Genomic DNA, 72,089 nt, shown 5'->3' with positions numbered 1-72,089 from the left:
ATAATAAACTAATGATGTCATAATCATTTTGATGATGTCATAATAATTTTGATGTCAAAATCAACTGATGATTTCATTTTGATGATGTCATAATAATTTTGATGATGTCAATCAACTGATGATGTCATTCATTTTGATGATTTCACAATCATTTGATGATGTCATAATCATTTTGATGATGCCTTAATCATTTTGATTATGTCATAATCATTTGATGATGTCATAATCATTTTGATGATGTCATAATCAACTGATGATGTCATAATCAACTGATGATGTCATAATCAACTGGTGATGTCATAATCATTTTTGATGATGTCATAATAATTTTGATGATGTCATAATCAACTGATGATGTCATTCATTTTGATGATGTCAAAATCATTTCATGATGTTTTAATCATTTTGATGATGTCATAATCATTTGATGTCACAATCATTTGATGATGTCATAATCATTTTGATGATGTTATAAAGAACTAATGATGTCATAATCATTTTGATAATGTCATAATCAGTTTGATGATGTCATACTAATTTGATGATGTCATAATCATTTTGATGATGTCATAATCATTTGATGATCTCATAATCATTTGATGATGTCATAATCATTTTGATGATGTCATAATCATTTGATGATGTCGTAATCATTTTGATGATGTCATAATGAACTGATGATGTCATAATCGTTTGATGATGTCATAATCAACTGATGATGTCATAATCATTTTTGATGATGTCATAATAATTTACATGATGTCATAATCAACTTATGATGTCATAATCATTTTGATGATGTCATAATCATTTGATGATGTCGTAATCATTTTGATGATGTCATAATGAACTGATGATGTCATAATCATTTGATGATGTCATAATCAACTGATGATGTCATAATCAACTGATGATGTCATAATCATTTTTGATGATGTCATAATTTACATGATGTCATAATCAACTTATGATGTCATAATCATTTTGATGTCATGTTAATTTGATGTCATAATAATTTTGATGATGTCATAATCAACTGATGATGTCATTCATTTTGATGATGTCACAATCATTTGATGATGTCATAATCATTTGATGATGTTTTAATCATTTTGATGATGTCATAATCATTTGATGTCACAATCATTTGATGATGTCATAATCATTTTGATGATGTTATAAAGAACTAATGATGTCATAATCATTTTGATAATGTCATAATCAGTTTGATGATGTAATACTAATTTGATGATGTCAATCATTTTGATGATGTCATAATCATTTTTGATGATGTCATAATTTACATGATGTCATAATCAACTTATGATGTCATAATCATTTTGATGTCATGTTAATTTGATGTCATAATCATTTTGATGATGTCATAATCAACTGATGATGCACAATCATTTGATGATGTCATAATAATTTTGGTGATGTCATACTAATTTGATGATGTCATAATCATTTTGATGATGTCATAATCAACTGATGATGCACAATCATTTGATGATGTCATAATAATTTTGGTGATGTCATACTAATTTGATGATGTCATAATCATTTTGATGATGTCATAATCATTTTGATGATGTCATAATCATTTGATGATGTCATAATTATTTTTGATGATGTCATAATTATTTTGATGATGTCATAATCAACTGATGATGTCATAATCATTTTGATGATGTCATACTAATTTGATGATGTCATAATCATTTTGATGATGTCATAATCATTTGATGATGTTGTAATCATTTTGATGATGTCATAATCACCTGATGATGTCATAATGATGTCATAATCATTTTTTATGATGTCATCATCAACTGATGATGTCATAATCATTTTGATGATGTCATAATCATTTTGATGCCATTATCATTTTGATGTCATAATCAACTGATGATATCATAATCATTTTGATGATGTCATAATCATTTGATGATGTCATAATCATTTTGATGATGTCATAATCATTTGATGATGTTATAATAAACTAATGATGTCATAATCATTTTGATGATGTCATAATTTTGATGATGTCATAATCAACTGATGATTTCATTCATTTTGATGATGTCATAATCATTTTGATGATGCCTTAATCATTTTGATGATGTCATAATCATTTGATGATGTCATAATCATTTTGATGTCATAATCAACTGATGATGTCATAATCATTTGATGTCATAATCAACAGGTGATGTCATAATCATTTTTGATGATGTCATAATAATTTTGATGTCATAATTAACTGATGATGTCATTCATTTTGATGATGTCACAATCATTTGATGATGTCATAATGATTTGATGATGTTTTAATCATTTTGATGATGTCATAATCATTTTGATGATGTCACAATCATTTGATGATGTCCTAATCATTTGATGTCAATCATTTTGATGATGTTAAAAAGAACTAATGATGTCATAATCATTTTGATGATGTCATATTCATTTGATGTCAATCATTTTGATGATGTCATAATCATTTTTGATGATGTCATAATCATTATGATGTGGTCATAATCTTTTTGATGCCATTATCATTTTGATGTCATAATCAACTGATTATATCATAATCATTTTGATGATATAATGATTTGATGATGTCATAATCATTTTGATTATGTCATAATTATTCGATGATGTCATAATCAACTGACTGTCATAATCATTTTGATGATGTCACAATCATTTGATGATTTCATAATAATTTGATGATATCTTAATCATTTTGATGTTATAATGAACTAATGATGTCATAATCATTTTGATGATGTCATAATCAACTGATGATGTCATAGTTATTTGATGATGTCATAATCATTTTTGATGATGTCATAATCAACTGATGATGTCATAATCATTTGTTGATGTCATATTCATTTTGATGATGCCATAATCATTTCATGACTATCATCATAATCATTTTAGCGATGTCATAATGTATTGATGATGTCACAATCATTTTGATGATGTCATAATCAACTGATGATGCCATAATCATTTTGATGCCATTATCATTTTGATGTCATAATCAACTGATATCATAATCATTTTGATGATGTCATAATCACTTGATGTCATAATCATTTTGATGGTCATAATCATTTGATGTCATAATCATTTTGATGATGTCATAATCAACTGATGATGTCATAATCATTTGATGATGTCATAATAAACTGGAGATGTCATTATCATTTTTGATGATGTCATAATCAACTGATGATGTCATCCATTTTGATGATGTCACAATCATTTGATGATGTCACAATCATTTGATGATGTCTTAATCATTTGTCATAATAATTTTGATGATGTTATAACAAACTAATGATGTCATAATCATTTTGATGATGTCATAATCATTTGATTATGTCATAATAAACTGATGATGTTATAATTATTTGATGATGTCATAATCATTTTGATGATATCATAATCATTTTGATGCCATTATCATTTTGATGTCATAATCAACTGATGATATCATAAACATTTTGATGATGTCCTAATCAACTGATGATGTCAATCATTTTGATGATGTCATAATCATTTGATGATGATGTTGTAATCATTTTGATGTTGTAATCATTTTGATGTCATAATCAGCTGATGATATCATAATTATTTGATGTCATAATCATTTTTGATGATGTCATAATCAACTGATGATATCAATCATTTTGATGATTTCATAATCATTTTGATGATGTCAATCATTTTGATGCCATTATCATTTTGATGTCATAATCAACTGATGATATCATAATCATTTTGATGTCATAATAATTTGATGTCATAATCATTTTGATGATGTCATAATCATTTGATGATGTTGTAATCATTTTGATGATGTCATAATCAACTGAAGATGTCAGTCATTTGATGATGTCATAATTATTTTTGATGATGTCATAATCAACTGATGATATCATAATCATTTTGATGTCATAATCATTTTGATGCCATTATCATTTTGATGTCATAATCAACTGATGATATCATAATCATTTTGATGTCATAATTTGATGTCATAATCATTTTGATGTCAATAATTTTGATGTCATAATCAACTGATGATATGTCATTCATTTTGATGATGTCACAATCATTTGATGATGTCTTAATCATTTTGACGATGTCATAATCATTTTGATTAAGTCATAATCATTTTGATTAAGTCATAATCAATTGATGATGTTATGATCATTATGATGTTATAATCATTTGATGATGTCATAATCAACTGATGATGTCATACTCATTTTGATGATGTGATATTCATTTGATGTTATAATTATTTTGATGATGTCATAATTATTTTGATGATGTCAATCAACTGATGATGCTAAAATCATTTTGATGATGTCACGATCAACTGTTGATGTCATGATCATTTTGATGATGCCATAATCATTTGATGTCATAACCAACTGATGATGTGATAATCAACTGTTGATGTCATAATCATTTTGATGATGTCATAATAATTTGATTGTCATGATCAACTGATGATGTCATAATTATTTTATGATGTCATAATCATTTTTTTGATGGTCATAATGAACTGATGATGTCATAATCATTTGGATGATGTCATACTAATTTGATGATGTCATAATCATTTGATGTCGTAATCATTTTGATGATGTCAGAATCAGCTGATGATGTCATAATTATTTGATGATGTCATAATCAACTGATGATGTCATAATCACTTTGATGATGTCATAATCATTTTGATGCCATTATCATTTTGATGCCATTATCATTTTGATGTCATAATCAACTGATATCATAATCATTTTGATGATGTCATAATCATTTGATGTCGTAATCATTTTGATGTCAATCAACTGAAGATGTCATAATCTTTTGATGTCATAATCAATTTATGATGTCATAATCATTTTGATGATGTCACAATAATTTTGATGATGTCACAATCATTTGATGATGTCTTAATCATTTGATTAAGTCATAATCTATTGATGATGTTATGATCATTATGATGATGTCATAATCATTTGATGATGTCATAATAAACTGATGATGTCATACTCATTTTGATGTGATAATCATTTGATGTTATAATTATTTTGATGATGTCATAATCAACTGATTATGTTAAAATCATTTTGATGATGTCACGATCAACTGTTGATGTCATAATCATTTTGATGATGTAATTAACTGATGATGTCATAATCATTTTGATGAAGTCATAATCATTTTGATGATGTCACAATCATTTGATGTCATAATCATTTTGATGATGTCATAATCAACTGATTGTCAATCATTTTGATGTTATAATCATTCGATAACGTCAATCATTTTGATATCATAATCATTTGAAAATGCCATAATCATTTTGATGATGTCCTAATCGACTGATGATGTAATAATCATTTTGAAGATGTCATAATTATTTTCATGATGCCAATCATTTTTATGTCACAATATATTGATGTTGTCTTACTCATTTTGATGATGTCATAATCATTTGTTGATGTCATATTCATTTTGATTATGCCATACTCATTTAATGATGTCATAATCATTTTAGTAATGTCATAATATATTGATGTCATAATCATTTTGATGTAATAATCAACTGAAGATGTCAATCATTTTGATGATGTCATAATCATTTGATGATATCACAATCATTTGATGAGGTCTTAATCATTTGATGTCAATCATTTTGATGGTGTCATAATCAACTGATGATATCAATCATTTTGATGATGTCATAATCTTTTTGATGTCATAATCAACTGATGATGTCATAATCATTTGATGATGTCAATCATTTTGATGATGTCATAATCATTTGATGCCATAATTTTGATGATGTCATAATCATTTGATGATGTCATAATCAACTGATGATGTCATCATTTTGATGATGTTATAATCAACTGAAGATGTCATAATCATTTGATGATATCACAATCATTTGATGAGGTCTTAATCATTTGATGTCAATCATTTTTATGGTGTCATAATCAACTGATGATATCAATCATTTTGATGATGTCATAATCTTTTTGATGTCATAATCAACTGATGATGTCATAATCATTTGATGATGTCAATCATTTTGATGATGTCATAATCATTTGATGCCATAATTTTGATGATGTCATAATCATTTGATGATGTCATAATCAACTGATGATGTCATCATTTTGATGATGTTATAATCAACTGAAGATGTCCTAATCATTTGATGATGTCATAATCATTTTGATGAAGCCATAATCAACTGATGATGCCATAATCATTTGATGATGTCATAGTCAACTGATGATGTCATAATCATTTTGATTTAGTCATAATCGTTTTGATGAACTCAATCATTTTGATGAACTCAATCAACTGATGATATCATAATCATTTTGATGATGGCATTATCATTTTGATGATGGCATTATCATTTTGATGATGTCATAATCAACTGAGGATGTCAATTTTGATGATGTCATAGTCAACTGATTGTCATGATCATTTTGATGATGTCATAATCAACTGATGATGTCAATCATTTTGAGCAAATAATGATGAATTGAGGGTGGGCAAGAGAAAATAATAATTTTGGGGGTGGGGAGAGCAAATAATGAATTGGCGTGGGGGAGCATAATAGATGTATTCAAGTTGACGGAGAACAAATGGTGGTGTATTGGGGCGGGAGCAAGCAAATGATTATAAATTAAAATTGGATGGGTGGTGAACAGCAAATGATGACTTGAGGGTGGCAGAGCGCAAATGATGTTGTATTGGAGGTGGGGGGAGCAAATGATGAATTGAGGGGGTCCTGTTACGGTGCAGGGAGGCACTATGTCCCTTTTTTCTTTATCTGACAGTGTAGAAGTTGGATAGAAAATGGGGATTGTGCTCTGGAAGTGGTGCTCAAGAAAACTTATTTTCTGGAGAGATGAGTACTGGCTGGAAGAAGTGAAGGAGGCCTGTGCAGGATGAAGAAAAAAGCAAAGATGAAGGACTTCAACTGCAGATGTAACTGGTGAGTCAGTGTAGTGTCAGTATGCAGATAACACACTATCTACAGAACTACTGTGTATGTCACTGGTGATCACTGAATTACCTGTACACTGACACTACACTGTATACTATTATGTATAATCTCCTGTGTATGATGGCACTTATGGTATTAGTATTGTTTTTTTTATTAATGATCAGTAGTATTTGTTCACAATGTGGTGGTAAGATGTTTGTTCATGGTGTGATGGTATTTGTCCCCTGTATGTAGTATTATTCAGTCACTATGTGTTGGTAATATGTTGTTTTGTCACGGTGTTGTAGTATTTGTTCCTTATATGTGATATTATTCTTTCACTATGTGGTGGTAATATGTGGTCTGATCACGGTGTGGTGGTAATTGTTCCTTGCATATCTTATTACTCAGTCACTATGTGGTGGTAATAATTGGTCTGATCATGGTTTGACCGTTTTTTGTCTCTAGTATGTGGTATTTTTGGTCATTTTAAAAAATGTGTGCGACACATTCACTTAGAAAAAAATAAACCTAAAGAGTATTGGATATGGTGTTTGATGAGAATTGTTAACCCCTTTCTGACATGGGACGTACTATCCCGTCGAGGTGGGGTGGGCCCCCATGACCACGGACGGGATAGTACGTCCAGCGCGATCGACGGCGCTCACGGGGGGAGCGCCGCCGATCGCGGCCGGGTGTCAGCTGTTTATCGCAGCTGACATCCGGCACTATGTGCCAGGAGCGGTCACAGACCGCCCCCGGCACATTAACCCCTGGCACACCGCGATCAAAGATGATCGCGATGTGCCGGTGGTATAGGGAAGCTTCCCGCAGCGAGGGGGCTCCCTGCGGGGCTTCCCTGAGCCCCCCGCAGCAACGCGATGTGATCGCGTTGCTGCGAGGGTCTTACCTCCCTCCCTGCTCAGTCCAGCCCCTGATCCAAGATGGCCGCGGATCCGGGTCCTGCAGAGAGGGAGGTGGCTTCACAGAGCCTGCTCAGAGCAGGCACTGTGAAGGCTGCAGCGCTGCATGTGCACACTGTCAGATCACTGATCTGTGATGTCCCCCCTGGGACAATGTAAAAAAGTAAAAAAATAATTTTCAAAATGTGTAAAAAAAAATAAAAAAAAATATTCCTAAAAAATGAAAAAAAAAATATATTATTCCCCTAAATACATTTCTTTATCTAAATAAAAAAAAAACAATAAAAATACACATATTTAGTATCGCCGCATCCGTAACGGCCCGACCTATAAAACTGGCCCACTAGTTAACCCCTTCAGTAAACACCGTAAGAAAAAAAAAAAACGAGGCAAAAAACAACGCTTTATTATTATACCGCCGAACAAAAAGTGGAATAACACGCGATCAAAAAGACAGATATAAATAACCATGGTACCGCTGAAAGCGTCATCTTGTCCCGCAAAAAACGAGCTGCCATACAGCATCATCAGCAAAAAAATAAAAAAGTTATAGTCCTCAGAATAAAGCGATGCAAAAATAATTATTTTTTCTATAAAATAGTTTTTATCGTATAAAAGCGCCAAAACATAAAAAAAGATATAAATGAGGTGTCGCTGTAATCGTACTGACCCGAAGAATAAAACTGATTTATCAATTTTACCAAACGCGGAACGGTATAAACGCCTCCCCCAAAAGAAATTCATGAATAGCTGGTTTTTGGTCATTCTGCCTCGCAAAAATCGGAATAAAAAGCGATCAAAAAATGTAACGTGCCCGAAAATGTTACCAATAAAAACGTCAACTCGTCCCGCAAAAAACAAGACCTCACATGACTCTGTGAACCAAAATATGGAAAAATTATAGCTCTCAAAATGTGGTAACGCAAAAAATATTTTTTGCAATAAAAAGCGTCTTTCAGTGTGTGACGGCTGCCAATCATAAAAATCCCGCTATAAAAGTAAATCAAACCCCCCTTCATCACCCCCTTAGTTAGGGAAAAATTTTAAAAAAATGTATTTATTTCCATTTTTTCATTAGGGTTAGGGCTAGGGTTAGGGCTAGGGTTTGGGCTAGGGCTAGGGTTAGGGCTAGGGTTAGGGCTATGGTTAGGGCTAGGGTTAAGGCTACAGTTAGGGTTGGGGCTAAAGTTATGGTTAGGGTTTAGATTACATTTACAGTTGGGAATAGGGTTGGGATTAGGGTTAGGTGTGTGTCAGGGTTAGAGGTGTGGTTAGGGTTACTGTTGGGATTAGGGTTAGGGGTGTGTTTGGATTAGGGTTTCAGTTATAATTGGGGGGTTTCCACTGTTTAGGCACATCAGGGGCTCTCCAAACGCGACATGGCGTCCGATCTCAATTCCAGCCAATTCTGCGTTGAAAAAGTAAAACAGTGCTTCTTCTCTTCCGAGCTCTCCCGTGTGCCCAAACAGGGGTTTACCCCAACATATGGGGTATCAGCGTACTCAGGACAAATTGGACAACAACTTTTGGGGTCCAGTTTCTCCTGTTACCCTTGGGAAAATACAAAACTGGGGGCTAAAAAATAATTTTTGTGGGAAAAAAAGGATTTTTTATTTTCACGGCTCTGCGTTACAAACTGTAGTGAAACACTTGGGGGTTCAAACCTCTCAGAACACATCTAGATGAGTTCCTTAGGGGGTCTACTTTCCAAAATGGTGTCACTTGTGGGGGGTTTCTACTGTTTAAGTACATTAGGGGCTCTGCAAACGCAATGTGACACCTGCAGACCATTCCATCTAAGTCTGCATTCAAATGGCACTCCTTCCCTTCCGAACCCTCCCATGCGCCCAAACAGTGGTTCCTGCCCACATATGGGGTATCAGCGCACTCAGGACAAACTGGACAACAACTTTTGGGGTCCACTTTCTCCTGTTACCCTCGGGAAAATACAAAACTGGGGGCTAAAAAAATAATTTTTGTGGGAAAAATTTTTTGTTTTCTTTTTACGGCTCTGCATTATAAACTTCTGTGAAGCACTTGGTGGGTCAAAGTGCTCACCACACCTCTAGATAAGTTCCTTAGGGGGTCTACTTTCCAAAATGGTGTCACTTGTGGGGGGTTTCAATGTTTAGGCACATCAGTGGCTCTCCAAACGCAACATGGCGTCCCATCTCAATTCCTGTCAATTTTGCATTGAAAAGTCAAACGGCGCTCCTTCCCTTCCGAGCTCTCCCATCCGCCGAAACAGTGGTTTACCCCCACATATGGGGTATCAGCGTACTCAGGACAAATTGTACAACAACTTTTGGGGTCCAATTTCTTCTCTTACCCTTGGGAAAATAAAAAATTGGGGGCGGAAAGTTAATTTTTGTGAAAAAATATGATTTTTTATTTTTACGGTTCTACATTATAAACTTCTGTGAAGCACTTGGTGGGTTAAAGTGCTCACCACACATCTAGATAAGTTCCTTAAGGGGTCTACTTTCCAAAATGGTGTCACTTGTGGGGGGTTTCAATGTTTAGGCACATCAGGGGCTCTCCAAACGAAACATGGCGTCCCATCTCAATTCCAGTCAATTTTGCATTGAAAAGTCAAATGGCGCTCCTTCGCTTCCGAGCTCTGCCATGCACCCAAACAGTGGTTTACCCCCACATGTGGGGTATTGTCGTGCTCAGGACAAATTGTACAACAATGTTTGGGGTCTATTTTCTCCTGTTACCCTTGGTAAAATTGAACAAATTGGAGCTGAATTAAATTTTTTGTGAAAAAAAGTTAAATGTTCATTTTTATTTAAACATTCAAAAAATTCCTGTGAAGCACCAGAAGGGTTAATAAACTTCTTGAATATGGTTTTGAGCACCTTGAGGGGTGTAGTTTTTAGAATGGTGTCACACTTGGGTATTTTCTATCATATAGACCCCTCAAAATGGCTTCAAATGAGATGTGGTCCCTAAAAAAAAATGGTGTTGTAGAAATGAGAAATTGCTGGTCAACTTTTAACCCTTATAACTCCCTAACAAAAAAAAATTTTGGTTCCAAAATTGTGCTGATGTAAAGTAGACATGTGGGAAATGTTACTTATTAAGTATTTTGTGTGACATATCTCTGTGATTTAATTGCATAAAAATTCAAAGTTGGAAAATTGCGAAATTTTCATAATTTTCGCCAAATTTCCGTTTTTTTCACAAATAAACGCAGGTACTATCAAATAATTTTTACCATTGTCATGAAGTACAATATGTCACGAGAAAACAATGTCAGAATCACTGGGATCCGTTGAAGCGTTCCAGAGTTATAACCTCACAAAGGGACAGTGGTCAGAATTGTAAAAATTGGCCCGGTCATTAACGTGCAAACCACCCTTGGGGGTAAAGGGGTTAATGTGTGATTAGTGAGGATGTGGTGCAGAAATGAAGTTTTTCCAAAAGTGTAGGGACTGTGGAAGGTTCGAGGAGTGAAAGAGGAGCTAGGACGTAGTCTGAGTTTATATAGAAAAGCTGTGGAGACACCATCACGTGTGTCTCAACACAAGCAATAAATAGCCAGGTCTTTCACCGGGAAGGAACAACCACGGGAAGGGCAGCATCCAAAAAGGAAAACCACCTATGCCAAAACATGGTATCCATCCACAGACAGCTGTTTCGGGGTATGAGGGGCAAATACCCCGAAACAGCTGTCTGTGGATGGATACCATGTTTTGGCATAGGTGGTTTTGCTTTTTGGATGCTGCCCTTCCGGTGGTTGTTCCTTCCCGGTGAAAGACCTGGCTATTTATTGCTTGCGTTGAGAAACACGTGATGGTGTCTCCGCGGCTTTTCTACATGCATTTGTATATTTCCCATAAGGGATGGTGGCAGTGTTCTGGATCACTGCGTTGAGAAACACGTGATGGTGTCTTCGCGGTGTTGGATGTTTTGATCTCCCCGATGTCATTCATCCTTATGTTTATAGTCTTTTTACTAGGCACTGCTCCTAATAGCCAGTTTCCTACTCCATACTGATGAGGGGCAAATACCCCGAAACAGCTGTCTGTGGATGGATACCATGTTTTGGCATAGGTGAGTTTCCTTTTTGGATGCTGCCCTTCCCGTGGTTGTTCCTTCCCGGTGAAAGACCTGGCTATTTATTGCTTGCATTGAGAAACACGTGATGGTGTCTCCGCGGCTTTTCTACATGCATTTGTATATTTCCCATAAGGGATGGGGGCAGTGTTCTGGATCACTGCATTGAGAAACACGTGATGGTGTCTCCGTGGTGTTGGATGTTTTGATCTCCTCGAGGTCATTCATCCTTATGTTTGTAGTCTGAGTTTAGTCTCAAGGGGCCCTTAAATTCCTGGTGGCAGCCATGCAGTCCAGTAATGGGATAAATGCTTCGAGAGATGAGTCACAATCCTCCGCTTAGAGATCGATATGGCAGTGTGGCTCCAGATACTTCTCCATAGAGAGCTCCTCCAGCCATATTTTCCAGGGTAATCAGGTTCTCTCCAAGTCTCTCTGGGGTGCTGGCATTATCATCAGCATCCTACAAAGGATCTATCTTAGTGGTCTCACTGACCTCCTATGTACCCCTTCTTTATATCCAGACTAAGGCAGACATGTTGGACAGTTTGCAGGCCCTCCCGACCTGGGACCAGTGCTTCAGATATCAAGGCACTACAGGGGTGATTTGCAGCACTTGGAGAGGGGTCATGAATGGACAGTCAGAAAACATCAGCAGTGGTTCAACAAAAGACATGGACACATTCAGGCTGCAGATGGTAATTTAGCTAATTCAATTATCAGAACTTTTGTAAGGTAGTAAAGACTCTAGACAAGGCATAGAATACACAGAAGGATACAGAGCAGCAAGACAACACTCCTACAGTCAGTAAAATCATGAACATAGACAGCATGATACCCCACACACCATATCACATTATCACACAGGTCCAGACAGCTTACCATTGGGCTGAACCAAAACATTGTAAAAAATAGAACAAGAGGCGTTGAAGGACTCACTTTGTATACAACTGTATGGAACAACCAGACCCTACCTGAAATCCTGCATCTAGATGGGTTTGAGAATTGGATTTCATCAGTTATTACGATACTTAGCAGTCTATTGTCCAATAATGCTTTCTGTTCATCTCAGCAAGTAAAGGAGAAATTTGGGGAAAATGATTCTCTTGTTAGTATGTGTAATTACTGACAACCAATGGAAAAGCATTAGTGATTAGCAAACATGCTCGAATAAGGTGTTATCCATGCATGCTCGGCAGCTAAAAGAGTTTCTTTCGCGTGCTCTAATACTATGTTCAAGTTGCCATGGCTGCATATCTCATGACTAGGGTTGAGCGAAACGGATCGTTCATTTTCAAAAGTCGCCGACTTTTGGCAAAGTCGGGTTTCATGAAACCCGACCCCTGTGTGGGGTCGGCCATGCGGTACGCGACTTTCGCGCCAAAGTCGCGTTTCGTATGACGCGCTTGGCACCATTTTTTTCAGCCAATGAAGGGGCGTGGGCAGAGTGATGACATAGGCGTCCACGCCCCTAAGACCTATCGCCATGTTGTCGCTTGTGCGCTGTAGCGATTTGCACTGTGTAACACCAGCTTTTCAGTTGAGAGAGAGAGAGAGAGAAAAAAAAAAAAATCCCATTGGCTTTGCATTGGGTTTCGTGTTTCGGTCGATCCTCGACTTTTCGCCATAATCGGCCGATTTCACTCGACTCGACTTTTGAGATAGTCGGGTTTCGCGAAACCCGGCTCGACCCTAAAAAAGTCAAGGTCGCTCAACCCTACTCATGACTGTTCAACAGCCACAACACATACAGGGATTAGCTATAAAACATGCAATCAGCTATAGCAACTCAAACATAGCAGAACGCCGAAGATACTTTTAGGTCTCGAGCAAGCATGGATAACACCTTATCCGAGCACGTTTGCTCATCACTAAAAATCATCCTTGAGGTGGTCAGATCTATATCCCTAGTGGAGCATTGTAGACAGTCATAACTATAAATCATCCATAGGGGATACATGAACCCTCTGTTTCTCCATAAGGTCGGCATACATACAGGGGCCAAAGATCCGAAGTGCTTAGCGGAAGCTGCTGATCTTATACACATGCTGCTGGATTATACATACTTTTTAGGAGTAAAGGTTTTTACAATTGTATAATCATAATCATCAGGTAGAAAAACTGACACTGGACACACACAGTAAAACTGCAGTAGGAGTTTATGGTTTCTTGCACAGAAATTAATTGATAAGATCTGATGGAACAAAAAAGTGGTCCATTTCCCACCATTTTCTATGTGCTCTCAAATATTTCAATTTGGATACAAAACTAAAAGCATTTAAAATCATAGAAAATTTGTTCAAAGACCTTGTGTGGAGGTAAAGAGCCGAGGATGAAGATGCTTCATCTCCAAAAGTCTACAAAACAGAGAGGATTGGCAACTTCGAATTTCCTTGTATATTTCATGGATTTGGGAGCTTGGAAACTTACGAATCAGCAGGTTTGAATGATATTGGCGATTCATCAGGTTCCATGTCTTCTTTTGAATGGAATGAGTTCCTAATAATGGTTAATAAACTACTATACTTAGAACGGAAAGGGATTTAATAAATGGATCACATCAGATGTTCCTACAGAGAAGGAATGGATCATAGATGTAACTATTAATGTGTAATATGGGCACAGTTATTATTGTGGTATAGAGAAGTTACAGACTTTATTGAGACCTGGAGATTGCGCACTGAAGGTAACTGTAATGAATGGCAGATTGCTGAGATTGGGTGTGAGGAAGAAGAGGAAGGAAGACATTTTGAATATTTTCTTGTGGAGTGGGGGTAAGGGTTGCAATATTTGTCCATATAGTGTATATCTATGAATGTATAAAATGTGAAATATGGAACGCACATAGAATATTGCTTTTTATTTGCTTATTACATAATTCTAATTCTTTGTTTTTCTGTATTATCTTCCTCTCCTGCTCTCCACCAATAACATAGATCAGTGTGGAGCAGGAGGAGAGAGCAGTTCTCTCAGTGATCAGAAAGTACACTGTCTCAGCGTTCTCCTCAGTCACAGTAAGCTGTCGTCAGACTAGAAAATACACTCACTTATTAGGAAGAAACTTTCGTGTTAAAAGTGCATCTAAAAGTAAAAAAATATAGTAAGTTCTAAGTGCTTTCCTTTTCTCATTTAATTATATGACTGTCCAATGTTTTTTGTGCAATTTGTCAATAAAATATACAGCTCTGGTTAAAATTAAGAGACCACCACATCAAAACCCTGTCATGGCCAGCCCAATCTCTAGACCTGATCCCCAATGAAAACCTCTGGAATGTAATCAAGAAGATGATGGATAGTCACAAGCTATTAAACAAAGAAAAACTGCTTACATTTTTGCATCAGAAGCAGTGTGAAAGACTGGTGGAAAGCATGCCAAGACGCATTAAAGCTGTGATTTAAAATCATGGATATTCCACAAAATATTGATTTCTGAACTTTTCCGGAGTTAAAACATTGGTATTGTTGTTTCTAAATGATTATGAACTTGTTTTCTTTGCATTATTTGAGGTCTGAAAGCACTGTTTGTTTGTTTTTTTTTAATTTTGACCATTTCTCCTTTTCAGAAAGAAAATAGTAAATTTATTGCTTGGAAATTCGGAGACATGTTGTCAGAAGTTTATAGACTAAAAGAACAATTTACATTTTACTCAAAAATATACCAATAAAGAGAAAAATCAGACTAACTGAATATTTTGCAGTGGTCACTTAATTTTTGCCAGAGCTTTATAGTTTCTCCCCGTGTGCGTTATTATTGATATTTAACAAAATATGTCTTCTGGTCATTTATTTTTCACATTCTAAGTATGATAATGTCTTCTCCCCTTGTGGGATTTTAGATGTTTAAGAAAATAGCATTATTGTTGAAAACATTTCCCAGATTATTAATATGAACATTGTTTATCAAAACTTGATTTATCTGACCAACATTTCTCACATTCTGAACATAAATAGGACTTCTCGCCTGTGTTACTTCTCTGATGTGTAACAAAGTGTGATTTCCATGCAAAACATTTTCCACATTTTGAACATAAATATGGCTTCTCTCCTGTGTGAGTTCTCTGGTGACTAACAAGATGTGATTTCTGTACAAAACCTTTTCCACATTCTGAACATGAAAAGGGCCTCGCCCCTGTGTGAGTTCTCTGATGAATAACAAGAATCCCTTTCTGTATAAAACTTTTCCCACATTCTGAACATAAATATGGCTTCTCTCCTGTGTGAGTTCTCTGGTGATCAACAAGGTGTGGTTTCAATGCAAAACATTTCCCACATTCTGAACATGAAAAAGGCTTCTCCCCTGTGTGAGTTCTCTGGTGAATAATAACAGCTGATTTCCTTGCAAAACATTTTCTACATTCTGAACATGAATATGGCTTCTCCCCTGTGTGAGTTCTCTGGTGAATAAGAAGATCTGGTTTTTGTACAAAACATTTCCCACATTCAGAACATGAAAAAGGCTTCTCCCCAGTATGAATTCTTTCATGTCTAATAAGATCTGCTTTCTGGTTAAAATATTTCCCACATTTGGAACAAGAAAATCTCTTTTCTGCGTGAATTTTTTGATGTTTAACAAAAGATGTTTTGGGGGGACAACGGTTTCCATATTCTGAATGTGTAATTGGCTTCTTTGCTTTAAGAGCAATTTGTTTTTTAATGCCTCTTTTCTGACTTTTATTTTTCTTAATAGCCTGTAATGAATCAGAAGATAGGGCGGGTTTCGAAGGATGAGGATCAGATGATAGGTCTTTGCTGTGAAGGGATGATGGTATATCTGGAGTAATGTCATTCATTTCAATTGTATCCTGTGTGATCTCAAGGTCACCCAATTCAAAAATTGAAGCTGTTAGTTGTCCCTCAGATCTTCTGGTACAATCATCTGCCAAAAACAAAAAACAATAATTTTTTTTTTAAATGTCCTTGAAATTTATATTTTTGAACATTTTTACACAAAACCGAATTATTCACTAAGACAATGACAGTTCACAGACTTAATAGAAAACCTCATAGCATGAACCAGTAGAACGTGGTTTTCAACCAAATATTTGAATAAAAAGCCACCAAAAATATGTTTAAGAAAATGACACTAATAAAAATTTCTCATCGTGCAAAAATAAATCCCCCACTCAGGTTTCAAAATAGTCATTACTCCTATAGATGAATTCACTGATGGCTATAATTTTAAAGAAATTGAGTCACTTTATGGGATTTTATCTGCTTTAGTTTTCTGCCATTCTGCAACATTATGGCTTCTTGAAATGGTGTGTCATCTCCTCTAGTCTGCTTCTATCACCAGTCTTCGCCATCATTCATTCTGTAGGCGTCGCTGGTCATGGAGGAGACATTGTAACTTGAAGCTCGGGGGAGCACAGACTCTGCCCAACCACTAAGAATAGGGTGGCCGAGACCAGTAGATGCTAGACAGCCTGAATACATGTGGGGATTCCCTAACAAACAGGCAACCCCCATTTGTATTCAGACTGTCTAGCAGCCGCAAATCATGCAGCTGCGGTGACTCAAACAATCTCCGGGCACGCCCAAAATACCCGGAGAACACACGAGCATGCTTTAAAATCTCGAGTAACGGGCACACTCGCTCATCACTAATGCCGATGTCACAGATTGACAGCAGCATTTAACATGTTGACATCCGATGGTAGATAGCGATTCCACCCATGGCTGTGGGGGTCACATATCAGCTGACGTGTGCTGGAAAAATTGTGGGCTCAGCCCCAGATCCCACATCAAAGGGGAAGTACCTGAGCACTAACGGGCAGGTAATTGCAACTTATTTGCCTGTTGTACATGGCACCATTTCCCCCGAAACAGAGCAGTCACGGATGCTCCTACAGGGGATTCAGTTGCATCTGCAAACGTGATGGGCTGGGACTTCCGGGGTCATTCTGATGGGCAGACGGCTCCCCAAGTTAGGTATAGGGGATTCAGCAATCAGAATGACATTAGAAGTCCTGCCCCAACTACAGAGCGGACCGGAAAAGAAGACTCCGCTCTATGGAGGTGACGTCAATAAAGGCTTCTGAATCCCCAACAGGAGCGGTGCCATGCACAACAGGCAGGTAGCAACTACCTGCCTGTTAGTGTTTAAATACATTTTTTGTAAAGTACCGAATATCCCCTCTAACCTTCCTCACCAGGCCAATTTTTTCAATGCTGACCAGTGTCACTTTATGAGGCTAATTATGCAAATTGTCTCTTCAGAGAGGAAGAGAACTATATCTCTAGTGCCACCTATTGGAAGGTAGCAATCCTACAAGTCAATGTCGACTCTTTAACGAGCCATGTCACATGACTTAGGATAATAGCCAAACCAGAATCTCAATTTGCAGACACTGTTTCGGGGTACTGCCCCTCATCAGTGCAAAGTGGAAATCTGGTTTGGCTGTGTGAGGGGCATCTGACCGATATCCAACAAGTGTCATTTCTCCTTGCAGAGATTGACATGCTCAGCATGCCGAGGTAAGGAGACTTTATGAGGATGTAACTCTAGATCACATCCCAGTGATTCGGAGACTGTTTTTCATGACACGTAATTGATGCAAGTGGCAAATTTTGGTCGATGTAATTTTTTAATGAAAATACAGAAAATATGACAAAAAAAATTTCAAAATTTTAATTAGGAAGTTAGAAGGATTAAAAGTTTATCAGCAAATTCTAATTTTTCCAAAAAAGTTTACAAAACCAATTTTTTCAGGGTCCACATCCCATTTCAAGTGAATTTGAGGGGCTTATCTGACAGAAAATACCCCAAAGTGACACCATTTTAAAAACGACACCCCTTAAAGTGCTCAAAATCACATTAAAGAAGTTTATTAACCCTTCACCGGAATTAGAGCAATGAGGAGGGAAAAAATGAAAATATTGCTTTAGCCCCAAGTTTTGCATTTTCAAAATTGTAACAGGAGAAAATGGGTGGTACAATTTGTTAAAAAGTTTCTCCCGAGTACACAGATATGAGCACCATTCAACTTTTGAAGCTCAAAAATGGCTGGAATAGATAGCGAATGCCATGTCGTGTTTGGCCCATTACGACATACGGATTTTCTTCAGATCTTTCAGGTTTTGGGGTTGTCACTGCGCAATATTGAGTTTCAGTTCCCTCCAAAGATTTTCTATTGGGTTCAGGTTGGGAGACTGCCCAGACCACTCCAAGACCTGGAAATCCTTCTTACAGAGCCACTCCTTAGTTGCCCTGGCTGTGTGTTTCAGGTTATTGTCATGCTGGAAGAACCAGCCATGACCCATCTTCAATGCTCTTACTGAGGGAAGGCGGTTGTTGGCCAAAATCCCGCTATACATGAACCCATCTATCCTCCCTTCAATACGGTGAAGTCGTCCTGTCCCCTTTGCAAAACAGCATTCCTAAAGTATGATGTTTCCTCCACCATGCTTCACAGTTGGAATGGTGTTCTTGGGGGTTGTACTCCTTCTTCCAACAAACACAGCAAATGGAGTTGATACCAAAAAGTTATATTTTGGTCCCATCTGACCACACGACCTTCCCCCATGCCTCCTCTAGACCATCCAAATGGTCATCAGTGAACTTCAAATGGGACTGGACATGTGCTGGCAAAAGCAGGGCACCTTACGTGCCCTGCAGGATTTTAATCCATGATGGCGTAGCATGTTACTAACGGTAATGTTTGAGACTGTGGCAACAGCTCTCTTCCGGTCATTGACTAGGTCCTTCAGTGTAGTTCTGGGCTGACTGCGGACCTTTCTAAAAATCATCCTTACCCGATGAGGCGAGATCTTGCATAGAGCCCCAGACCAAGGAAGATTGAAAGTCATTTTGTGTTTATTCCATTTTCTAATAATCATGCCAAGAGTTGTTGCCTTCTCACCAAGCTGCTTGCCTATTGTCCTGTAGCAAATCCAAGCCTTTGTCCCTTGTGTCTTTAGACAGCTCTTTGGTCTTGGCCATGGTGGAAAGGTTGGAGTGTGATTATTTGAGCGTGTGGACAGGTGTCTTTAATACAGGTAACAAGTTCAAACAGGTGCAATTAATACAGGTAATAAGTGCAGAGCAGTAGGGCTTCTTAAAGAAAAACTAACAGGTCTGTGAGTCAGAATTCTTGCAGGTTGGTAGGTGATCAAATACCCATTTCATACAATAAAATGCAATTTAATTTAAAAAAAAATCATACAATGTGATTTTTATTTTTTTTATATTCGGTCTCTCACAGTTGAAGTGTAACTATGATAAAAATTACAGACCACTCCATTCTTTGTAGGTGGGAAAAATTGGAAAATTGGCAGTGTAATCAAATGATCATTTTCCCCACTGTACATGCACAGCTCATGCGTCAGGAGACATGCACCCCGTAAATGAATGGGGCTTTTATCGCTACAGATATGTCAAATATGTGGAAGATAAATGTAATTAAGGCACACTGTAAGGCTCAGAAGGGAGGGGAACATTTGGATTTGGGAGCACAGAATTCCCTGGATTTATATTGGGGGCAAGGGGCTATAGAGCCATTTCAGAAACGTTGTGCTACCAGTAACATGGAAGCCCACTATAGGTTCAATGATAGATAATGGACCTGAGTGGGGACTTGTTTTTTGCGGATTGAGTTGAAGATTTGTTGGGAACATTTTGGATCACATTTATCCGACGCTCTTACATGGGGGTTTCCATCTAAATCTCTGACTGACGTAATTCAAATGGAACCCCTGAGGGATCCATTCACTATAGTGAGGTAGCAGAGTTACACTAGAGTCTGTCGGGACTCTGCTCAGTGGTGTACTTCTTTTCAGAAGTGCACAAAACTGTGTACAATAGCACTTTCATGCCAAGGTTTAGTAAGTTTCTTTTGTTATCCCTTTTATTTTAAGTAATTGTATTTATCATTATTTTGTTCCCATTTTGTATCATCTTGTATATTGTTTTTATAACACTTGCTATCTTTCTGGATTAAATATAAAATTGAATAGTTCTGTTCTTCTTGCTCTGTAAACTGCATCCCTGAAGCCACAAGCTACCTGTAACAGATGTCTAAACGATTGATAGTGGCACTTTTTGTTATTGCAGAGGTTGCAGTGACCGTTTGAGTGGTATATACATATGGTCCATGTGCTGGAATCGGAGGTATATATACACCCCATACGGTCACTGTTAGTTCCCCAATAACTTGAATAGTAGTGGAAGCAGCTGCGGCCTCATCCATCACTCGTCAGCCAATTGTGTAATTGTCCTGATGATTAGAGGCAGCGAAGTTGTATTCCCTTGACAAAGTGGGTGACCCCAGCCTGTGTATCCTTGACACCCATTCTAATATCTTTTTCAAATGACTTTATAACTTGTCAGCAGATTTTATGCTGGCATTTGGCTTTGTAATTTACAAATCTTGGCAGCTAAGAGTCAGTGTCTTCTAGTCACAGGGGGTAGACAGATCCTCCAGGTTGCAAGCTCAATAGAAGAAGGGCTTTCAATGCCCAAAGTAACAGAAATGTTTTGGGTGGGGGAACATGCAGAGGTCTAATGGCAGAATGGTGATCACATGATTATAATAGGTCTGGACAACACCACTGATAAAGCAGTGAATGCTGATAGCTGAGAAGAATTTATGACATCTCTGCATTTAGAGGTTACTACTCACGTTGGCTTTTATATGTAGTAATCTCCTCTTTACACTGCTCACCACTCCTCACAGATGTCTCAGTAGTATTAAAATGGGTCAGATCTTCACCCTGAAACAAATATTGTATAGGTCACAGACCGATGGAGAAGTCACATCTATGATCAGCTCTAATCCTGCTATCTCCACCGTTCATTATACAAATATAGAACATATAATACTGGTGGATAAAACAAGACTGAGCACAAGACCTTCACAGCAATATACACATCATAGGTGAGATCTCATGACACCTTCTCTCTATCTACCTGATGATCCTGAGGAACATTGGGATCTTCATGTTTACAGTCCTGTGGAAGAAGAGGATGGGGACATCTCTCTGGTGTTGTTCTCTTACTGGATAGATCTGGAGGAAACACATATAGGGACTGAATTCATTCTTTACATACAGATAATTATAGTCAATGTGTATATAGTCCTGTCTATATTACCTGGTGATGTGAGGGGCTGGGGAACCTCCATCATGACGTCCTTGTAAAGATCTTTGTGTCCTTCTAGATACTCCAATTCCTCAATGGAGAGATAGACGGCGATATCCTGACACCTTATAGGAACCTGACACATACAATAATACCGTCATCTCTCCGATCCCTTCATACCATGATTAAGGTTTTAACCTGAAATGCATCTGTTTTTCTTAAACAGTTTTTATTGAATATTTTCATATATAACATACAAAAACTAAAAAGTATCCATGCAAAGACAAGGAAAAGCAAAAAATAGCAATACAGTCAAGTAAAACAGCAAGACAATCAGGTAAAGCATAACCACTTTACATGAGTCGGAATCACTCAATAACCATTAATTGATTGTCCAGAGCGTTGCCATAATGCAGCCTTGAGTATCATATTCCTTATCATAAACATCCGATAAACAAAACAGAATGAAAAGAAGAAAAGAGTGTAGAGTAGGTAATAGAAAGTATGGAAAAAAGAGAAAGTAGAAAATTGGGGGAGTCTGATTAACCCCTTTACCCCCAAGGGTGGTTTGCACGTTAATGACCAGGCCAATTTTTACAATTCTGACCACTGTCCCTTTATGAGGTTATAACTCTGGAACGCTTCAACGGATCCCAGTGATTCTGACATTGTTTTCTCGGGACATATTGTACTTCATGATATTGGTAAAAATTCTTTGATAGTACCTGCGTTTGTTTGTGAAAAAAACGGAAATTTGGCGAAAATTATGAAAATTTCGCAATTTTCCAACTTTAAATTTTTATGCAATTAAATCACAGAGATATGTCACACAAAATACTTAATAAGTAACATTTCCCACATGTTTACATTACATCAGCACAATTTTGGAACCAAAATTTTTTTTTGTTAGGGAGTTATAAGGGTTAAAAGTTGACCAGCAATTTCTCATTTTTACAACACCATTTTTTTTAGGGACCACATCTCATTTGAAGTCATTTTGAGGGGTCTATATGATAGAAAATACCCAAGTGTGACACCATTCTAAAAACTGCACCCCTCAAGGTGCTCAAAACCATATTCAAGAAGTTTATTAACCCTTCTGGTGCTTCACAGGAATTTTTGGAATGTTTAAATAAAAATGAACATTTAACTTTTTTTCACAAAAAATTTACTTCAGCTCCAATTTGTTTTATTTTACCAAGGGTAACAGGAGAAAATGGACCCCACAAGTTGTTGTACAATTTGTCCTGAGTACACCGATACCCCATATGTGGGCGCATGACAGAGCTCGCAAGCGAAGGAGCGCCATTTGACTTTTCAATGCAAAATTGACTGGAATTGAGATGGGACACCATGTTGCGTTTGGAGAGCCTCTGATGTGCCTAAACATTGAAACCCCCCACAAGTGACACCATTTTGGAAAGTAGACCCACTAAGGAACTTATCTAGAGGTGTGGTGAGCACTTTGACCCACCAAGTGCTTCACAGAAGTTTATAATGCAGAACCGTAAAAATAAAACATCATATTTTTTCACAAAAATTATCTTTTCGCCCCCAGTTTTGTATTTTCCCGAGGGTAACAGGAGAAATTGGACCACAAAATTTGTTGTCCAATTTGTCCTGAGTGCGCTGATACTCCATATGTGGAGGGGAACCACTGTTTGGGCGCATGGGAGGGCTCGGAAGGGAAGGAGCTCCAATTGGAATGCAGACTTAGATGGAATGGTCTGCAGGTGTCACATTGCGTTTGCAGAGCCTCTAATGTACCTAAACAGTAGAAACCCCCCACAAGTGACATCATTTTGGAAACTAGACCCCCTAAGGAACTCAGCTAGATGTGTTGTGAGAGCTTTGACCCCCAAGTGTTTCACTACAGTTTATAACGCAGAGCCGTGAAAATAAAAAATCCTTTTTTTCCCCACAAAAATTATTTTTTAGCCCCCAGTTTTGTATTTTCCCAAGGGTAACAGGAGAAACTGGACCCCAAAAGTTGTTGTCCTATTTGTCCTGAGTACGCTGATACCCCATATGTTGGGGAGTTATAAGGGTTAAAAGTTGACCAGCAATTTCTCATTTCTACAACACCATTTTTTTTTAGGGACCACATCTCATTTGAAGCCATTTTGAGGGGTCTATATGATAGAAAATACCCAAGTGTGACACCATTCTAAAAACTACACCCCTCAAGGTGCTCAAAACCATATTCAAGAAGTTTATTAACCCTTCTGGTGCTTCACAGGAATTTTTTGAATGTTTAAATAAAAATGAACATTTAACTTTTTTTCACAAAAAATTTAATTCAGCTCCAATTTGTTCAATTTTACCAAGGGTAACAGGAGAAAATAGACCCCAAACATTGTTGTACAATTTGTCCTGAGCACGACAATACCCCACATGTGGGGGTAAACCACTGTTTGGGTGCATGGCAGAGCTCGGAAGCGAAGGAGCGCCATTTGACTTTTCAATGCAAAATTGACTGGAATTGAGATGGGACGCCATGTTTCGTTTGGAGAGCCCCTGATGTGCCTAAACATTGAAACCCCCCACAAGTGACATCATTTTGGAAACTAGACCCCCTAAGGAACTCAGCTAGATGTGTTGTGAGAGCTTTGAACCCCCAAGTGTTTCACTACAGTTTATAACGCAGAGCCGTGAAAATAAAAAATCCTTTTTTTCCCCACAAAAATTATTTTTTAGCCCCCAGTTTTGTATTTTCCCAAGGGTAACAGGAGAAACTGGACCCCAAAAGTTGTTGTCCTATTTGTCCTGAGTACGCTGATACCCCATATGTTGGGGTCAACCCCTGTTTGGGCACACGGGAGAGCTCGGAAGGGAAGAAGCACTGTTTTACTTTTTCAACGCAGAATTGGCTGGAATTGAGATCAGACGCCATGTCGCGTTTGGAGAGCCCATGATGTGCCTAAACAGTGGAAACCCCTCAATTATAACTGAAACCCTAATCCAAACACACCCCTAACCCTAATCCCAACAGTAACCCTAACCACACCCCTAACCCTAATCCCAACCCTATTCCCAACTGTAAATGTAATCTAAACCCTAACCCTAACTTTAGCTCCAACCCTAACTTTAGCCCCAACCATAACCCTAGCCCTAACCCTAGCCCTAATGGAAAAATGGAAATAAATACATTTTTTTAAAATTTTTCCCTAACTAAGGGAGTGATGAAGGGGGGTTTGATTTACTTTTATAGCGGGTTTTTTAGCGGATTTTTATGATTGGCAGCCGTCACACACTGAAAGACGCTTTTTATTGCAAAAAATATTTTTTGCGTTACCACATTTTGAGAGCTATAATTTTTCCATATTTTGGTCCACAGAGTCATGTGAGGTCTTATTTTTTACGGGACGAGTTGATATTTTTATTGGTAACATTTTCGGGCACGTGACATTTTTTTATCTCTTTTTATTACGATTTTTGTGAGGCAGAATGACCAAAAACCAGCTATTTATGAATTTCTTTTGGGGGACGCGTTTATACCGTTCTGCGTTTGGCAAAATTGATAAAGCAGTTTTATTCTTCGTGTCAATACGATTACAGCGATACCTCATTTATATCTTTTTTTATGTTTTGGCACTTTTATACGATAAAAACTATTTTATAGAAAAAATAATTATTTTTGCATCGCTTTATTCTCAGGACTATAACTTTTTTATTTTTTTGCTGATGATGCTGTATTGCGGCTCCTTTTTTGCGGGACAAGATGACGTTTTCAGCGGTACCATGGTTATTTATATCTGTCTTTTTGATCGCGTGTCATTTCACTTTTTGTTTGGCGGTATGATAATAAAGCGGGTTTTTGCCTGTTTTTTTTCTTTTCTTACGGTGTTTACTGAAGGGGTTAACTAGTGGGCCAGTTTTATAGGTGGGGTCGTTACGGACGCGGCGATACTAAATATGTGTACTTTTATTGTTTTTTTATTATTTAGATAAAGAAATGTATTTATGGGAATAATATTTTTTTTGTTTTCATTATTTAGGAATATTTTTTTTAATTTTTTTTACACATTTGGAAAAAAATTGTTAAACTTTTTTACTTTGTCCCAGGGGGGACATCACAGATCGGTGATCTGACAGTTTGCACAGCACTCTGTCAGATCACCGATCTGACATGCAGCACTGCAGGCTTCACAGTGCCTGCTCTGAGCAGGCTCTGTGAAGCCACCTCCCTCCCTGCAGGACCCGGATGCCGCGGCCATCTTGGATCCGGGGCCTGCAGCGAGGAAGGAGGTAGGAGACCCTCGCAGCAACGCAATCACATCGCGTTGCTGCAGGGGGCTCAGGGAAGCCCGCAGGGAGCCCCCTCCCTGCGCGATGCTTCCCTATACCGCCGGCACATCGCGATCATGTTTGATCGCGGTGTGCCGGGGGTTAATGTGCCGGGGGCGGTCCGTGACCGCTCCTGGCACATAGTGCCGATGTCAGCTGCGATAGGCAGCTGACACCCGGCCGCGATCGGCGGCGCTCCCCCCGTGAGCGCTGCCGATCGCATTTGACGTACTGTCCCGTCGAGGGTCAGATAGGCCCAGGGCACCTTGACAGGATAGTATGTCTAAGGTCAGAAAGGGGTTAAGAGGACGGAAGAAAATGGGGGGTGGGGAAGAGAAGAAAACTAAGGGGTGAAGTATGAGGAGAGTTGAATTTCTCCCGTTTGTGTTAACTGCCGCTCTGTTCTACCCTACTCCGCTAATTTGTCTCCAAGAGTGTTAGGAATTCCAGCAATTCGCGAAACATAATCCATTTCTGACATGTTTTGTAAAACGTATCCTCACGCTGTGTCGTAACGGTGAATAGCCTCTTCATCCTACGTAGGAAATCCATTTCAACTATCCAATCCCCGATAATTGGGGCTTAGAACACCACTTCCTAGGAATGATAGTATGAGTGGCTGTTATGCAATGTTTTAGGGGTCCTACCTTGATGCCTCTAAAGGAGCCTGCCATCATTAACAGTAGGCCCAGTTGTGGGTTACTTTGAATGATGTCATCAGAAACCTTTGCTGATGTATTGTGGACTTTCATGGTGACCAATGCATTTTTTCATTTTTTACTACTTTAATAAAGAAGATTTTTTCCCTTTTAATTGGGTTTGTCTTTGCTGGAGAACCACCCACTTTCTTTTGTATGTACAGATCTTTGTGTCCTTCTAAATATTCCTACTCCTCCATGAAGAAATAGACGGTGACATCATGACACCTTATAAGAACCTTCATAGCGTTACTGTATAATGTCCGAGCAGTGTCACCTCTCGAGTCAGCAGCTGAATCATCTTGTAGGAGAGTTCTAGGATCTTCTGGTAATTGATGTCCTCATATACCAGGGGGCGAGGTGGAGGCCCTGTGACTGGGCTCAGGGGTCTTTCCCACCCATCAGAAACAGGGGACTGACGGTGCTCACTAGAAGTCTTCTTCACTACTGTGCAATCCTGGTTATGGAGAGACACATTAACAAATCTCATTATAGACATTCCCAAAGTCCTCACCGCTCCAGTTATGTCAGTCTGTTATTCCCAATGTGACATCATCAGAATCTCTCACCTCTCCAGTAAGCCAGAAGAGGATTTCTAGGGTGAGTTGTAATAGCCTCTCTGCCATTTTGTCCTTATCCATATCCATCCTTGATAGGTAAATTAGAAAAATTCTCTAACTATAGAAGAGCTCCACAAAGAAGATCCGATATTGCAGGGACCTCGATATGAGGAAAAAAAGATCGATGAAACATCATAAAGAATTCCATGTAATAATACAATTACTGAATATAATAAGGGGAAACATAGGAGATATACAGTTGCTTCTCACAAAATTAGAATATCATCAAAAAGTTAATTTCAGTTCTTCAATACAAAAAGTGAAACTCATATTATAGAGAGTCATTACAGAGTGATCTATTTCAAGTGTTTATTAGAAAATTAGAATATTTTTGTAATACCAGCTTGAAAAATGATTTTAAAATCCAAAATGTTGGCCTACTGAAATGTAACTTCAGTAAATGCACTCAATACTTGGTCCGGGTTCCTTTGGCATCAATGCGGCGTGGCATGGAGGTGATCAGCCTGTGGCACTGCTGAGGTGCTATGGAAGCCCAAGTTGCTTTGATAGCAGCCTTCAGCTCGTTTGCATTGTTGGGTCTGATGTCTTTCATCTTTCCCTTGACAAAACCCCATAGATTCTCTATGGGGGTTAAAGGGAACCTGTCACCCCGAAAATCGCGGGTGAGGTAAGCCCACCGGCATCAGGGGCTTATCTGCAGCATTCTGTAATGCTGTAGATAAGCCCCCGATGTTACCTGAAAGAGGAGAAAAAGACGTTATATTATACTCACCCAGGGGCGGTCCCGCTGCTGGTCAGGTCAGATGGGCGTCTCTGGTCCGCTGCGGCGCCTCCCATCTTCATTACAAGACGTCCTCTTCTGATCTTCAGCCACGGCTCCGGCGCAGGCGTACTTTGCTCTGCCCTGTTGAGGGCAGACAAAGTACTGCAGTGCGCAGGCGCCGGGCCTCTGACCTTACCGGCGCCTGCACACTGCAGTACTATCCTCTGCCCTCAAGAGGGCAGAGCAAAGTAAGCCTGCGCCGGAGCCGTGGCTGAAGATCAGAAGAGGACGTCTTGTAATGAAGATGGGAGGCGCCGCAGCGGACCGGAGACACCCATCTGACCTGACCAGCAGCGGGACCGCCCCTGGGTGAGTATAATATAACGTCATTTTCTCCTTTTTCAGGTAACATCGGGGGCTTATCTACAGCATTACAGAATGCTGCAGATAAGCCCCTGATGCCGGTGGGCTTACCTCACCCGCGATTTTCGGGGTGACAGGTTCCCTTTAAGGTCATGCGAGTTTTCTGGCCATTCAAGCACAGTGATACTGCTGCTTTTAAACCAGGTACTGGTACTTTTGGCAGTGTGGACAGGTGCCAAATCCTGCTGGAGAATGAAATTTCCATATTCAAAAAGCTTGTTGGCAGAAGGAAGCATGAATTGCTCTAACATTTCCTGGTAGATGGCTACGATGACTTTGGTCTTGATAAAACAAAGTGGACCTACACCAGCAGATGACATGGCTCTCCAAATTATCACTGATTGTGGAAACTTCACAATAGATCTCAAGCAGCTTGGATTGTGTGCCTCTCCACTCTTCCTCCAGACTCTTGGAACCTTGATTTCCAAATGAAATGCAAAATTTACTTTAATCTGGAAACAACACCTTGGAGTACTGAGGAACAATCCAGTTATTTTTCTCCTTGGCCCAGGTAAGACGCTACTGGCGTTGTTTATTGGTCATGAGTGGCTTGACACAAGGAATGCGACACTTATAGCCCATGTCATGGATATGTCTGTGTGTGATGGCTTTAGAAGCAATCACTCCAGCAGCAGTCCACTCCTTGGGAATCTCCCCCAAATTTTTGAATTGCCTTTTCTTAGCAATGCTTTCAAGGCTGCGGTTATCCCAGTTACTTGTGCACCTTTTTCTACCACACTTTTTCCTTCCACTCAACTTTCCATTAATATGCTTAGATACAGCACGCTGAACAGCCTGCATCTTTAGAAATGACCATTTGTGGCTTACCCTCCTTGTGGAGTGTGTCAATGACTGCCTTCTGGACATCTGTCAAGCCAGCAGTCATTTTTAAATGCTTAGGAAGCATTTGCAAGTGTTTTTTGTTAATTATTCTAATTTACTGAGATAATGACTTTTGGGTTTTCATTGGCTGTAAATCATAATCATCAACATTAACATAAATAAACATGAAATAGATCACTTTGTTTGTAATGACTCTATATGAGTTTCACTTTTTGTATTGAAATAAATGAACTTTTTTATGATATTCTAATTTTGTGAGAAGCACCTGTAACATATAGATGTTGCAGTCTCTGATCTTGTACAGTGTGGAATGTAACAACACAGTATTTTATCTTAATTAACCACACGTCTATTTTCAGCAAACAAGGAAGAATAGACTGTTAGTTATATGTTGACTTTTGAATTTATGCACTTCTTTCTTGTTGGTCAAGAGTTTGAAATGTTGACTCTTCCTGCAGGTAAAAATGATATTTCTAAATGTATGAACAGCTAATGTTTTGCATCTTATATCAGCTTCTACAACTTACTGTCTACTATCTTTGCAAGACAGTGATACAGAGTCATTGAACAATGATGTTTGCTGATATGTTGATTACACATTGCCCAGGTCAGCCAGTTTGTTGACTTGAAAAACAATAGGGGGGAACTATGCAAATAGATTACATAATCAAAGAATATTAGTTGGTCTCATCACCATTTTTCCCCTTTAATTCTGAATTCTGGTTTGAAGGTCATTTGCTAACTGTAAAAAGGATAGATACCTCCATAGACAGAGATTAAGCTAAGACTGTTGCATAGTTTGGTCGCAGAAGAAACTTGTGAGTAGATTATATGAGGTAATTCAACTTTTATCTATACAAAACATGAGGTACATGCATCAGCTTAATACAGCATAACAGGAAGTCTAAAGCAGGGGTCCCCAACTCCAGTCCTCAAGGCCCACCAACAGGTCATGTTTTCAGGATTTCCTTAGTCTTGCCCAGGTAATAATTGCATCACCTGTGCAATGCAGAGGAAATCCTGAAAACATGACCTGTTGGTGGGCCTTGAGGACTGGAGTTGGGGACACCTGGTCTAAAGGACCTTTTTACCAGAGAGAAAGTGAAACCAAAGTACAAGTATATGAATCTACCATCTACTGTCAGAAAAGTGTAAACTCCTCCTGCACACAAATAAGTCTGTAGCTGTTGCATACTTACCAACACCCTTTCTCAACACTAAGGACTTAGTGTTGGATTAATTCTTTCCACCTGAGCAAGAACTAGACATCCTTGATTGTCCACATACATCTTTGTTGGTCCCAATTGTTGTTGTCCTGTCTGTTAGCAGTAGTCTTAACCATAGAACGTCTTGACTGGCATGAGCTGAGGTGACATATTCTGCTTCTGTCGATGCCAATATTACTATAGATTGTTTCTTACTAGTCCAACAAATTGGTCTGCCTGAGAGCAAGAGAAGATAGCCACTGGTAGATTTCCTGTCAAGTGGATCTCCAGTCTGTATTAACGTATCTGGTTAAAATGCATTTCTCACTTGCAGGTAGTTTCAGTTTAACACTGCTAGTCCCTTTCAAATAACAGATTACTCTCTTCGCTGCCTTCCATTCCATTTTGTTTGGCTTTGAAACCTTCCTGCTCAAAATTCCTACTGCTGCTGCAATGTCTGGCCTTGTAACAGTCGCAAGATATAATAATTTTCCCATTGTCTTCATTATTAGGTAACAGATTCTGTTCACTATTTATTTCCTTCAAATAGTTGGTTTCCATTAGAGACTTTACTGGTTTTGCATCTTTCAATCCAAATGTTTCGATTATGTCTTGAATCATGTGATTTTGATTAAGAAGGAAACTCCTGTCTTCTTGTATGCCTAGGTACTGTTTCACATTTCCCAGATCTTTGATCTCAAAGTGTTGATCCAAAGTTTTCACTATCTCCGCTTCATCCCTTTCTTCAAAACAAACTAAAATATTGTCCACATATATCTTTGTATATAGACAAGGATCCGCTTTGCTTCTATGAAAATGTTAATTTATGAGTACTTCTGTGATTTTATCATTCCATGCTTTAGCGGCTTGTTTTAAACTATATATACACTTTTCCGCAGCTTACAAACCAGGTTTGGTGTCCTTTTATCCTTGAATTCTGGCGGTAGTTCCATGTAAATGTCTTCTGTTAAGTCTCTATTCAGAAATGCTGCCTTTACATCCAGATGTTTCAACTGCATTTGTTTCATTGCTGCAACTGCAAAGTTCTGATTGTGGTGTGTTTGAAAATTGGAGCAAATGTCTCATCATAGTCTTCTCCATATTTCTGAGAATAGCCTTTAGCTACGAGTTTTGCTCAGTATCGATCAGCTGTGCCATCTGCTTGGTATTTTACTTTAAAAACCTATTTACAACCTATAGCCTTTTTTTCTTTTGGTAGTTCTGTCAGTGTCAATGTCTCTAAATCATTCTTGGATTTTATTTCTGTTTCTGCAGCCTTTATGCATTTGTTGGCCTCTTCTTCTGAAAGTTGAGATATGTCCTCCCAAGATGTAGGTTCATAAATTTTATTTCTACTTGCCTTGTATGAAAGACATTGAGGTGGTCTTCCCTTGTTTTCCCTTATTGAACGTCTTGATTCTGTGTCTGTATGGAGCTGTATCTCTTGACTTTTTGTTTTTTTATTTTCGATTTTCACCTTTTTCTCATCAGATGTTCTTGCAGTTATATCACTGTCGTTGCTCTCATTTTTCATTTCTAGTTATGTCATTATGTCATCATTTAGATCTTCAATGAATGTTACACTGTTACTCACTGTGATTCTGTCTGTCTTGGGATCTAGAATTCTGTATCCTTTGCAATTGTCACTATATCCAACAAATATTCCTTCAATGGCTCTGTTTTGAAGTTTGGAGTGTTTTTCTTCTGGAATAAAACACAAAAACTTTGCAACCAAAACCTCTTAAATGATTCACACTTGGTTTGTTACCTGGCCACAGTTCATGTTTTTTTTTTTCAGTTTTATTGAAAAAAGTCTGTTTTACAGATAAGTAGCTGTCATTGCTGCTTCACCCTAGTATTTCTCTGGTAGTTTGGAGTCTATTAGCACACATCTTATTTCAGACAGAGTTCTGTTTTTCCTTTCTGCTACCCCATTCTGTTCAGGTGTGTATGGAACAGTCTTTAGATGCTCTATTCCAGAGGTCCCCAACTCCAGTCCTCAAGGCCCACCAACAGGTCATGTTTTCAGGATTTCCTTTGCATTGCACAGGTGATGCAATTATTACCTGGGCAAGACTAAGGAAATCCTGAAAACATGACATGTTGGTGGGCCTTGAGGACTGGAGTTGGGGACCTCTGCTCTATTCCATACGGTCTCAAGTAGTTTTCTATTTGGTGTCCTGTATATTCACATCCATTATCACTTATGATGATGATTGGCTTCCTCTGAAACTTGTTATTTGACTTTGTCACAGTCTTCTAATTTTTTAAAAACGTCACTTTTGTTCTTTATCAAGTACGTGACTGTGTATCTTGAGTAGTCATCTATGAAGGTCACCATATATCCATTACCTCCTGATGTGGTCACTTTCATGGGTCCACATACATCAGTGTGTACCCAGTCAAGTGGTCTTGTGCTTTATGTCTCACTCTCTTTAGGTATAGATACTCTTGTAGCTTTAGATTTTATAAAACGTTCACATTTTACGGTAATTGAGCAATCAGATATCAATAGATCTTTTGTCAAATTCTTCTTTTGTAACGCCATTATACTCTCAGGATTAGTGATGAGTGAATATACTCGTTGCTCTGGTTGCTCGGGTGGCCTCCGAGTATTTGTTAGTCTTCGGAGATGTAGTTTTTGTCACCTCAGCTGAATGATTTACAGCTATTAGCCAGCTTGAATACATGTAGGGATTCCCTAGCAACCAGGCAACCCCCATATGTACTGAGCCTGGCTACTAGCTGTAAACCATTCAGCTGAGGTGACAAAAACGAAATCTCCTAACACTAACAAATACTCGGAGGTCACCCAAGCGTGCTCGGGAAAACCCGACCAACGAGTACACTTGCTCATCACTACTCAGGATGCCTGTGTCCAATACGTCTATGCCACAAGTGAATACAATTCTTGTAATCATGTGTACAGAACTTCATCTGTTCCTTTAATATGTCTAGATGATATAATTGTTCACCTGCTTTGACATTATTACCTTATCTCCTGCTAGGATTGAACAATTATCATCTTTGAATTTTACAGTAAAGGTACCGTCAGACTGGACGATATCGCTAGCGATCCGTGACGTTGCAGCGTCCTGGCTAGCGATATCGTCCAGTGTGACACGCAGCAGCGATCAGGCCCCTGCTGTGATGTCGTTGGTCGGGGCAGAAAGGCCAGGACTTTATTTCGTCGCTGGATCTCCCGCTGACATCGCTGAATCAGCGTGTGTGACGCCGATTCAGCGATGTCTTCGCTGGTAACCAGGGTAAACATCGGGTTACTAAGTGCAGGGTTACCTACCGCTGTCTGTCCCCGGCGCTGTGCTTCTCTGCACTCCTCCTGCACTGGCTGTGAGCGCCGGTCAGCCGGAAAGCACAGCGGTGACGTCACCGCTCTGCTTTCCGGCCGCTGTGCTCACAGCCAGTACAGGAGGAGTGCAGAGAAGCAGAGCGCTGGGGACAGACAGCGGTAGGTAAGTATGTAATGGTTGTTTTTTTTACTTTAACGATGGTAACCAGGGTAAACATCGGGTTACTAAGCGCGGCCCTGCGCTTAGTAACCCGATGTTTACCCTGGTTACCCGGGGACCTCGGGATCGTTTTCATCAAGTTCAGTAAAGAAGCTTTTATCACTAGTCATGTGAGTTGTTGCTCCTGAGTTAATAAACCAGCCTGATGATGACTCTCAGTTACTTTAAATGTACCATTCCAGTGATCTGCATGTGGGTTAGAAGCTGTGCTTTTTACTTTCTGTTTATTCTCCTTTTGGTGTAATTTCTGTTGTTCTGCTTTCCAGATAGTAGAGTCTTTCTTTACATGTCCCTTTTTCTTACATCTGAAACATTCTCTTATTGTCTGTATTATGGGGCTTCTTGTCTGTCGCTTTAAGAGCATTTTCACGATCCCTTTCAGTGGAATTGTTTGTTTGCTCTTTCCTTCTATGATATTCATATAGAAGTCTGGTCTTTATAAACTCTAGTGTAATGTCTGCTTCAGGTCTTGTCTCTAGTGCATTTATCAGAGCAGTGTATGAATCTGGTAAATGGCACAATAATATTGCCGCTTTATGGCTTTCCTTAATGTCTTCAACTGATCTCAGCTGTGTTACCACCTCCATCATGGAGATTATATGCTCCTGCCTTTCTTTCCTTGCACTTAATCTCATCTTGTAAAGTTTTCTTAGCAGGAAAAGTTTGTGATTTAAGCTAGATCTTTCATGTAGCTTTCTCAATGCTTCCCACATTCCCTCTGCTGTATTCTCTTTCCTTATGTGGATTAACTGATCATCCTCCACTAATAAGCTGATAGTAGCTCTTTACCGGTCTGGCTAACAAACATCCCCAAGGGCCAGTACACAAGAATTAGACGGAATTGTACCACCTTGGAGGACTATAATGGAGATTCGGCCATTCTGACTCAACAGTTTCTGGACAAAGGCTACCCCAGTTCACTGTTAGAACAAACAAAGAAGGATGTAATGAAGATACCCAGAGATTCTCTGATACATAGAGTGAAACCCACTAACCAGCCAAATACCATCCATGACCAAATCCGGCAGTTACCGTTTGTTACCCAGTTTCATGAAGGGCACACCAAATTTAGATCTATTATTCAGAAACACTGGTCCGTGCTCCAAAGGGACAGAATCATAGGGGAGCTTTTGCCGGACATACCTAGATTTGTGTTCAGGAAGGCCCAATCTTTAGGTAGCATCATAGCTCCCACTATTAAACATGCCTCCAGTTGTAAGCACCCAGTCGGTGCCCTTGGTGCCAGTAAGGGTGGTTTTACACCTTGTGGGTTTTGTTTTGGGTGTCGGCACACATCTTTTAAGAAAGGATGCCGCTCCCCCTTCTCCGACTCTGATGCCATGAATGTATTTAGCATCAGAGACACTATTACTTGTTCCACCACTAGAGTCATCTACCTATTAGAATGTCCATGTAAAAAATTATATGTAGGCCGCACTAAGAGGCCCCTCATGGTCCGAGTTAAAGAACATTTCATGAATATTCAGAGAGGTTTTATGGGTCATCCACTTTCGCGCCACTTCTGTGAAAGGCATGACAAATCTACTAAGGGCATTATTTTTTTGAGAATCCAAAGGATCAGACAGAGCTTAAGAGGGGGCAATTTAATAAAAGCTATGTCTAGGTCTGAATCCCAGTGGATTTTCACCCTGGATAGTCTTGCCCCAAAAGGCCTTAACCACGGACTAGAAATATACGGGGAGTATAGGCCGTATAGGTATAGGTTTATGTATGTTATGCATTGGGGTAGCACCCCCCCCCCTTTTTATATATAGTTTTTATATATAGATGTTATATATTTTTTATATATTTCTTATTCTTCATTCACACACTTTTAGGTATCAGTGATTCCAGTTCACATTTGTTTGTCCCCCCTCCCATGACCCCCTCCCCCCCATTTAATGCCCCACACTTATTACGTTTATTTGTTATTTATTAAAGGTTGGTTTTAATTGTGTTAGTTTTGGCAGTGGCAGCTCTATTGCCTTATTTTTACAAGGTCAGTACACACTTTTTTATATACAATTATACGTTTTTTAGCTGAGTACTGTTATAGTATCTGTGTAAATTGTTTTAGGTGTCAGTACTCTATTTCTATGCTCTTCTGCTGGGATCTATGGTGTCAGAATTCCTGTGGCTCGACTATTAGCACAGTTACAGCAGTCGCTATTACTATGGGTTAAATGGGCAGGCGGTGAACTTTGATTGACAACCCTGGGGCTATATGTCTGGGTGCATCCAGAGACCGGTAACCCTGATGAAGAAGGACGCTACTCCTTCGAAACGCGTCGGCTTTTGGTCTCTGCGCTGCCCCGTACTATCTCTGTGACGTCACATGCTGAGCCTCGTGCCAGCCACTTCCCCTCTCCTGCTCGTATCCAGGGACGCCACCGGCCGGGGCTTTCCCTGGCTCTACGTAGCTTCCACAATTGCCTTGCTGCGCTGCGGCTGATCATCCCCTGCCCGCCCGCCCTCCTGCCTGCATTTCCACACGCTGGGTTTTCTCTTCTGGACAGGACTGCATCCATCTCGCCACACAGCGTCACATCTCCCCCTTGGTGAGTTTTTTATTGTTTACGGCACAATTAGTGCAGCTCTTGTCCTAGGCTTCTGTCCCGGCTGGGTCATTAGTCGCAGCTGACCTGCTCCAGGTCCGCGGTGTGCAGGCGAGCATGGTATCCGTTCCCTTTTGAGGTATCATTGCATTACTCTATTGTGTGAGTTTTGCATATTGTACTGTCACATTTATTTTATTTAGTTCATTTCCTTCACCCCTCTAGCACGGATTCAATTGGTTTTTTACTTTTCTTGGTTTTTTACTGACAGCGGTGGCACCTCCCTGTCTTGTTTTCCTGCAGCTGAGGGTTTTTTGTTCTTTTTCTATGAGGTAGCGCGTGTGTATCATTTGTTTCTCTGATAGTAGCTCTTGCTTGTCTGTTTTTCTTATCACATGTCAGATCATTATCATTGGGACTGTCTGTAGCGATTACCTCCCATAAATCATTTTTAAACAATAACTAATAACTGACAGTTCTCATTGTTCATATTAGCTACTGTGAGTCTCATCTCTGAACTGCTGCTCATCTTTAACTTGTCGTTTGTAGAGAATTGCTCTGAAGTATTCTTTTACATTCACCAAGTCCTTTTTGTCTTCTATGCTGGGCCCATAACCTGTTGCATAGTTTGGTCGTAGAAGAAACTTGTGAGAGTAGATTATATGGGGTAATTCAACTTTTACCTACACACAACATGAGGTACATGCATCAGCTTCTTAACACAGCATAACAGGAAATCTAAAGGACCTTTTACAACAGAGAAAGTGAAACCAAAGTACAACAAGTATATGCATCAACTAAGCATATAACAGTAACAACATCACCATCTAATGTCAGAAAAGTGTAAACTCCTCCTGCACCCAAATAAGTCTGTGTCTGTTGCATAACAAAGACATGAACACTTTCAAAAAACCAAAAAGCCAGAGAGTACAGAGACTCTCTACAGGACAGTAACCTCCATCACGAGGGAAAAGATTTGTTATTCTACAGGATGCCAGCTTAGGGGACCACCACCCCAGCTGGAAAAATACAGATCTGCTCCATTGACCACGGCAAATCCATGGATACTTTTGGAGAAAGCCAGTATTGGGACCCGCCAGTCACCTTGCTCCATGGAGATGCTTGGAGAAGCCAGGTGGAGTAGTTGCCCTGAAAGATGAAGCCAGGTTGTCACCCTCCAGTCAACTGGCCTTGTAACTCAAGGGACCGTCATCTTCCTAAGCTTGTCGTTACCTCCTCTTTGTGTGCATGTGACAGATGGGGTAGTCGACCCTGTGAGCTCTGAAGTAACAGCTGCTCTTATCCTGTCGATTCTGCGGAATGGTGAGACTGTGCAATTGTGCACCATCTTGGGTATTTTGCTCAGACTGTTCTATGTGTTATTTGCCTGTTTGTGGTTCAATAAACTATTACCACACTGTTTTACCTTCACCCTGAGATTTCTGAGTAGTGTTATGCTCACGATAAAAGGACAGCGGGCATGTGCCCTGGTCCATGTAGTTTCGGCTAGTGGACCAGGACACCCAATGACCCCCGTGTCTCCACATGGGAACATAAGTTGAATTGCTGACCAAGTCATCTCCTCCATGCTTCTAATCAGTGGCCATGTGCATCACAAGTTTGTTGAGACTGACCAGGAAATACAGAACCTGATGGAGGACTCAAGCAGTGGTGTCACAGGAGTAGTGTAGAATCATTAATATGTTACTATCTTTACTATTTTAAAACATTTTATTTTTATTCCCGACATCTACTAATAAAACATATACTTTAGACCACACATCAAACAAAAAAAATGGTCATGAGCCTACAGCTGTGTAGAAGATAATACTTATTGTTTATTAGGTAAAATAAGTCTAGGTCCAAAAGATGAATACAGCAGTTTAAAAGGCGTCATCCATAGCGCACCCCTAGAGGAAGGAAAGGCTGGCGCCATTCCAGGAAGAGAGGGCAATTATGGGTCAATGTATGTCTCTACTTCCCAACATTGTTATTGCTATTTTTGTATAAGCATCTAAGAAAGAAATGCCCTAAAATATCAATATCTATTAATCCATTTAAAAACAACCCCAAACTACACTGTGTTCCAAATTATTATGCAAATTGGATTTAAGTGTCATAAAGATTTGTTTTGTTTTTCAAAGAAACTCATGGTTGGTATTGTGTCTCAGGGCTCAATGGATCACCGAAATCAATCTTATACACATGTGATAATTAGTTTTCCAGGTGATTCCAATTAAAGGAAAACTACTTAAAAATCATGTCCCACATTATTAAGCAGGTCACAGGTTTCAAGCAATATGGGAAATAAAAAGGATCTCTCTGCTGCTGAAAAGCATTGAATAGTGCAATGCCTTGGACAAGGTATGAAAACATTAGATATTTCATGAAAACTTAAGAGTGATCATCACACTGTGAAGAGATTTGTGACTGAAACAGAGCACAGACAGAGTTCATGCAGATAAAGGTATAACGAGGAAGGGTTCTGCCAGGCAAATTCATTGAACAGCTACCAAAATATCATTACAAAGCAGCAAACAGTTATTTGAAGCTGCTGTTGCCTCTGGAGTCCTTTGAGTCCCAAGGTGTAGGATCCATCAAAGGCTTGCTGTGGTGCATAAACCTACTATTCGGCCACCCCTAAACAGTGTTCACAAGCAGAAACGGTTGCAGTGGGCCCAGACATGCATGAAGACTAATTTCCAAACAGTCTTGTTTACTGATGAATGTCGATCAACCCTGGATGGTCCAGTTGGATGGAGTAGTGAAGTGTTTCCCAAACCAGAGTCCTCACGGACCCCACAGGTCATGTTCTCAGGATTTCCTTAGTATTGCACAGGTGGTGGAAGTTTCATCAAGCCCTCAGGAATTCTCTCACCTGTGCAACACTATGGAAATCCTGAAAACATGACCTGTGAGGTCCGTGAAGACTGGAGTTTGGGAAACACTGGAGTAGTGGATGGTTGGGGGATGGCCGCATATTCCAACAAGGCTGTAATGTCAGCAAGGAGGTGGAGGAGTCATGTTTTGGGCCGGAATCATGGGGAAACAGCTGGTAGGGCCCTTTAAGGTTTATGAAGGTATGATAATGACCTCTGCAAAGTATATAGAGTTTCTGACTGAAAACTTTCCTCCATGGCATAAAAAGCAGAAACGTGCCTTCAGGAGTAAAATCATCTTCATACATGACAATGCACCATCTCATGCTGCAAAGAATACCTCTGAGACATTGGTTGCTATGGGCATAAAAGGAGAAACTCATGGTGTGGCCACCATCTTCCCCTGACCTCAACCCTATAGAGAACCTTTGGAGTATCATCAAGCAAAAGATCTATAAGGGTGGGAAGCAGTTCACATCAAAACAGCAGCTCTGGGAGGCTATTCTGACTTCATTCACAGAAATACAAGCAGAAACTCTCCAAAAACTCCCAAACTCAATGGATGCAAGAATTGTGAAGGTGATATCAAAGAAGGGCTCCTATGTTAACATGTAACTTGGCCTGTTAGGATGTTTTGGAGTTAAATAGCTTTTTTGTTCAGTGAATGTGACCTCCTAATGCTGCAAATTCCACAAATGAGCATTTTCAGTTCATTAAAACAAATCAAATGTCTAGAAATTCTACTGTGCCTAATAATTTTGAACAGTGCAGCGTTTTTATTCATTTTGGAGATTATTCTGTTATCATTGGGAGGTTTCTTCAATAAAATTCGATGTATACTCTAACGGGTGATAAATTTTATTAGACTGACTGTTATTTGCACTGACCATTTAGGAAAATCTGAGAAAAATATAATTTGCATAATAATTTGAAACATGGTGTATACAAGATATAGAAAAACACACTATGGTGTGTTATGTCGGCTATTATCTGTAGACAGTCACTCTATAAAGTGAGCATGTTGATGATATCACACACTCCCAGAATGCTAGTGGGCTAATGCAGTGAAAAAAAGTGCCCAAAATAGGTGTAGAGCGCATGTACGCCAGCAGCAGGATCTTCCAAAGCGCATGCACAGGAATTCCAGGCACAAAAGGTCAAGATCCTAATTCGAGCGTATGTCCTCCTGGGGCTCAGAAAATGTCAGTATGTCTAAAACAGTGCCCTGTACTTTGCAAGCGCAGTACGAGTACATAGATGCCGAGAGAAGGCCCCGCACTGTTAAATAGTCAGTTGCCTGGAGAAAGCGCCTGCACAGTGTAGGAAACGATAAGATATTGCAGCAGTTTACAAAAAATGCCACAGTGGGAGCCAATAAATGAGGGAAAACATATAATGCAAGAGATTCAAGTTACTGCAGGTATTTAATATCTTGCGAAGAGCTAAAATAGATATAACCAGAATCAATATATATAGTTACAATCTCTCTGCCAAACCCCAAAATAGGCAGATTAGTATAATGCTGTTACATATATCAGTCAATGTATCCTGCCACCGATGCACGTATGCGAGATGTGTCTGGGGGATTTGAGCACGGATCTCTGTACAAGCAATGGCAGATAATATTACTCGCTAGCATCCCCTCTTAAGCTTGACCAACTGCATGTAATAAATACGGGAAGGACGATGCAGAGATTAATTTTAACAGGTTTATTCACAGTTGCTTGACGAGATGAATTAAGATGTCAGGGAAGATGAAGGAATGAAAATGAAGTAGAAAATGTGGGGTGTAGAATACCGTTAACAATAGAATCCGCTCTTCAGTCCTGATACACAGGCTACCAAGATAGCACTGACCATAGAAAAGGATGTGAGGAAGAATATAGGAGAAGTTACAAAGAGAGATATTGTGGGATTTACAGCTTCAGAATATGAAACTATATAATAAAAATGGTCAGTAGATGTCTTGTTGCTGTACAATAAACTCTGTAATCATAATATCTATACATTATAATGAATTAAGTAAACCATATAACATAAGGCAAATGTTCCTGTAATGACTGAAAAGCCTTGGTAGATGATTAGCTGATCAGCACACAATGCAATAATGGAAGTATGAGTGTGTGGAATAAATACTGGGGTCACAGAACAGTAGATATCACCTGTGGTATACAACATGGTAAGAGGTGTCCAGCAACGCAAAACGTGGCTCTCCTGTATGGATCAAGAAGTAGTGTAACAGACTTACAGGAGAAATTCCCACATACAGATCCTAAATAACACAACCAAGGTCATCTGTCCATTCAGCCCCATGGGGGCGAGAGTCCAAACGGAAAACCCATTGACATTCTTTTTGGAGGATTAGTTTATTCCAGTCTCCTTTTCTGACATTTTGTCTGACAACCTCTAAAATACAAAAGGCGATAGCTTTGTTGTCACCCTGATGATACTCCCTAATTTTTCTAGCAACGGATCATCCCTTTTATGTCTCCAAGGTGTTCACTGACGCATTTTCTAAATTCCCTTTAAGTTTTTTTCCCAAAAGTTTAAATATAGTGACATTCTTACTAACGTCTTGGTCTAAGCTCTAGGTAAAAACTAATCTTAACCCCTTTCTGCCATTGGACAGAATAGTACGTCCGATGGCAGATTCCCTGCTTTGATGCGGGCTCCGGCGGTGAGCCTGCATCAAAGCCGGGACATGTCAGCTGTTCTGAACAGCTGACATGTGTCCGCAATAGGTGCGGGCGGAATCCACCCGTGCCTATTAAGTAGTAAAATGCCACTGTCAAACTCTTGACAGCGGCATTTAACAGGCGCTTCAGGCCATCCTGCCGGAAATGCACGCACCGCTGACCCCCGTTACGTGATCGGGGTTCAGTGGTGCGTCGGCATGACAACCAGAGGTCTCCTGAAGACCTCTATGGTTGTTGATGCCAGATTGCTGTGAGCGCCACCCTGTGGTCAGCGCTCATAGCAATACTGTAATTCAGCTACATAGGGGCGATCTGAGCATCGCTCCTATGTAGCACAGCCAATCAGGCTATGCCAGTTTCTATTGAAACATGGCAAAAGTAAAATAAAAATGTTTTTAAAAATGTGAAAAACAAAACAATAGAAAAAAACAAAAAAAAACTACACATATTTGGTATTGCCACGTTCAGAATCGCCCGATCTATAAAAAAAAAAAGAATTAACCTAAACGGCTTAATGAGAAAAATATAAATATAAAACGCCAGAATTACATTTTTTTGTTCACCGCGACATTGCATTAAAATGCGATAACGGGCAATCAAAAGAACGTATCTGCACCAAAATGGTATAATTAAAAACGTCAGCTCGGCACACAAAAAATAAGCCCTCACCTGACCCCAAATCACGAAAAATGAATACGCTACGGGTCTTGGAAAATTGCGCATTTTTTTTTTTTTTTTTTAGCAAAGTTTGGATTTTTTCACAACTTAGATGAAAAAAAATAATCCAGACATATTTGGTGTCTATGAACTCGAAATGACCTGGAGAATCATAAAGGCAGGTTAGTTTTAGCATTTAGTGAACCTAGCAAAAAAGCCAATAAAAAAAACCAGCGTGGGATTGCACTTTTTTTGCAATTTCACAGAACTTGGGAATTTTTTTTCCCGTTTTCTAGTACACGACATGGTAAAACCAATGGTGTCGTTCAAAAGTACAACTCGTCCCGCAAAAATAAGCCATCACATGGCCATACTGAAGAAAAATAAAAAAAGTTATGGCTTTGGGAATGAGGGGAGCGAAAAATGAAAACGCAAAAACGAAAAAAGCTCCGGGAGTTAAGGGGTGTTAGGGTTGGCGGAACGCAATAAATAAAATATAATAAAGTGCGTTCGCCACCCGGGGTCCACCGTGCAGAGATGTAAAACTAATGTGAACAATAGCAACCTAAACACAGTGTTATCTGTCACACTGTATGAACAGAAAAATAAGTAGCAAGCTCTGTTACTCCACAGAGCGGCAACATACCACAGAGCACTGAGTGCTATACCCTGTTAAACGTCACAGGAGTACGGGAAATAATTACGCTAGATACAATCCCTCATAGAGGATCGAAGCTCACTAACAGAGCAGGTAGCATACAGTGGTCACACAGTCAGCAACTGCACACAAAACAACTTCTCTCCGGAGGTGCCAGAATTCTAGTGGCTATACACCAGCCCTGAATTCATACAAATAAACTCCTCTCTGGAGGAGCTGGAATTCTAACAGCTTACAGCTGACCCCAAGCACATGCAGACACAGACCACACAGTTGCAAAGTTCATACACATATGAACATAAGTTGATACTAGCGCACAGGCGTACACCATTGAGAGCCTTTTATACCTTAAGCTCAAGTCCAGACAGACAGGACCTTGCCTGTGGACCAATCTGAAGCTGCCACACCACCAGAGCAGTTGACGCTCCGAGCACCAATGAGAAGGTGCCACATCATGGACATGCTCAGTGGGGTGAAATCTGGACTTAAGCTCCAGAGCACAATGTTGCACGTGTAAACCAGTAGTCACCATAGGCTTAACTGGAGAACCAGCAGTTACTACACATACAGCATAAGCCTGGGTAAGGCGCTGGGACAGGAGTCTGTGCGGAGCAGTCATCCCAGCGGCCGAGCCAGAATGGGAGACCACTGTACCAAACAAGGCTTGGGATCTATCCTGTGCCATGGGAGAATCCCGGCGTCTAACAAGGGGTTAAAGAATAAATTTAAATTTATGGCACCTAATTGTCCCATCATTCCCACTTGTCATGCTCTTTATAAAGTTCACAAAGGGTTAGACCCACTTAGAGAACAACAAAACTTAAGATAGAAAAAAATGAACATACACCTTACTATACGAAAAAGGCAAAAGTGCATATAAATAACATAGGGTACTTAGAAAACACTGTTTTTGACAAAAGAAAAGGTAAAATCCATCTATGCTTTAGGTTCTGGCACTCAGTGCACACAAGGGTGAGGCCTCCCTTTCTTTGAGATGGGCATTACATTTATATAGCTTTCCATTGCTGGGTGTCTTTAGTTGGGTCCCAGACCCTGCTTGGCACTCATTCACATTGAGGTGCGTTTTGGGAAAAAACCTTGGAAAGGTTTTATTACTAAAGGTTAGGACTAGAGTTGAGCGACCTTGACCTTTTTAGAGTCGAGCCGGGTTTTGCGAAACCCGACTATGTCCAAAGTCGGGTCGAGTGAAATCGGCCGATTATGACGTAAAGTCGGGATCGACCGAAACACGAAACCCAATGCAAGTCAATGGGGCAGCATAGTCGGCAGTGAGTGGGGGCCAGGAAAACACCTAGAGTGCCCATTTTAATGTCAAAACCATCCATTCTTCTTAATGAAGCTTGTCAAGCGTAATTTACCTTATAATAATTGGAAGGCATTTGAAATTGGGGGTCATTTGGCTAAAGTTGTGGGGGGTAGGGCTGGTTCAAGTAATTAGTGGGCCCAGGAAATCTGGACCACGTCACGGCAGTGGAGCAGGGAGAGGTAAGTATTTCAACTTTGCAAGTGCTGTGAACCTGAGCAAGCAGGGGGGGCCCACTCGTTGGCATTGGCACTGGCACAGGGCCCCTCAAAGTACAGCGGTGTGTTTGCACGGCGGGGGCGCCTCCCACCGGCAGCAACACTTTTGCGTACTATGAGAGGCCCTGTGCCAGTGACGTCGCCAACTAGTATTCCTCCCCCCACCTGATGAAGGAACCTGCACTTTCATCTGCACCTTCCTCTTTGTCCCCGTGTAAGGTGGTATGGTATGCGGGAAGAGCAACCTGACTTTCAGCAGGGTCACAATGTTGTTGTGTAGCGTGCACGGGGAATGTTGCGTTATGGGTCAATGTACCAGCAGACTCATCTATCACTGGCTGGGCAATGGGCACGATGAAGTGGAAACACAGATATAGGCCCAAAGAAGAAAGTGGGCTAAATGCAGTTCAAAATTGGTAACACAGGAATAACCAGGGGGCATTGCAGTGGAGGACAACTGGAATGAGAGGCTGACACAGAGAGTAGGGCCAAATCAGTAAGTAGTCGAAATGCAGTTCAAAATTGGCAACCGTAGTAAACAGGCGGCACAGCTTTGTTCAGTGGAGGAGAACAGCAAGGAGTGGCAGACACCGATAGTAGGCCCCAAACCAACTAGTACGCCAAATGCAGTTGTTCCATTTAACCACAATTTAATGAGAGCCTGAAGATAGAAGCTCAGGAAAGGCAACCTGGGGAACACCTTGGAGTGTAACACACCATCTCTCTCCACCCCATACCCATTTTGTATGGCCTAATGCAGTGTACTTTTCTACAACTACTAAACGAGAGTCGGAAGACCGAAGCAATGGCAAGGAAACCTGGGGAACACCTTAGAGTGTAACACACCCTCTCTCTACACCCCATACCCAATTTGAAGGTCTAATGCAGTGTAGTTTCCAAGAACTACTAAACGAGAGCCGGAAGATCGAAGCTCAGGAAAGGCAACCTGGGGAACACCTTGGAGTGTAACACACCCTCTCGCTACACCCCATACCCAATTTGAAGGCCTAATGCAGCGTAGTTTCCAACAACTACTAAACGAGAGCCGGAAGATCGAAGCTCAGGAAAGGCAACCTGGGGAACACCTTGGAGTGTAACAAACCCTCTCTCTACACCCCATACCCAATTTGTAGGCCTAATGCAGCGTAGTTTCCGACAACTACTAAACGAGAGCATGAAGATCGAAGCTCAGGAAAGGCAACCTGGGGAACACCTTGGAGTGTAACACACCCTCTCTCTACACCCCATACCCAATTTGTAGGCCTAATGCAGCGTAGTTTCCGACAACTACTAAACGAGAGCCGGAATATCGAAGCTCAGGAAAGGCAACCTGGGGAACACCTTGGAGTGTAACACACCCTCTCTCTACACCCCATACCCAATTTGAAGGCCTAATGCAGTGTAGTTTCCAAGAACTACTAAACGAGAGCCGGAAGATCGAAGCTCAGGAAAGGCAACCTGGGGAACACCTTGGAGTGGAACACACCATCTCTCTACACCCCATACCCAATTTGAAGGCCTAATGCAGCGTAGTTTCCAACAACTACTAAACGAGAGCCGGTAGATCGAAGCTCAGGAAAGGCAACCTGGGGAACACCTTGGAGTGTAACACAACGTCTCTCTACACCACGGAAGGGATGATTCTTAGGAAGGAAGGCTGTTGGAAATAAGCATTGCGCGTCCGAGGGTGATTAGATTCTTATTAGGTATATACTCACCCTCGGACGCGCCCTGCTTCTTTATTTGGAATGAATGTTTATTTGCAATGTGGTGTTGACTTTCTCTATTATTTTGGTAATTAATGATTTTATTATTTTCATTATTTTGCATCTTCTCGGCAATAATATAAAGAAGACGCGACAGGACAACACTCGGTGGATGCCATATGTGTGTTTTCAATTTAAAAAAACTTTCAGTTAACTACTTGCAGGAGAAAGTAATTGTAGCTGGTGGCCATTTTTAGTACTGTACCAGATTTTAGTTGTGTGTTTGTTTTTAATGTTAAAATGTCTGCATTTGATATCTCACCAGTATTTTCTTTTTTATAAGCAAAATACTTATTTTTATATTTTCTGATGTTGGTTCCAGGGGTACACGGCCAGCAGTGCCCTGGTCAGTGTAGTAGTAGTTGAAAGAATGGACCGCAGACAGGCATCGAAGGCCTAAAATAAAAACACATGGCTGTAGGCAATTTTAAATTGGTTCCAGGGGTACACGGACAGCAGTGGTGTGGTCAGTGGAGGCCTAGTGGAAGGAGTGACCGCAGACAGGCATCGAAGGCCTAAAATAATAACACATGGCTGTAGGCAATTTTAAATTGGTTCCAGGGGTACACGGGCAGCAGTGACCTGGTCAGTGTAGTAGTAGTTGAAAGAATGGACCGCAGACAGGCATCGAAGGCCTAAAATAAAAAAATTGGGCTGGCTGTAGGCAATTTTAAATTGGTTCCAGGGGTACACGGACAGCAGTGGTGTGGTCAGTGGAGGCCTAGTGGAAGGAGTGACCGCAGACAGGCATCGAAGGCCTAAAATAATAACACATGGCTGTAGGCAATTTTAAATTGGTTCCAGGGGTACACGGACAGCAGTGGTGTGGTCAGTGGAGGCCTAGTGGAAGGAGTGACCGCAGACAGGCATCGAAGGCCTAAAATAATAACACATGGCTGTAGGCAATTTTAAATTGGTTCCAGGGGTAGACGGGCAGCAGTGACCTGGTCAGTGTAGTAGTAGTTGAAAGAATGGACCGCAGACAGGCATCGAAGGCCTAAAATAAAAAAATTGGGCTGGCTGTAGGCAATTTTAAATTGGTTCCAGGGGTACACGGGCAGCAGTGACCTGGTCAGTGTAGTAGTAGTTGAAAGAATGGACCGCAGACAGGCATCGAAGGCCTAAAATAAAAAAATTGGGCTGGCTGTAGGCAATTTTAAATTGGTTCCAGGGGTACACGGGCAGCAGTGGTGTGGTCAGTGGAGGCCTAGTGGAAGGAGTGACCGCAGACAGGCATCGAAGGCCTAAAATAATAACACATGGCTGTAGGCAATTTTAAATTGGTTCCAGGGGTACACGGGCAGCAGTGACCTGGTCAGTGTAGTAGTAGTTGAAAGAATGGACCGCAGACAGGCATCGAAGGCCTAAAATAAAAAAATTGGGCTGGCTGTAGGCAATTTTAAATTGGTTCCAGGGGTACACGGACAGCAGTGGTGTGGTCAGTGGAGGCCTAGTGGAAGGAGTGACCGCAGACAGGCATCGAAGGCCTAAAATAATAACACATGGCTGTAGGCAATTTTAAATTGGTTCCAGGGGTACACGGACAGCAGTGGTGTGGTCAGTGGAGGCCTAGTGGAAGGAGTGACCGCAGACAGGCTTCCAAGGCCTAACATAACAAACTTGGGCTGGCTGTAGGCACTTTTAAATTGGTTCCAGGGGTACACGGGCAGCAGTGGTCTGGTCAGTGGAAGTCTAGTGGAAGGAGTGACCGCAGACAGGCTTCCAAGGCCTAACATAACAAACTTGGGCTGGCTGTAGGCACTTTTAAATTGGTTCCAGGGGTACACGGGCAGCAGTGACCTGGTCAGTGTAGTAGTAGTTGAAAGAATGGACCGCAGACAGGCTTCGAAGGCCTAACATAACAAACTTGGGCTGGCTGTAGGCACTTTTAAATTGGTTCCAGGGGTACACGGGCAGCAGTGGTCTGGTCAGTGGAAGTCTAGTGGAAGGAGTGACCGCAGACAGGCTTCCAAGGCCTAACATAACAAACTTGGGCTGGCTGTAGGCACTTTTAAATTGGTTCCAGGGGTACACGGGCAGCAGTGGTCTGGTCAGTGGAAGTCTAGTGGAAGGAGTGACCGCAGACAGGCTTCCAAGGCCTAACATAACAAAATTGGGCTGGCTGTAGGCACTTTAAATTGGTTCCAGGGGTACATGGGCAGCAGTGTATGGTCAGTGGAAGTCTAGTGGAAGGAGTGACGGCAGACAGTCTTCGAAGGCCTAACATAACAAAATTGGGCTGACTGTAGGCACTTTTAAATTGGTTCCAGGGTAACACGGCCAGCAGTGGCCTGGTCAGTGTAGTAGTTGTAGAAAGAAGGGACCGCAGACAGGCTTCGAAGGCCTAACATAACAAAAATGTCAAAACAATGGTATTGTCAGTGCCAGGCATTGAAGGATGTCAGCGCCTAGACTACACATTGGTGAAGCTGTGAGAGATAATTTTGCTAGTGGTAGAGCACTGTTTGAGCTGGGGGGGGGAACTGTCTTGTGGCCGGCGTTACAGGCACAGGGCCCCTCATATTACAACGGTGTGTCTGACGTTGGGTGCGCACCACCACCGCCAGAGACACTTTATTGTACTATGAGGGACCCAGTGGCAGTGCCGTCGACCAAAAGCGGCCACACCCACCTCTTCAGACAAACAGCACTCTCAAGGGTCCAAGCGCAAAGTGGCGATAGCACGGCCCCGTGTGGGGAGTTTGGCCATTTCGTGAGGTGGAAACATGTCGTATGCTGGACAATCAGGTGAAGAAAATTACGAGATTGGAAAAGTCATTCAGAATAGTCCACAGGCAAGACCTTTTCATAGGAAAGCTAGGTGTCAGCCGGGCAGGGTGGGGCAAAAGATTTTGAAATCCAGTTGTGGTTCATTTTAATGAAGGTTAGATCATCTACATTTTGGGTAGCCAGACGAGTCCTTTTTTCTGTTAGTATTGAACCTGCAGCACTGAATACTCTTTCTGATAGGACACTAGCTGCCGGGCAAGCAAGCTCCTGCAATGCATATTCTGCCAATTCTGGCCAGGTGTCTAATTTGGATGCCCAGTAATCAAATGGGAATGACGGTTGAGGGAGAACGTCGATAAGGGATGAAAAATAGTTTGTAACCATACTGGACAAATGTTGTCTCCTGTCACTTTGAATTGATGCTGCAGTACCTGTCCTGTCTGCGGTCATAGAAAAATCACTCCACAACCTGGTCAGAAAACCCCTCTGGCCAACGCCACTTCTGATTTCTGCCCCTCTAACACCTCTGGTCTGCTGGCCCCTGGAGCTCGTGTGAGAACGATCACGGGCGCTGTGTGCAGGGAATGCCAGAAGCAAACGGTCAACAAGAGTTGATTGTTTTGTTGCTAATATTAGTTCCAAGTTCTCATGTGGCATAATATTTTGCAATTTGCCTTTATAGCGAGGATCAAGGAGGCAGGCCAACCAGTAATCGTCATCGTTCATCATTTTTGTAATGCGTGTGTCCCTTTTGAGGATACGCAAGGCATAATCCGCCATGTGGGCCAAAGTTCCCGTTGTCAAATCTGCGGTTGTGCTTGGTTGAGGGGCAGTTGCAGGCAAATCTACGTCACTTGTGTCCCTCAAAAAACCAGAACCCGGCCTTGCCACGCCACCAATTTCCCGTGCCCCCGGGAAAGCTTCCTCATTAAAAATATACTCATCCCCATCATCCTCCTCATCCTCCACCTCCTCTTCGCCCGGTACCTCGTCATGTACACTGCCCTGACCAGACAATCGCTGACTGTCATCAAGGCTTTCCTCTTCCTCTGGTGCAGACGCCTGATCCTTTATGTGCGTCAAACTTTGCATCAGCAGACGCATTAGGGGGATGCTCATGCTTATTATGGCGTTGTCTGCACTAACCAGCCGTGTGCATTCCTCAAAACACTGAAGGACTTGACACATGTCTTGAATCTTCGACCACTGCACACCTGACAACTCCATGTCTGCCATCCTACTGCCTGCCCGTGTATGTGTATCCTCCCACAAAAACATAACAGCCCGCCTCTGTTCGCACAGTCTCTGAAGCATGTGCAGTGTTGAGTTCCACCTTGTTGCAACGTCTATGATTAGGCGATGCTGGGGAAGGTTCAAAGAACGCTGATAGGTCTGCATACGGCTGGAGTGTACAGGCGAACGGCGGATATGTGCGCAAAGTCCACGCACTTTGAGGAGCAGGTCGGATAACCCCGGATAACTTTTCAGGAAGCACTGCACCACCAGGTTTAAGGTGTGAGCCAGGCAAGGAATGTGTTTCAGTTGGGAAAGGGAGATGGCAGCCATGAAATTCCTTCCGTTATCACTCACTACCTTGCCTGCCTCAAGATCTACAGTGCCCAGCCACGACTGCGTTTCTTGCTGCAAGAACTCGGACAGAACTTCCGCGGTGTGTCTATTGTCGCCCAAACACTTCATAGCCAATACAGCCTGCTGACGTATGCCAGTAGCTGCCCCATAATGGGAGACCTGGTGTGCAACAGTGGCAGGTGCGGATGGAGTGTTTGTGCGACTGCGGTCTGTGGACGAGCTCTTGCTTCTGCAGGAGGACGAGGAGGAGGAGGAGGAGGAGGAGGGGGTGCGAACGGCTACAGACAACTGTTTACTAGACCGTGGGCTAGGCAGAACTGTCCCAAACTTGCTGTCCCCTGTGGACCCTGAATCCACCACATTTACCCAGTGTGCCGTGATGGACACGTAACGTCCCTGGCCATGCCTACTGGTCCATGCATCTGTTGTCAGGTGCACCTTTGTGCTCACAGATTGCCTGAGTGCATGGACGATGCGCTCTTTAACATGCTGGTGGAGGGCTGGGATGGCTTTTCTGGAAAAAAAGTGTCGACTGGGTAGCTCGTAGCGTGGTACAGCGTAGTCCATCAGGTCTTTGAAAGCTTCGCTTTCAACTAACCGGTAGGGCATCATCTCTAACGAGATTAGTCTAGCTATGTGGGCGTTCAAACCCTGTGTACGCGGATGCGAGGCTAAGTATTTCCTTTTTCTAACCATAGTCTCATGTAGGGTGAGCTGGACTGGAGAGCTGGAGATCGTGGAACTAGCGGGGGTGCCGGTGGACATGGCAGACTGAGAGACGGTGGGAGATGGTATTGTTGCCGCCGGTGCCCTAGATGCAGTGTTTCCTACTACGAAACTGGTGATTCCCTGACCCTGACTGCTTTGGCCTGGCAAAGATACCTGCACAGATACAGCAGGTGGTGCGCTAAATGGTGGTCCTACACTGCCGGAAGGGATGTTGCGTTGATGACTAGCTTCATTGGCCGAGGGTGCAACAACCTTAAGGGACGTTTGGTAGTTAGTCCAAGCTTTCAAATGCATGGTGGTTAAATGTCTATGCATGCAACTAGTATTGAGACTTTTCAGATTCTGACCTCTGCTTAAGGAAGTAGAACATTTTTGACAGATGACTTTGCGCTGATCAATTGGATGTTGTTTAAAAAAATGCCAGACTGCACTCTTTCTAGCATCGGATACCTTTTCAGGCATTGCAGACTGAGCTTTAACCGGATGGCCACGCTGTCCTCCACCAGGTTTTGGCTTTGCCACGCGTTTTGGGCAAGATACGGGCCCGGCAGATGGAACCTGTGGCGATGTTGATGCCTGCTGCGGCCCCTCCTCCTCCTCTGCTTCAGAACTGCTGCCGCCTGCACCCTGTTCCCCCAATGGCTGCCAATCGGGGTCAAGAACTGGGTCATCTAATAACTCTTCTTGTACCTCCTGCGCAACTTCGTCTGTGTCACCGTGTCGTTCGGTGGTATAGCGTTCGTGATGGGGCAACATAGTCTCATCAGGGTCTGATTCTTGATCAGCACCCTGCGAGGGCAATGTTGTGGTCTGAGTCAAAGGACCAGCATAGTAGTCTGGCTGTGGCTGTGCGTCAGTGCACTCCATGTCAGATTCAATTTGTAATGGGCATGGACTGTTAACTGCTTCACTTTCTAAGCCAGGGACGGTATGTGTAAAGAGCTCCATGGAGTAACCCGTTGTGTCGCCTGCTGCATTCTTCTCTGTTGTTGTTTTTGCTGAAGAGGACAAGGAAGTGACTTGTCCCTGACCGTGAACATCCACTAACGACGCGCTGCTTTTACTTTTACCAGTTTCACGAGATGAGGCAAAAGAGCTAGAGGCTGAGTCAGCAAGATAAGCCAAAACTTGCTCTTGCTGCTCCGGCTTTAAAAGCGGTTTTCCTAATCCCAGAAAAGGGAGCGTTCGAGGCCTTGTGTAGCCGGACGACGAACCTGGCTCCACAGCTCCAGACTTAGGTGCAATATTTTTTCCCCCACGACCACCTGATGCTCCACCACTACCACTACCCTCATTACCAGCTGACAATGAACGCCCCCGGCCACGACCTCTTCCACTAGACTTCCTCATTGTTTTAAAAACGTAACCAAACTAACGTTATTTGTTGTAGTCACACAACTTACACGGTGAGCTATAACTTCAGTATGATTTAGCTACCCCTTTACAGGTTGGTGAGACCACAGCGAAAATCAGGCCCAATGTTACACACTCTTTTTTTGGTGGCTGCAAATTAGAGAGATGCCCCACACGCAGGACTGTCACTGAAGCACAAATGTTAATATTAATGTCACACTATTATTTTTTTTTTATTTTTATTTTTTTCAGGAACACTTTAGAAACCCCCCAAAAAAAAAAAAAAAGATTTTTGCAGGGAGAATTTAGAAAACAAATAAAACCAAAAATAGGCGTTCTATGGCCCACTGACTGAGAGATGACGCACCCAGGAGTCAAGACTGGCACACAAGCAGAAAGGCCAATATTAATCTCCCACTGTTTTTTTTTTTTTTTTTCAGGGAGACTTTAGAAAAAAAAATAATAAAAAAAATGTGATTTTATCAGGAAGAATTTAGAAACCAAATAAAATAAAATGATTTTTTCAGGGAGAATTTAGAACACAAATAAAACCAAAAATAGGCGTTCTATGGCCCACTGACTGAGAGATGACGCACCCAGGAGTCAAGACTGGCACACAAGCAGAAAGGCCAATATTAATCTCCCACTGTTTTTTTTTTTTTTTTTCAGGGAGACTTTAGAAAAAAAAATAATAAAAAAAATGTGATTTTATCAGGAAGAATTTAGAAACCAAATAAAATAAAATGATTTTTTCAGGGAGAATTTAGAAAACAAATAAAACCAAAAATAGGCGTTCTATGGCCCACTGACTGAGAGATGACGCACCCAGGAGTCAAGACTGGCACACAAGCAGAAAGGCCAATATTAATCTCCCACTGTTTTTTTTTTTTTTTTTCAGGGAGACTTTAGAAAAAAAAATAATAAAAAAAATGTGATTTTATCAGGAAGAATTTAGAAACCAAATAAAATAAAATGATTTTTTCAGGGAGAATTTAGAAAACAAATAAAACCAAAAATAGGCGTTCTATGGCCCACTGACTGAGAGATGACGCACCCAGGAGTCAAGACTGGCACACAAGCAGAAAGGCCAATATTAATCTCCCACTGTTTTTTTTTTTTTTTTCAGGGAGACTTTAGAAAAAAAAATAATAAAAAAAATGTGATTTTATCAGGAAGAATTTAGAAACCAAATAAAATAAAATGATTTTTTCAGGGAGAATTTAGAAAACAAATAAAACCAAAAATAGGCGTTCTATGGCCCACTGACTGAGAGATGACGCACCCAGGAGTCAAGACTGGCACACAAGCAGAAAGGCCAATATTAATCTCCCACTGTTTTTTTTTTTTTTTTTCAGGGAGACTTTAGAAAAAAAAATAATAAAAAAAATGTGATTTTATCAGGAAGAATTTAGAAACCAAATAAAATAAAATGATTTTTTCAGGGAGAATTTAGAAAACAAATAAAACCAAAAATAGGCGTTCTATGGCCCACTGACTGAGAGATGACGCACCCAGGAGTCAAGACTGGCACACAAGCAGAAAGGCCAATATTAATCTCCCACTGTTTTTTTTTTTTTTTTTCAGGGAGACTTTAGAAAAAAAAATAATAAAAAAAATGTGATTTTATCAGGAAGAATTTAGAAACCAAATAAAATAAAATGATTTTTTCAGGGAGAATTTAGAAAACAAATAAAACCAAAAATAGGCGTTCTATGGCCCACTGACTGAGAGATGACGCACCCAGGAGTCAAGACTGGCACACAAGCAGAAAGGCCAATATTAATCTCCCACTGTTTTTTTTTTTTTTTTTCAGGGAGACTTTAGAAAAAAAAATAATAAAAAAAATGTGATTTTATCAGGAAGAATTTAGAAACCAAATAAAATAAAATGATTTTTTCAGGGAGAATTTAGAAAACAAATAAAACCAAAAATAGGCGTTCTATGGCCCACTGACTGAGAGATGACGCACCCAGGAGTCAAGACTGGCACACAAGCAGAAAGGCCAATATTAATCTCCCACTGTTTTTTTTTTTTTTTTTCAGGGAGACTTTAGAAAAAAAAATAATAAAAAAAAAAAGATTTTATCAGGAAGAATTTAGAAACCAAATAAAATAAAATGATTTTTTCAGGGAGAATTTATAAAACAAATAAAAACAAAAATAGGCGTTCTATGGCCCACTGACTGAGAGATGACGCACACAGGAGTCAGGAGTGGCACACAAACCCAGAGGCCAATATTTTTCTACCAATGATTGATGTAGTTATTTTCTCTGGTAGATTTTAGAACCCAAATCAAGGAAAAAAAATATAGGCTTTCTATGGACCACAATTGGAGAGAGAGAGAGAGAGAGAGAGAGAGAGAGAGAGAGAGAGAGAGAGAGAGATGGCACACCCAGGAGTCAAGACTGGCACACAAGCAGAAAGGCCAATATTAATCTCCCACTGTTTTTTTTTTTTTTTTTCAGGGAGACTTTAGAAAAAAAAATAATAAAAAAAAAAAGATTTTATCAGGAAGAATTTAGAAACCAAATAAAATAAAATGATTTTTTCAGGGAGAATTTATAAAACAAATAAAACCAAAAATAGGCGTTCTATGGCCCACTGACTGAGAGAGAGAGAGAGAGAGATGGAACGCTTAGTACTGGCACACAAGCCCAAAGGGCAATATTAATCTCCCTTTTTTTTTCCAGGGAGAATTTCTAAAACCCAAAAAAAAAATAAAATAGGCTTTCTATGGCCCACTATTTGTGAGAGAGATGGGACGCTCAGGACTGGCACAGATGGCACGCTCAGGACTGGCACAGAAGCCCAGAGGCCAATATTAATCTCCCTTTTTTTCTGGGAGAATTTATAAAACCAAAAAAATATTTAAATAGGCTTTCTATGGCCCACTATTTGTGAGAGAGATGGCACGCTCAGGACTGGCACAGATGGCACGCTCACAACTGGCACACAAGCCCAGAGGCCAATATTAATCTCCCTTTTTTCAGGGAAAATTTATAAAACAAAAAAAAAAAATAAATAGGCTTTCTATGGCCCACTATTTGTGAGAGAGATGGCACGCTCAGGGCTGGCACAGATGGCACGCTCAGGACTGGCACACAAGCCCAGAGGCCAATATTAATCTCCCTTTTTTTCAGGGAGAATTTATAAAACCCCCAAAAAAAATAAAATAGGCTTTCTATGGCCCACTATTTGTGAGAGAGATGGGACGCTCAGGACTGGCACAGATGGCACGCTCAGGACTGGCACAGAAGCCCAGAGGCCAATATTAATCTCCCTTTTTTTCTGGGAGAATTTATAAAACCAAAAAAAATTTAAATAGGCTTTCTATGGCCCACTATTTGTGAGAGAGATGGCACGCTCAGGACTGGCACAGATGGCACGCTCACAACTGGCACACAAGCCCAGAGGCCAATATTAATCTCCCTTTTTTCAGGGAAAATTTATAAAACAAAAAAAAAAATTAAATAGGCTTTCTATGGCCCACTATTTGTGAGAGAGATGGCACGCTCAGGGCTGGCACAGATGGCACGCTCAGGACTGGCACACAAGCCCAGAGGCCAATATTAATCTCCCTTTTTTTCAGGGAGAATTTATAAAACCAAAAAAAAAAATAAATAGGCTTTCTATGGCCCACTATTTGTGAGAGAGATGGCACGCTCAGGGCTGGCACAGATGGCACGCTCAGGACTGGCACACAAGCCCAGAGGCCAATATTAATCTCCCTTTTTTTCAGGGAGAATTTATAAAACCCCAAAAAAAATAAAATAGGCTTTCTATGGCCCACTATTTGTGAGAGAGATGGCACACTCAGGACTGGCACACAAGCCCAAAGGCCAATATTAATCTCCCACTGTATTTTTATCAGGGAGAATTTATACACCCCACAAAAAAAAATACAGAAAAATGAAAAGGCTTTCTATGGCCCACTATGTGAGAGAGATGGCACACACAGGGATGGCACTCTAGCAGAAATGTCAAATTGCCAATCTTAATCTCCCACCAAAAAAAAAAAAAAAAAAAAAACAGGGAATGTCCTACAATTACTATCTCCCTGCCTGCAGTAATCTCAGCCAGGTATGGCAGGCAGCTACTATCTCCCTGCCTGCAGTAATCTCAGCCAGGTATGGCAGGCAGCAATAAGGAGTGGACTGATGCACAAATGAAATAAAAAGTGTGGACAAACAAAAAAGATAGCTGTGCAGAAAGGAAGGAACAAGAGGATTTGTGCTTTGAAAAAAGCAGTTGGTTTGCACAGCGGCGTACACACAGCAATGCAGCTATCAGGGAGCCTTCTAGGGCAGCCCAATGAGCTACAGCGCTGAGGGGAAAAAAAAAAAAAAAAAAACTTCCACTGTCCCTGCACACCGAGGGTGGTGTTGGACAGTGCAAATCGCTGCAGCACAAGCGGTTTTGTGGTTAATGGACCCTGCCTAACGCTATCCCTGCTTCTGACAAAGCGGCAGCAACCTCTCCCTAAGCTCAGATCAGCAGCAGTAAGATGGCGGTCGGCGGGAACGCCTCTTTATAGCCCCTGTGACGTCGCAGACAGCAAGCCAATCACTGCAATGCCCTTCTCTAAGATGGTGGGGACCAGGACCTATGTCATCACGCTGCCCACACTCTGCGTTTACCTTCATTGGCTGAGAAATGGCGCTTTTCGCGTCATTGAAACGCGACTTTGGCGCGAAAGTCGCGTACCGCATGGCCGACCCCGCACAGGGGTCGGATCGGGTTTCATGAAACCCCGACTTAGCCAAAAGTCGGCGACTTTTGAAAATGTTCGACCCGTTTCGCTCAACCCTAGTTAGGACTGTTTCGACCGGTTACACCTTGGCTCTGATGAGATGGCTTTTAACCTTTTTTTTTTATAATAAAAAACAGTGCCTACTAAGTACCCTATGTTATTTATATGCACTTTTGCTTTTTACTTTTAGTAGGGAATATGTTCATTTAGTTTCTATCTTAGGTTTTGTCTGTTTAACAGCCAGCGTGAACATGCTCCTACACGTTGCATGTATACCAACTTGTACTCTAGTTAATTTCTTTCAGTTTTGCTCCACTTAGAGGACGACCAATAGTGTCAGGAGTAAATGCAATTAGACAATCACTCCAACACCCCAGGGAAAGGGGATAATGGAAGAATAGTAAGGAATACAGGCACGTTTGACAATCAATCAAATCAGGTCTGTTGTATAATTAAAAAACATAAAGGCATGCATCGGGCGTATCCAGATGGAAGGGATCTCATTCCAACTAATCCAAGTATCACCTACAGAAAAGGGAGATCTATCAGGGACCGACAATTCCACAGTTCTTATAAAAAAAAGACACAGGACAGTACTTTGCTAGACAGTAGAACCTGTGGCACATTTATATGTGGTGACTGTGGTTTCTGTAACTGGACTAGACAGTGTAGGAGCTTCACTGGGGCGTCTTCAAACAGTTTTTTGTCAGAGCTTTTGCAAACTGCAAAACAAAAGGTATTGTATATATGGCCACATGCACAACAACGCATGTAAAACACCAGATCATGAGACACAAAGTGCACCTTTTATGCCAGATGTTTAAAAAAAATATCTATTTTTTCCACATCATACATGTATGTTGCAGATATGTTATGGGCACGGCTATAATGCTGATCCTGCCACTTTATTTGTCAAAACTACCTATGGCATCTAATAAGGCTAACAGAGTTACAGGGATGCTTAGTACTGCTCAGTTCCCCTCCTCATCCGCGCAATTGTGGGGGGCTGCTGGGTTTCCATGCTACCTAAATGCCTAATAATGGGTCTGTAGTATACAAAAGTCTATCAGGCCGATCTAGAGGTAGCGGCCAATAAGTTCCCTCTTTAGACTCCCATACACATTAGACTAGGTGGCAGAAGCTGCTGATATCAGGAGGACTGGCCTCCAGCCAAATGATGTCAGGGAGAGAAGGATCTCCCATCCTGAATTTTAGTAGCTGATTTGTTTGCTCTCCCGGGAAATAATCATCAGCAGAATGACTGTCCGGCCAACAGTGATCGCATGTGTATGGGGCCATTAGTATCACACTGACAGGCAGGGATAATACCGCGCACTACAGTAGTACAGGGCATCACCGGAGCCATCAGAGGCTTGTATGTTGTATGATCGCACTAATGAGGGTGTGGGAAAAAGCTAAAAAAAGAAAAATAAATATCAGTTTTAGCAAGAGAGAAAGAACATTCTCCATTCTTGATGAGGACAGAGAGAAGACATCTTCTATATATCTGAGGTAACTGAGAGACAACATCCATTATTGTATCTGAGGCAGAAAGACAGAGGCAGAGAGCGTCCTCCATTATATCTGGGGCACAGAGAGGGGGAGTGCTGTGTTCCCCATAGACACATCCCAATATATCGCCATGACAGCCGGGGCCTAACAATGGGGTCCTAAGGGCGTGGCCTGAGAGTCCATGTGAGCGGACGTGCGGCTGTGAGCTCCCGCCGCTGTATATTGTAAAATCCTGCAGAGCCGCTGCTGTTTGGTCCCTGCGGGGGCTTACTGGCTGCGGGGAGACTTGGAGAGGCCGGCGGTGCTGTTCGGTAGCGCTGGAACCGACGAACATGACCAGGAGACGGCAGAAGGACGCGGGAGCCGGGGATGCAGGCGCAATCCAAGATGGCGCCGACTTGAGGGAAAAGGCAGACAAGGAGAACGCCGCATGCAGAAAGCGCATGGAGGTAGCGGCAAAGCTCCAGCAGTTTGCGAGAGCGGAGGCCGCAGAGGAGGGAGCCGGAGCTGATACCGAAGAGGAGGAGGAGGAGGAGAGCCCAGCAGGAGAACATGAGGTACAACAGGGGAGAAAGGAGAGTAAAATGGCGGTGGCAGAAGGGGGACCCGAGGAAATGGCGCCAGAAGCTGAGCCTACCCTAAGAGACGTTTTTGCGCTAGTCTCTTCATGTAAACAATCTCTGACCATACAGATACAGGAGGTTAAGGGGGACACAGCCCAGATAAACGCAGCCATGCAGAAGATTGACAAACGTGTGGGGGAGGTAGAGGAGAGAGTGAGCACTGCAGAAGACCATATAGTGCAGCTGCAAAAAGCAGAGAAAAAGTTCACTCAAGCAATAGCTGAATTGGCTGCGAAAAATGAGGACCTTGAGAACAGGTCCAGAAGAAATAATATTCGCATAGTGGGCATCCCTGAAAAAGCTGAAGGGAGGAATCCAACGGAATATATTGAAAAATGGCTGTTAGAGACATTTGGAGATATGGCGCTAACAAAAGTGTTCGCGGTAGAAAGAGCGCATAGGGTCCCGCCGAAACCACCTGTCCCTGGAGCGAATCCCCGTACCATGCTCGCCAAAATTCTAAACTATAGAGACAGAGACATTATCCTGAGGAAGGCCAGAGACATGACGGATCTGACAGTTGAAGGTCAAAAGATTGCTATATACCCAGACTATTCTACTCTGGTGCAGAAACAACGGATGATGTTCACGGGTATCAAGAGACGGCTGAGGGAATTGGGTGTGCAGTATTCCATGATGTTCCCAGCAAGACTGAGGGTGGTGGCGTTTGATAAAATTCATTTTTTCCAGAAGCCGGAGGACGCTACCCAGTGGATCGATATTAATGCTAAAAAGCTTAAAGGAAAAGGAGACTGAAACTGTGGGAAGAGTCTGAAGTTGTTTACTTATCTGTCAGTTGGAAAAGAGTCATGTGATTGACAAGCCAAGGGGTATGGGGGGGGAAGAAGGGAGCTGGATTATATCCAGTTAAAGTTAAAGGGATGGTGTAATGGCTGCTGGGAAAGGGGGAGGAAGGGTTTGCGACATATTTTAAGTTTATGCAGACTTCTTGTGTGTGCAAATAATTCTAAGTTAAAATGTTTTGAGAACGTTATTTTTCAAAATGTCTGAAATCCTGTTATGTACAGTGGTGGGAGGAGGGTTGGGAAGGTAATGCCAAACGGAGTGTTCGCTATGGGCGATGATGCCCCACTCTTGGAAAGAGGTGGAATGGTTAGATGTGAGGGGGGAAGGGTGGGAGGGGGAGTTGGGAGGGGGGGGGGGGAGGGTAGTTAGACAGCCTGAGCTCAAAATTGATGATACTTATAGTGAAGATGAGCCAAGTGATGGGGACCCGTTTTAAGATTTTGTGCTGGAATGTGAGAGGCCTAGGGGAGAAATCTAGACGTGCTGCGTGTTTGCAATATGCAAGAGACCAAAGGGCCTCAATGATATGCTTGCTGGAGACGCATTTGGTAAGGGAAAAAGTGGATGTTTTGAATAGACGATGGATCCAGAGGGGATATCATTCTACCTTCTCCACGTATGCAAGAGGAGTCTCAATCTTGGTTCCAGCGGGAGTTCAGTATGAGGAGGTGAAGGTATATGTGGACGTGGAGGGACAGTATGTACTATTACGGTGTATACTGTATGGAGTGATGCTGTGTGTTGCCGCGATGTATATTCCGCCTCCCTACTCTAGCAGGAAGATTGGAGAAGTAATGGAGCGAGTGGAAAAATGGGGACCGACACCGTTAATAATTATCGGAGATCTAAATAACATCTGTGATGAATATTGGGATAAAAATAAAAATACTCAGAATAGGTCGGAGGGACACATAACAACATTTGGCACCTATATACAGGAGATAGGTTTGATTGATCTGTGGAGGGTTAGACATGTGGGGGAGAGAGGGTACTCATGTTATTCACCGGCACATGCCACACTCTCTAGGATTGATATGGCTCTGGGTAACAGGATTTTGGACACATTGGTTGGGGAGGTGAGATATCTGCCAAGGGCCTTGTCGGACCATAGTCCAATTGAAGTAGAGGTTAGATTGGAGGGGGCTCGCTCGCTAAGTGGGAGAGAATGGAAGATTCATCCTAATTGGTTACAGAGTATTGAGTTGGAAAGTATAGGACGGGAGGTGGCGGAATTCTTTCTCTTAAATGATGGAAGCGCCGACGCTCTTACAATTTGGGATGCAATGAAGGCGTACCTGAGGGGACTACTGTTTAGGGACATTAGTAGGTGTAAGCGGAGGACGAGAGAGGTAGAAAAAGCGGCAGTTGAGGAGTTGAAGGAAGCAGAGGATGGGATGGCCACACTGGGAACCCCTGAGGCAGAGAGAAGAATGAAAAACGCACAAAATCATTTGGAAAAAATTCTGCTAGGCAAAGCTGAGAGGAAACGAGATTTCCAAAGGGTATTGTTCTATCAGGAGGGAGAAACAGTGGGACATATGCTGTCGGTAGTGGCTGCTGCTCAGAGAGGTTCTTCATATATACACTCTTTGGATTCTGCTAGTGGAGGTAAAATAACGGAAACACCTGAAATTTTGAGAGCCTTTGCGGACTTCTATGCAGATTTGTATTCCTCTCGGGTTGGTGAATCGGTCGAGGATGCACTGACTTTCTTGGAAGGTCTGGATTTGCCGAGACTGAGTGAGGCAGATAGGGAGAGCCTTGAGGCCCCTATCACTGAGGAGGAATTGAGTCGGGCATTGATGTCTATGGCCAATGGGAAGGCGCCTGGGGTCGATGGGTTACCCGCTGAGATCTATAAAGGGTTGGCAGACGTGTTGATTCCTAGATTAAAAATGGTATTGGAGGAAGCTAGGTCTTGTGGGCGCTTGCCAGCCTCTATGAGAGAGGCCATAATAGTGGTCATTCCAAAGGAGGATAAGGACTTGGGGAAACCGGAGTCGTACCGCCCAATTTCTTTACTAACAATTGATGTCAAGCTTCTGGCCAAGGTGTTGGCTCTCCGCCTCTCTAGTGTTATTGCGAGTCTGGTGCATTCGGACCAATCTGGCTTTATGCCGGATAGATCAACGGCGATCAATTTGCGGAGGTTATATGTAAATTTGCAGGTAGAGTCTGATAACTGTGGTCGAAGAGTGATTGTATCGCTAGATGCACACAAGGCGTTTGACAGCGTCGAATGGGGGTACCTCTGGCAGGTGCTGGAATGTATGGGGTTTGGCCCGCAGTTTGTGGCCTGGATACAGCTGTTGTACTCATTACCATCCGCCAGAATTAGAGTAAATGGGGAGCTATCTCGTCCTATAGGGCTGGCTAGGGGTACTAGGCAGGGATGCCCGCTTTCACCCCTCCTGTTCGCGTTGGCTGTAGAACCTCTTGCTGCTAAGATTCGGCAGTCGGATGGGGTCCCTGGGTTTAGGTATGGCAAAGTAGAGGAAAAAATAGCGTTATATGCGGATGATGTTTTGCTGTTCCTGGAGGATCCAGACAATTCACTAAAAGGGGCCGTTGAAATTGTTGAGAGATTTGGTACTGTGTCGGGACTAACAATTAATTGGGATAAGACGGTTCTTTTTAGAGTGGATGACGTAGGAGAGAATGTGAGTGAGGATGTTGGGGATGAGAGGCTGAAGGTGGTTTCCCAATTTAAATATCTTGGAATATGGATTTCGGTGCCGGTGGCGGAGTTTCTGCAAAGAAATTTGACTCCTGTTATGGGGGTACTCAAGGCAAAGGTAGACGCCTGGAATAAGCTACATCTATCGGTCGTCGGTAGGGTAAACCTTATTAAAATGGTCCTTATGCCCAAAATTCTTTATGTTCTGCATAACGCACCAATTTGGATCCCTCGGGGGAAGTTCAGGCAGATTAATGCCCTCTTTAGAAGTTTGATATGGGGTAGACAATATCCACGTATTAGCTTGGAGACGCTTCAACGACCCAAGGAAGATGGTGGTTTGGCTTTGCCCAACCCGGAAATATACTTCCTTGCGGCCCAGAGCCAGCATTTGAAGGGCTGGGCGCGAGGGGCGTCATCCAGTGCAGTACAACAGCTATTGGAAGAGGTGACGGACCGACGACCGATGGCCAGGTGTTTGGAGGATGGCTCATTGGGCGCGCTGGGGAAAATATACCCAACCCTGTTTCTGATTCGTAAATTATGGAATAGATTAAGGCAGATTCGTGGGGTTACAGGGTTGACTAAATTCACACCGATATGGTCTAACCACAACTTAAAGGATTTTGAGGCCCTGGGAGGATTGATGGAATGGCAGAATAAGGGAATTTGCTTTGTTCACCAGATAATCCAGCAGCAGGAGCTGAAGTCCTTTTCCCAATTGCAGGAAGAATTTGGTTTGCGATCCACAGGGGAATATCAGTATGCGCAGATGAGACATGCCTTTAGAGCTCAGAATAAGAAGGCTGATATCAGGGTTCAAGATGATATAGTGTTGGAGTATGTGTGTGGTGAGGGTACTACAAGGGGAGTTATTTCCACTCTGTATAAGGACCTTATGCACACATTTCTGCTAGATTTCCCTATAAAGGCGAGAGCTAAGTGGGAGAGAGAAGTGGGGCCGATGGAAAATGAAACCTGGGAATCGGTGATGGAGTGGGTTCCGCGACTATCCTTGAGTGAACCATATAGGCTCTCGCAGCTATACATTTTGCATAGGGTATATAAATCTCCGGAAGTGTTATACAAAGCGGGATTGCGTGCCAATTCTGGGTGTCCGAGGTGTGCGAGTGAGAAGGCAGGAATATATCACATGATGTGGACGTGTCCGAGACTGGCTGCCTTTTGGGTGGTGGTTTTGAGCCGAGTTGAAGCAGCGTATAAGTGCAGAGTTGTTAGAGACCCGATAGTATGTGTGCTGGGATATGTGGAAGAAATTGGAGTTGACAATACTTGGAAGATTGCAATTGCTAGGCTACTCTACATGGCCAGGAAAGTAATAGCACGAAACTGGATAAACGCGGAACCACCTGTGAGAAGGGAATTTCTCCAATATGTTCAACATGGTCTAAAATTGGAAAAGGGGGTGTACAGTAAAAGGGGGAAAATAGAACTCTTTAATAAAATATGGTCTCCTTGGCTTGATTTGGATTGAGGAGTATAGGCGTCGTGTTTCCTAAGACCTGGAAGAGGATAAATTACAAGAGGCAGATAATGCCTCGGTGGGGTGGAGATTGAGACTGAGCTGTCTTATGGGGGAGGGGGGTAGTTGGGGTAATGTTGGGGTTTATTAAAGTAAGAAAATGTGTATCTGATATAATGCAATGTAAATGGCATTCTGTTGTTCTCCTTTTTTTTATATTGTTAATAAAAATCTATTTAAATTAAAAAAAAAACAATGGGGTCCTAGAACGGGGTCATTAAATTATAAAGAGAAAACAACAAGGTAAAATCCAGCTACATTCACTGAAGAGAAAAAGTTCTACTGCTGGGATAATCTGTCCCCAGAATGTCTCCATTACATGTACAGCTCCCCCCGCAGATAACAGCCCCTCATACATCTATAGCACCGACCCCGGGGCCACATCTCCAGCCCTGGGAAACTGATCCAGGAGGTCGGTGCTGTGTCCTGAGGTCATCTGTATCTGCACCAGGAGTGGGGGAAGGGAGGAGTTATTTATTAGGAGGTGGAAGGTGCCATATTGTGGGGGGTAACTTGTACTATCATAATGTGTGTGGGGGTGTGGCGGTACTGGGGGGGACATTATACTGTGTGAGGGGGGATGGCGGTACTGTGGGAACATACTGTGTGTGGGGGGATGGCGGTACTGGGGGAACATTATACTGTGTGTGGGGGGATGGCAGTACTGTGGGTACATTATACTGTGTGTGAGTGGATGGCGGTACTGGGGGAACATTATACTGTGTGTGAGGGGATGGCGGTACTGTGGGTACATTATACTGTGTGTGGGTGGATGGTGGTACTGTGGGAACATTTTACGGTGTGTGGCGGGATGGCGGCATTGGGTAGAATATTATACTGTGTGGGGGGATAGCGGTACCATTATACTGTATGTGAGGGGATGGCGGTACTGGGGAAACATTATACTGTAAGAGAGGGGATTGCAGTATTGGGGGAACATTATACTGTATGTGAGGGGATGGCGGTACTGGGGGAACATTATACTGTGTAAAGGTGGATGACGGTACTGTGGGCACATTATACTGTATGTGGGGGGATGGCGGTACTGTGGGAACATTATACTGTGTGTGGGGAGGATGGTAGTACCGTGGGAAAATTATACTGTGTGTGGGGGGATGGCGGTACTGTGGGAACATTATACTGTGTGTGGGGGGATGGCGGTACTGGAGGAACATTATACTGTGTGGGGGGGGATGGCGGTACTGTGGGAACATTATATGGTGTGTGGGGGGATGGCAGCATTGGGTAGAAAATTATACTGGGGGGATGGCAGTACCATTACATTGTATGTGAGGGGATGGCGGCACTGGGGAAACATTATACTGTATGTGAGGGGATGGTGGTACTGGGGGAACATTTTACTGTGTGGGGGATGACGGTACTGTGGGAACATTATACGGTGTGTGGAGGGATGGAGGCATTGGGTAGAAAATTATAATGTGTGGGGGGATGGCGGTACTGGAGGAACATTTTACTGTGTGGGGGATGACGGTACTGTGGGAACATTATACGGTGTGGGGGGGATGGTGGTACTGTGGGAAAATTATACTGTGTGTGAGGGGATGGCGGTACTGTGGGAAAATTATACTGTGTGGGGGATGGCGGTACTGTGGGAACATTAAACTGTGTGTGAGAGGATGGTGGTACTGGGGAAACATTATACTGTGTGTGGGGGAATGGCGGTACTGGGGGAACATTATACTGTGTGTGGGGGGATGGCGGTACTGGGGGAACATTATACTGTGTGTGGGGGGCATGGCGGTACTGGGGGAACATTATACTGTGTGGGGGGGGATGGCGGTACTGGGGGAACATTATACTGTGTGTGGGGGGATGGCGGTACTGGGGGAACATTATACGGTGTGTGGGGGATGGCGGTACTGGGGAACATTATACTGTGTGGGGGATGGCGGTACTGTGGGTACATTATACTGTGTGGGGGATGGCGGTACTGTGGGAACATTATACTGTGTGGGGGATGGCGGTACTGTGGGAACATTATACTTTGTGGGGGGTAAGAGAGCAGCACTGTACTGTGTGAGGAATACATGTTTCCTTACCGTCTTTCACAGTTGGGTGGTATGCATCTATCAGAGGAAGAGGATTAAAACGTTATGATTCTTATAAAGTGTCAACACAAAATATAGAAATAGTCTCAGCGCTGAAGGGGGAACATTATACTGTGTGGGGAGCAAGGAAGCAGCTCTGTACAGTGAGAGTAATATGGGTTTCCATGGTGTTATCTTTCATAGTTTGGTCATATGTATCTATCAGACGAAAAGGAACAAAACATTATTGATTTTATATAAAGTGACAGCAGAAATGACCAAAACAATCTCAGCACTGAAGGGGTTACTACAGCCTCCTGTACCCAGTAATGAGGAATCTCCAGCACCTACCTCCACCTGCAGAGCCGCACTCCACATATATGGCTGTTCTGTGCACAGGACCTGTGATGAGGTCACAGGAGGGGAGGAGTCAGGGGTCACATGATCAGGGGCCTCTGTGTGCAGCACTGTGCTGTGCTGGTTGTCATGGTACTGGATGAGGGGAAGTTTATGTGTGGGGTCATGAGGGGTTTACAGTGTGGATGTAGCAGAGCCGTGTGTGTACGAGGAGTACGGAGTGGAGCCGTGTGTGTACGAGGTGTACGGAGCGGAGCCATGTGTGTACGAGGTGTACGGAGCGGAGCCGTGTGTGTACGAGGTGTACGGAGCGGAGCCGTGTGTGTACAAGGTGTACGGAGCAGAGCCGTGTGTACGAGATGTACGGAGCTGAGCCGTGTGTGTACGAGGTGTACGGAGCAGAGCCGTGTGTGTACGAGGTGTACAGAGCAGAGCCGTGTGTGTACGAGGTGTACGGAGCAGAGCCGCGTGTGTACGAGGTGTACGGAGCGGAGCCATGTGTGTACGAGGTGTACGGAGCGGAGCCGTGTGTGTACGAGATGTACGGAGCGGAGCCGTGTGTGTACGAGGTGTACGGAGCGGAGCCGTGTGTGTACGAGGTGTACGGAGCGGAGCCGTGTGTGTACAAGGTGTACGGAGCGGAGCCGTGTGTACGAGATGTACGGAGCTGAGCCGTGTGTGTTCGAGGTGTACGGAGCAGAGCCGTGTGTGTACGAGGTGTACGGAGCAGAGCCGTGTGTGTACGAGGTGTACGGAGCGGAGCTGTGTGTGTACGAGGAGTACGGAGCGGAGCCGTGTGTACGAGATGTACGGAGCTGAGCCGTGTGTGTACGAGGTGTACGGAGCAGAGCCGTGTGTGTACGAGGTGTACGGAGCAGAGCCGTGGGTGTACGAGGTGTACGGAGCAGAGCCGTGGGTGTACGAGGTGTACGGAGCAGAGCCGTGTGTGTACGAGGTGTACGGAGCAGAGCCGTGTGTACGAGGTGTACGGAGCGGAGCCGTGTGTGTACAAGATGTACGGAGCGGAGCCGTGTGTGTACGAGGTGTACGGAGCGGAGCCGTGTGTGTACGAGGTGTACGGAGCGGAGCCGTGTGTGTACGAGGTGTACGGAGCGGAGCCGTGTGTGTACGAGATGTACGGAGCGGAGCCGTGTGTGTACGAGGTGTACGGAGCGGAGCCGTGTGTGTACGAGGTGTACGGAGCGGAGCCGTGTGTGTACGAGGTGTACGGAGCGGAGCCGTGTGTGTACGAGGTGTACGGAGCAGAGCCGTGTGTGTACGAGGTGTACGGAGCAGAGCCGTGTGTGTACGAGGTGTACGGAGCAGAGCCGTGTGTGTACGAGGTGTACGGAGCAGAGCCGTGTGTGTACGAGGTGTACGGAGCGGACCCGTATGTGTATGAGGTGTACAGAGCGGAACCATGTGTGTACGGAGCGGAGCCGTGTGTGTACGAGGTGTACGGAGAGGAGCCGTGTCTGTACGAGGTGTACGGAGAGGAGCCGTGTGTGTACGAGGTGTACGGAGCAGAGCCGTGTGTGTACGAGGTGTACGGAGCAGAGCCGTGTGTGTACGAGGTGTACGGAGCAGAGCCGTGTCTGTACGAGGTGTACGGAGCAGAGCCGTGTCTGTACGAGGTGTACGCAGTAGAGCCTTGTGTGTACGAGCTGTGCGGAGCGGACCCGTATGTGTATGAGGTGTACAGAGCGGAGCCACGTGTGTACGGAGCGGAGCCGTGTATGTACGAGGTGTACGGAGCAGTACAGCGTTTGTATGAGATGTACGGAGCAGAGCCACGTGTGTACGAGGTGTAGTGAGCGGAGCCGCGTGTGTACGGAGCAGAGCCACGTGTATTTTATTGTGTGTCCCCTCCTTGGCTCACCCATTTTTCCCATTGCAGCCCCATATATCTGCCCTGACTTCAGTCTCGGGGGCCCAGCCCTCTCTTAGGCTGGTTTCACACATCCTGATATTTACAGTACTTTAAAAAATGGTACTGGGGTTATGTGTCCATGTGTGTAATACTTGCAGCACATGTGTGGCAGGCGGCGTCTGATGGGAGTATTCATCACCCGCCGCCTGCGCTATAAATAAATTTAAAAAATGGCGTGTGTTCCCCTGTATTTTTGGTAACCAGCCAGGCAAAACTGACAGCTGAGGACTGCAACCCTCAGCTGTCAGCATTAGCAAAGCTGGTTATCAAGAATAGAGGGGTCCCCATGCGTTTTTTAAATTAGTTAAATAATTTTTAAAAAACATCATGCGGTACCCCCCCATTTTTGATAACCAGCTTTGCTAAAGCAGGCAGCTGGGGTCTGGAATTTTCAGGCTAATTTGTATTATCCCGTGACATCAAGCCCATGGCTTAGTAATTGAGAGGCGTCTAAAAGACACCTATCCATTACTATTCCTATAGTTATATGGTAAAAAAAAAGACAGCCAGAATAAAGTCCTTCATTTGAAATAAAACACACTTTTCCATATTTATTTAAAAACTAGCTGAAGAGCCCGGCGTTGCCTGGGCATAGTAAATATCTGTGGTTAGTTATAGCACCTCACGTCTCTTATTTTCCCATCATGCCTCTCATTTTCTCCCTTACACCTCTCATTTTCTCCCTTACACCTCTCATTTTGCCCCTCACTCTTATTTTCCCCCTCACTCCTCTCATTCCCCCCTAACACTTGTCATTTCGACCTCACATCTGTCATTTTCCGATCACTCCACTATTCTCCCTCATTCTTCTCATTTTGCACTCACACCTTTTCATTTTCACCTCACATCCCTCATTTTCACCTCAGTATACACATGTTTGTCATCTCCCTTATATATAGTATACACCTGTATGTCTTTTCTTGTATATAGTATATATCTGTATGTCATCTCCCCTATAAATAGTATATACCTGCTGTATGTCATCTCCTCCTGTATATTGTATATACCCATGTGTCATCTCCTCCTGTATATAGTATATACCTGTATGTCATCTCTTCTGTATATACTATATACCTGTATGTCATCTCCTCCTATATATATTATATACCTGTATGTCATCTCCTGTATATAGTATATACCTGTATGTCATCTCCCCTGTATATAGTATACACCTGCTGTATGTCATCTCCTCCTCTATATACCTATGTGTTATCTCCTCTTTTATATAGTACATACCTGTATGTCATCTCCTCCTGTATATAGCATATATGTGTGTCATCTCCTCCTGTATATAGTATGTACCTGTAAGTCATCTCCTCCTGTATATAGTATATACCTGTGTATCATCTGCTCCTGTATATAGTATATACCTGTGTGTCATCTCCTCCAGTATATAGTATATACCTGTATGTCATCTCCTGTATATAGTATATACCTGTGTGTCATCTTCACTGTATATAGTATATACCTGTGTGTCATTGCCCCTGTATATAGTATGTACCTGTGTGTCATCTCCCCTATATATAGTATATACGTGTGTGTAATCTCCTCCTGTATATAGTATATACCTGTGTCATCTCCTCCTGTATATAGTTTATACCTGTATGTCATCTCCTCCTGTATATAGCAGGGGTGTCAAACTGCATTCCTCGATGGCCTCAAACCATGCGTGTTTTCAAGATTTCCTTAGCATTGCACCAGGTGCTGGAATCATTCTCTGCAGGTGATTAAATTATAACCTGTGCAATGCAAGGAAATCCTGAAAGCATGACCTGTTTGCAGCCCTCGAGGAATGCAGTTTGACACCCCTGGTATATAGAATATACGTGTGTCATCTCCTCCTGTATATAGTATATACCTGTGTGTCATCTGCTCCTGTATATAGTATATACCTGTGTGTCATCTGCTCCTGTATATAGTATATACGTGTGTCATCTCCTCCTGTATATAGTATATACCTGTGTGTCATCTCCTCCTGTATATAGTATATACCTGTGTGTCATCTGCTCCTGTATATAGTATATACCTGTGTGTCATCTGCTCCTGTATATAGTATATACGTGTGTCATCTCCTCCTGTATATAGTATATACCTGTGTGTCATCTCCTCCAGTACATAGTATATACCTGTGTGTCATCTCCTCCTGTATATAGTATGTACCTGTATGTCATCTCCTCCTCTATATAGTATATACCTGTGTGTCACCTCCCCTGTATATAGTATATACCTGTGTGTCATCTCCTCCTGCATTAGACCTC

The 72,089-nt window shown here is 42.0% G+C and overlaps 1 protein-coding gene across 2 annotated transcripts; it reads right to left on the bottom strand.

Moving 5' to 3' along the window:
• Positions 1–12,709: 12,709 nt before the first annotated feature.
• On the bottom strand, positions 12,710–67,956 carry LOC138663797 (oocyte zinc finger protein XlCOF8.4-like). Of its 2 annotated transcripts, none has more exons than XM_069750139.1 (7): positions 67,896–67,956; positions 27,654–27,804; positions 27,362–27,541; positions 22,112–22,235; positions 21,929–22,026; positions 21,642–21,732; positions 12,710–16,900 (listed from the first exon to the last, which is right to left on the bottom strand). In XM_069750139.1, exons 2-7 carry the CDS (start codon positions 27,729–27,731, stop codon positions 15,906–15,908), a joined length of 1,566 nt encoding a protein of 521 aa, XP_069606240.1. In that variant the 5' UTR covers positions 27,732–27,804; positions 67,896–67,956; the 3' UTR covers positions 12,710–15,905. The 2 variants fall into 2 exon arrangements, with proteins under 2 accessions (XP_069606240.1, XP_069606242.1); XM_069750141.1 differs by lacking the exon at positions 67,896–67,956 and adding an exon at positions 30,894–31,329 and having other exon boundaries at positions 12,768–16,900.
• Positions 67,957–72,089: the final 4,133 nt, after the last annotated feature.

The sequence above is a fragment of the Ranitomeya imitator genome, chromosome 2, assembly GCF_032444005.1.
Source record: "Ranitomeya imitator isolate aRanImi1 chromosome 2, aRanImi1.pri, whole genome shotgun sequence".
Taxonomy (NCBI): Eukaryota; Metazoa; Chordata; class Amphibia; order Anura; family Dendrobatidae; genus Ranitomeya; species Ranitomeya imitator.
Note: the sequence above shows the minus strand (reverse complement) of the source record. Positions and strands in the feature narration are given on the sequence as shown.

What these genes read in the sequence shown, in the direction of transcription:
- LOC138663797 (XM_069750139.1), bottom strand. Translation starts at nt 27,731, where the DNA reads ATGGATATGGATAAGGACAAAATGGCAGAGAGGCTATTACAACTCACC. An exon ending in CCAGCCCCTCACATCACCAG is followed by an intron (nt 22,027 to 22,111) that starts GTAATATAGACA and finishes TGTTTCCTCCAG; the next exon opens with ATCTATCCAGTAAGAGAACA. An exon ending in ATGTTCCTCAGGATCATCAG is followed by an intron (nt 21,733 to 21,928) that starts GTAGATAGAGAG and finishes TATTTGTTTCAG; the next exon opens with GGTGAAGATCTGACCCATTT.